Below are 72,089 nucleotides of genomic sequence, written 5' to 3'. Positions count from 1 at the left end.
TGTTTATCCATTCTCTAGTTGATGGATATTTGGTTATTTCCAGTTTGGGGCTGCTATGACTAAAGCTTCCAAAAGCATTCTTTTATGTCTTCTTGTGGATGTATGTTTTTATTTCTCTTGGGTAAATACTCAGGAATGAAAATGCTGGATTATAAGGTAAGGATAACTTGATAAGATTCTGCCAAGCTAGCAATAAATATTGATTGAGTCCTTTAAAATGTATCCAGATAAGTTGTTCTTTCAATTTGAAATATCCTTTCCCTTTCTCAATCAATTATCGTAAAATTCATTTTTCAAGGTTTCGTTGCATAAGGATTTACTTCCCTGATTGTCACAATATGTATTCAGCAAGTTTAGTGTTTAACAGATATTTATTGCACATCTACTAGTTTCCTGGTATTTTATTGTCTTCTGAGGCTACAGAGGTGGAAATCAATCCTTGCCTTCAGGAAGCTTGCAGTCTAGTGGAGAAGACTGATAGACAGCTGTGATGGGGGATAGTGAGGCGTGCACAGGGTGCTAAGGGGCTGCAAAGAGGAAACACATAACTCGGTCTGAGAGGTCATTCTAGGACTGGAAGCCTCAACCGAATGTAATAGTTTGTGGAAGAAGAAGAAGACATTCTAGGCAAAGAAAACTGCAGGTATGAAGAGAGATGAAGGAGAGCATGCTTCGTTTGGGAACGGGTGGATCCCCATGGCTGGAGCACTGGGCATAAGTGTGGGTCAGGGAAGGCACCAAGGAGACAAAGGGGGCTGGGGAACAGCCAAGACCTGGATCACAGAAGGCCTTGAATGTCATATTAAGGCATCTGGACTTTACCTGCAAATCAATGGGGAACCAACCACTGAATGGTCTTAAGCAGGGGTGACATTATAGGATTAACTGCCTCTCCTACTCTTCCACAGCAACTGACTTGACTTTTATTACACCACTTGTTCCAATTTGCCTCTTGCTGCTGTGGTTTGTACGTGTGTCTCCTCTCCATCTGGCCCTCAAGGTAAGCCTTGTGAATGTCTTTGGGATCTCCATGACCCCAAAGCACCTATCAGCTGGTGTGTATATGGTAGGCGCAAGTCCTCTGTGGGGTTGAGCCATGAATTCCTAGAGGCAACCCTCACCCTTGGGGCTGCTAGACTGAGGTTTAAGGAGGATGTTCATTTTCCTTGGGGCATAGATCCCATTGAAATGGATTTGAGAGAAAAGTTCTAAACTCTAAGATGGAAGAAAGGGGGCAGGAATCACACATAACTAAGAGCCCTCAGTTTTTCCTGTCATGATTTTATCTGCCTCCCACCCTGAATTCCACTGAGGTATTTTGGGGCTGTTCTATAGCAAAAAACCTGGTTGCTTTTCTGAAGCTTTCTGGAATTTCCATCTAGTGGACAGATGGCATTGCTTTCTTATGTAGAGCAAAAGAATCTCATGTACTCAAACACTGAAAGCTTGAGAAAACACACAGAGCCTGCGTAGTAATTATAATGGGGAAAGAACATGATATGTCAACAGAGAACTAGTCTCTGTACAAAGCAAGAATCCAGTTGGTTCCTTGGAAGGTAATGTGGCCTCTGCAGGGAGTGTCGGGGTTGAGGGTGTGTGTGCACCGATGTGGTGCTAATAATGGGTCTGGGCCAGGCTAGGGTCTCATCTACCAGCACGACTGAATTGTCTTCTCTCTACATATAGAAAGTTCCTATTATGTGCTTGGCCCTGAGAATCCAGAAGTGAAAAGATACAGTCCCTGACCTCAGGGGCTGTCAGCATGGTGGTAGAGACAGACTCGTAAAAGATCTGCACAAAAATCAAGAACAGAAAGTAGAAATCTCTAACCCAGCCTGGAGAGATCAGGGGAGGCTCCTGGAAGAGGTGACATGTGAGCTGAGTCTTATGAGTGGCCTGGGAGCTGGCCAGGAGGAGTGGTAAGGAGGTGAAGTAAAGGGCAAGACTGCGGACATTCCAGATTGAGGAGACAGTGTGAGCAAGGGCATGGATGTCCCAGGAGTGAAGTGGATACAGAGACATCATATAAGCAATGCTGCATGGCTGGATAGGGTAGGGAGTAGCCAAAAATGAGGCTAGAGATGCAAGCTGGGGATTAGAAATATCTGAATATAGGGAAATACCTGAGCAAAACAACATTACACAAGTTCATGCAAATTACTTGCATAACAAGGTGCACCCTATCAGGAAACCTGCTTACAAGGTTGACAGCATGGGACTATTTGGTAACAGAACCCTACTGCCAAGATCAACATGTCTCACAAGGAAGAAGTAGTCATTTATTCATTTAATCTAAATACATATAGAGAGCAGGTGCTCAGCGCTAGGCACTAGAAGTCCATGATGAATACTATATTCCTGACAAAATGACTAGTACTTTTCATTCTGCCCAAGGTGAGGACTCCATAGATAGTTGTTCAATAAATCAATGATCAATTTGAGCCCCTGCCCAAGGAGTTCACAGTCTATCGGGCAGATCAGAGAGGTAAGCAGATGATTATGATAGCAAATGATTACAATTAAGATAGGACAGGGAACTCCACCTAAAAATGTCTGCAAGAAAAGTAAAATAAGTAAATGGAGAGACCTCCAGGTGAGGGACAATAGGGACTGGTGGGGACTACAGCCAGTAAAGAGTGTGTTCTCATTCTCAGGGGGATAGTTGGTACTCAACTCCAGGTAAATTAGGATCAAAAGAAGCTGGAAATTTGTGCTTTTATCAAGTGAACGTTACTGTGTAAATTGGTCGCTCCCACATGCTCACGGTTCCAGCATGATCAACCTGGTACCTACATGGAGGTGGCCTGGAGAGAGAGACATTGGTTAGCAAGACACAAGGGCTGAATACCTGCCTTTCTGGGTGAACATGGCATGGGACACAGCAACCTGCATGATCAGAGGGGGACACGATAGTCCTCGCAGCCAAGAGGGCAAACAGTGTCAGGAACTGCCAGGGACCCCAACCTCCCGGCAGCCCATCAGGCTCATGTACACATGTTTTAGGTCAATCTCTGGGCTTCTTGGGTCAGGACTGGACTCCAGTGCAGCTCCTGCCCCAGAGGGAACTTGTGTGGCAGTTGCTGATTCTCTGGCCACAGGGATCCGTTTGGGGCTCTTTGTTCTGTAGAAGGAAACAGAAGATTGCAGCGTGTCAGAATCCTGCTCCTCCTTCTGCACCGCTGCCTCTCCCACCACATGAAAAACTACTGAACAAACAGAGAAATCAAAGATGATTATGTGCTGCTGGAAACCCGCGTGCTTCCGCCTGGCTGCGTACCCCTGCCAAACTGTTATGTAAGCCATGGCCCCACTCAGGGCTGGAACCAAACAGAGATGCCATTGACAGCCTGTCCATGACCTGCTCATCACCCACGGCTTTCCCCAGATCCTGTCTCACCTGGAGTGAACCTTCCCCCCGGGGAGGGGAGGGCCACAGCACAAACTGACAAGCTGCTTTTACATTTGTTTTGGGATTTCCCTCTCTCCCTTCCCAGCCAGTTCAGAGGTATGGGTGGGTCAGGACTAGGAGTTTACTTTGGCCTGATTCCCAGTGACTGAGACGTTTTATACTGGAAAACTCCATCTGACAATCCTGGGGAAATGAGTGTTTTTCACCCTCTGAAGTGAATAAGTCATTTTGGATGTTTAGATACCAGAGTTGAACAAGTAACTTCTGGAGCCCGAGGTGGCCTCTCGGCCAGACCACACTGCTCTGATGACCAATACTTATTTCTATTTAGGGATTCTGGGCATGTTCTCCAGCCCTAAACCACCTAAATGGACTTAGAAGAGCTTTTCCTTTGATGTGTCAATGACTTGAGTAAATGAGCTGAATTCTCAGGCTTTTATTTTTTTTCTCCTGCACCACAGGGTTAGGAATACTCAATAGCTCCAATAGCAAGTGCACTAAAGGTTTTCAGTGTTAATTATGACTTTTTGGCATGGTTATGATCATATCTGAAGTGAGCTCCCATCTATTTACTGTTGACAATGTTCAGGAGTTTATATATTCATAAATATTCAACACTGGGATTCCATTCCTTTCCCTTTTGCAGACTTAACTGACCATACTCCACATGAGAGATTTAAATCTCAAGTAGAAGGGCCTGAACTCTGGAGTCAGATAAAACCTGTGTTGGAGACACAGCTTGTTCATTCAGAGTCTATGTGACCTTGTGCTGTAGCTTCAGCCTTGCTAAGTCCCTCATCTACTGGTTCCCCTTAATTTTCCTACATCACTTTAGAAAACATAAGGCTTCCAAGGTCCAATTCTGGCTTTGGAGAATGGCTGACCGTGTCCACCTCCTGGCCCTCATCCCTTTTCCTATTAACCCTGGAGGGAGCTCCTTACAAGCCAAGGGGCCAGGGTGGTCATTCAACTCTTTCTAACTCTTGGTGACCTAGAAGCCAGATCTTATAGTTGATACAGGTGTCTCCTCCCAGGAAGATGGCCAGCAAATTCTTATTCCTTGCACAGGCATTTTGAAAAAGCTCACACCAAAGAAGGAATTGCCTTTTTTAGATCCCAATCTATAGAAGGGCTAGTCAATAGGCCCCTGAATCTTAATAAGAGAAGAGATTTATGGGGGTACCACATAAGCATTATGGCAGAGAGAGAGAGCAAACTAAATATACTGAGAACTATTTTTACTAAGTGAAACTATTTTGCACACTGTGAAAACAATCAACTGCCCTCCCATTGTCTGAATGTAAATAGGGGAACCAACCTCAGAGCCTAACCCTCTTCTTACAGGGAAGCTTTGCTTCCCACTCTGCTTCAAGATGACCTTTGGCTGGAAACAAAATGTGGGTCTGAATTCAGTAAAGCTTGGGTTCTTTTATATGACTCAACTCTCCTAGTCCAGAGGAAATAAAAATCCCTGCTTCCGAAATCCAGTGGCCTCTGTGAGTGAGCTCATCCAGCCCTTAATGGTTTTCTGGATAATAATTAAACACATGTTGACCAACCTCCTTACATTGTTATCTAAAAAAAAGAGAGAGAAGTGGTGTGGTTGGGATGGGGCCCTGGGAAGCAAGCCCTTTTGAGCATCTTTCTCCCTCTGTCCAACTGCTGGCTTCCAGACTGGCTATACAACCTCCAACAGGAAGCCTCCCTCCTCAGACCCTTCAGATCTCCACCTGGAGAAAGGGGATGAGAGTAATAAGAAGTTGAATAATCTTGACTAAGGGAATTGTTTTCTTCATAAAACATGCTCTCCTTAACCTGGCTGGGGCAAGGTAGATGACAGGGAAGAGCAACCCAGTGAATGCATCAAGGCTGTATCAACCATGCCCCCCAAATGGACACAACTAGAATGGGGTGTTTAGCACCAGAGAACACTTTCATGTGCCTGAGAGCTGGCCAGCCTGCCAGTTTGAATTTACGAGATCAGCTCTTTGGAAGCCTCCTCTTCAACCCCAGGCAGTTTGACTAATTCAACAGCTCTTAAGAGATGGATAAAGGGACCTGGATCAGTAACATGCAGTTCAAAGATATAGATAATGAGGTAAAAAAGTGTGTGACACGTACTTTTTGTCAGTCATGCTTTGTCTACAAAATAAAGAGCAACAGGAATCACTGATATATATACATACATATATATATATATCTCCATACACATATAGATTTAGAGATACATAAACACTCCAGTGTACAATTTTAGAACTTCTGCACTAAACTTTAATCATTAATAATTACTGCTCATTCTAATCTGGGCCATGATCTTAGCAAATCAATTGTTTCTGGATGTTTCTAAGAATAAAAGCTCTTCTGGAATACGTATGTGGCTTTGGAGAATGAGGTTTTTAAAAACAAACTTTATTTTTTACAATAGTTTTAGACTTGAAGAAAAATTGCAAAGATAGCACAGAGTTCCCATGCACCCCTCACCTAGTTTCCCCTATGAATAACATCTTACATGAGCATGGTACATTTATTACAATTAAGGAACCGATATTGATACATTATTATTTTTTTAAATAAATTTATTTATTTATTTTTGGCCACGTTGGGTCTTTGTTGATGCATGTAGGCTTTCTCTAGTTGCAGCAAGTGGGGGCTACTCTTCATTGCGGTGCGTGAGCTTTCTCCTTGCGGTGGCTTCTCTTGTTGCAGAGCATGGGTTCTAGGCACGCGGGCTTCAGTAGTTGTGGCACACAGGCTCAGTAGATGTGGCTCATGGGCTCTAGAGCGCAGGCTCAGTAGTTGTGGCGTACGGGCTTAGTTGCTCTGCGGCATGTGGGATCTTCCCGGACCAGGGCTCGAACCCATATCCCCTGCATTGGCAGGCGGATTCTTAACCACTGTGCCACCAGGGAATCCCAATACATTATTATTAACTAAAGTCCATACTTCAAAGAATGAGAGTTTTACAGAAAATTGGCATTAAAATTCTTCAGAGGCATCTTAACTCTAGTTTTCACATCACAGAGAGAAGTTCTTTTCTGACCTTCTATCACCCCCATCACCTCTTAGAAAATTCACTGATTGTTTGCTCCTTTGCTGCTATATGGTCAGGCCACTCAAGATGGCTGTTCTCTTGCTCTCTGTAAGAGAGCACATCCCCTGCCCTACCAGTGCCTGCTTCACCTATACCCTATACACATGACTGACTTTCCTATGTACTTGTCCCAGACCCCAGCTAGTGATTGTTCTTATCAAAGGGGTGGTGAGGGGTGTGCCCCTCTACTGGTTTCCCTGGTAACTAATGAGGGTACCTAACGTCAATTCCCCTGTAACTGGTAATCTCCCCTCCCCGCTCCCCTTCCAGGAGCGAAGACTGTCACCATGTTCTGCCCATCGTCGCTCTAAGACCTTGCTTCAGACATGTAAGCTCCCTCATCCATTAAACCATTGACGTCTCTGCTGCTGACTCTGGGCTCTTTCTTCGGTCTTGAAGCTGGGCTTGTAGGCCTGCAGGATGCAGCCCAACAGCTGCCTTCTATCTGCAAAGGAAAAGATGTTTTCTGGTCTAAGAACTTGACTATCCACCAGGAAGCAACTCTCATACATCTTGTTTTAAGTTGTTCTCCTCAAAAGTATTTTAAAATAGTGGTGGAGTGAAATGGTGAAGAGTAGAGATTTTGGAATCAAACAGATTGAATCCCAGTTCTGCCATTTATAAGCTATTACTTTATCAAGGCTCATTTTTCTCATCTGTAAAGTGGAAATAATAATAGTATCACAGATATAGAGAACAAACTAGTGTTCACCAGTGGGGAGAGGGGAGGGGGAGGGGAAAGGTAGGGGGAGAGGATGAAGCGGTACAAACTACTATGTATAAAATAAATAAGCAACAAGGGTATATTATACAGCACAGGGAACAATATTTTATAATAACTATAAATGGAGTGTAATCTTTAAAAATTGTGAATCACTATGTTGTACACCTGAAACTTATATAATCTTGTAAGTCAACTACACCTCAAAAAAAAGAATGAGATATAAAATATGTATAAATTAAAAAAGAAATAATAGTAGTTTCTTTCTCACTGATTTGCTGTGAGGATTGAATAACAATATTTCAAAACACTTAGCACAGTGCCAGGCATATAATAATAGCTCAATAATGGTAGCTATCATTAAGCTTAAAAGGTGAGGCCCTTTTGAAAGGCAACTGTGGTCAATAGACTAGTCAATGAGTAATCTAGATCAATTTGGTCAAAAATAGCTTTTTCAACAAAGATCAGTTTCAAAGGTCAGTAGAGAGAAGATAAATAGTTATGGAAGCATAAACTAAATTGCCTGAAGATTTCTTTTCAAATTGGAAAGAAAAAGGTCATTAAAGGGACAGCTGATGTGAAAACATATGAAGCATTACCCAGTGTCTTTCTCTGCTTTACCATTCCATTTGAAGAATTAAATTATCAGTAAATGCTTAGAGCAGTAAATATCCCTATTGAAGGTATTCCTTGGGGAGAAATGATGTCTCAGGGCTAATTGGGAATATTATGGAGATCTGGGCCCTGTCTACATCTCCGGCTCCTATTTACCATGTCTCTTCTCACCACATTCTAATTCTCCAGCCATGTGGAACTACTGCAGTGTATCAAACATGCATGCCCTCTTGCCTTCCATGGCCTTGCACGCTTGGCTCCTTCTGCCTGGGTACACCCCATACTTTCACCTGGCTGACATATTCTTCAAGACTCAGCTCAGGTAACACCTCCTCTGGAAAATCTTCCCCAGCCACTGCTCTTCTGGTTAGGGCATACTCCCAGAGGCTCCCAGCCTTCATTCTTGTAACATTTAACCCACTTCCTCACCTCTCTCTCCCACTCTGTTGTAAGTACCATAAGTAACTCAAGTCTTGCATGGTACCTGGGACATGATAGGGGCTCCAAACATGTTGGCGACTGCCTATTCTCTGATCATCTGCAAGCCCACAGGCTTTTGATTCTTCTCTCAAATTCTAAAGTGGAAGCAGTTAGGGGAGGCCCATGGATTTGGTGAAAGCTGCATTTTTACACCTGAAGCATAAATGAGAAAACTTGAAAGGTTACTCTTTAAAGAATATCATTAAAGTCAGTGTAGGATTCAACCACAGCAGATAATCTGTGCAGTGGTTTCCAGGCCCCAGTGCATGACACGATACTGGTCTGTGTGAAGTTTTCCCAAGTTAATGAGGATTCTTCTCAAAAAATTGCCACCTGCTTCGTGAGGCTACTCAGTGCTGTGAATGGCCTGAAATGGGGGGTGCCTTACATTTCACTTCCTCCAGTTCTCCCGGGACAGATGTCTGGTCTACCCCTTCCCATCTTCCTATAAATTGTGGCCATTCTGATTGTACAATTGAGGAAACAAAAGCAAAGTAATTTCCTGAAGGTCTCATAGTTACCAAGTTTTAAAATTAGGATACAGATCCATCTATCTGATTCCAGAGCATTTAACCACCATCTTCTTCAGCTGGCACCTGATCACATCATAGGCTTAGTGCCCAGAAGGACAGAGCCTCCTTATATGGGGCTGAGCTTACAAACCCAGGTCTATTTTACTATACTTGTATCCCAGACTGGACTGCACTAGTGCCTTCATATCATTTTGGAAGTGTTTTACACCTCCTAACTCTCTTCTCCCCTTCTTTATCCTGTGGAGTCCGCTGGTACTGCGTAAGGAGAAAACCTTCCAGTGTAGATAAAGAGGGACCTTCCTATCTTATACGATTATATTATACTTACTTACCCCACAGCGGGATCCACTCTGCACCTGGGGATTACAGTGGAATTCCTAGTGGTAGGGATAGTGTCATGTGTCCAAGCATTCTACAATAGATTCCAAAAATCTCTTTAAATAGTTAACTTGGACAAGAGCTTTGTACCAAGATAAGTAGGTTTTTAGTGGGATTTGGGAATTTTCTTTAATATGTAAGATTATTTGTTATAATTTTGGTATCTTCTTGGCATGAAATTTAGTCTTATATGAAACACTAGAAGACACACATAACTTTTAGGTTAAATTTTTGGCACTTTGTGGTTTATAAGTCAAAGCAGCAATATACCTACAGTACAAAATTCCTATGCAAAGAGCCCCTGGGCCCAGCTGCTAAATATTTTCTGGATGTGACTCCAGACACAGGCCTGGAGCAATGGTCATCCTGTCCTCGAACTGAAGAGTGCCTGAGAACAGGTGAGTTGGCTGGCTCTGTGGAAGAAGATGCAGCCCATTTTGCACTTAGAGAAGATGTTGTTTTTTCTGTTTCAGAGTAATCATCTTCACTGACAACATTCCTTCCCTGCAAAGTGAGCTGACACAGAGGTAAAATATGAGTGATTCAGAAATGAAAACCCATCGAGCGATGATGAAACAGACAGAAGCAGAAGGCAGACCCATACATACCCTCTGGCTTCTGCCTTTTAGGCCCACAGCAAGTCAGCCTTGCTGTTCCCTCGCTGGGAGATTATTCTGTGGTTTTGGCACAAGACAACGACCTGGGAGAGAAAGCAAAGTCTATGGATATGGTTGCCTTTTCTCCTCTAAGCCAACTAGTGCCTTGTTTTTCTGTGAGCCTGCCACTGTGGGAAAATTGCAAGAGTGTAAAGTTTCCCTCTTTGTCCCCAGCGCACTTCATTTACCAGCGAGCCAAGCTGGGAACAGAGCCGCCTCTCACAGGCCTCATGAATGACTCCATTTTCTCAGGGCAGCTCTGCCCGCCCATTGTCTGACTGTCATGCCCTCTTGTATAGGTGTTCCCTGCAGGCCGGCTGTTATGTAACGCCTGTGCAGGGCACATCTCGTGAGAGCGAGAGGATCAGAGAGAGAGAGGAAAAACCCAGAGGGTAACCAAGATCAAAATGTCTTCCTGGAGAAGAAAAAAAAAAAAAAAAAAAGACTAGCCATCTGTCAGCTCTTTTCCTGGGCTTGTTTGCCTGAGTGATAAACTTTGATTGCTGGCCCATGGCTGACTCAAGTGAGTGCTTCTGTCTATATTATACACAAGACGGAACATGCTGTACCCTCAGGCCCACGCCAGCACAGCTGCCACCTAGGTCCTCCTGTAAGACTCTGACAAGAAACCCTACCCCCTCTCTCTCATGGCCTAGGAGGAAAGCACTTACCCCCTCCTCACTCACCACTTTCTATGCCTCCTTCTCTTGCTACTCCATTGGCCAAGTGAGCCTCTCCGTCCTGCTTAGAGAACCATCCACCCCCTAAGACTTTCCTCTGGCAATTTCTAGGTGGCCTTGACTCTCCATCAGAGTTCAGTGTCGAGAGGTAGCTGTCATTTAATGTCCACAAATGGGGACCACTGTCCCCCACATTTACATCACCTGAATGCCATGTCCTGGGCTTAAATGTTATCCATCATCTCTTTTGGTCACATTACCAATATGGTGGTGACATGTAGCAAGGTGGAGGTGGTGTATGTCCTTCTTTCTCTATCTGCCCCCAGCATTTCCCCCAGGCTTTTGCTGCAGAACACCAGCTCTGGGGCCATGAGAAGAGACTTTATGGCAAATAAAATAGGATTGCATGGCCAGATATTTTGCATACTCTGTACCCTTTTTTGCATAGAGTATACCCTGCATACTCTACCTTCCTCTTGGAAAGTTGAAATGCATGCATCATAAAACCTGAAATGTTTGCAGTAAAGAAACCTACATCACTTTGGTATAACATGTCGAAACTTACTGGACTGTTAGGCTACAGGCTCCATGAGGACAAGAACTTTACCTGTATTTTTCATGGTTGAATTTGTAGTTCACAACCCCGTTGTAGGTCTTCAAAAAATGTCTTAAATTAAATTGAAGTGAATTTACTTGACCCTTTTTTCCAAGTCCTATCCATTAACATCTTACAGAATTAATGTGCCCTGGAACATACTGTAGTAAATGCTGGTCTGTGCCATTCACTAATACTATTAACTGCAATGAAAAGAGAAGAACAAGAGCACAGGTAGACAGACCCAAGATGAAGACTTTCTGGTCCTCACTTAGAATAGGCTGCAGGATGTTGCTCTGTCCACAGCACTTTAAGTGCATCCAGCTCACCCACGAGCCATTCCACAGGGAGGATGGTATATGCCTCTTTCTCTGTGGCTCTTCTGGACCTTCTGACTTGTCCCACCACCTACTTTCTTTCACTCACCCTGGTTCTTTGAAACCTCGGCTTTAGGAACTGCCTCACAGTAGGTTTTTCTGACTCTCCTCCTTGTTATAAAAATTCATGAAAACAAAATAAAACCTCTTCTCCATCTTCCTGGCTGGGGCTTCGGAGTCTGAAAAATCTAGATTTGAATCCATCTTCTGCCATTTACTTGATGTGAGGTTTTTAGAAATTTCTTGTACCTATCAGAACCTATTCTCTATAAGTAAGGATAATAGCACCTGTTATACAGAGTTGTCCTGAGAAGTAAATGAGCACGTAAGGCTTCAGCACAGTCCCGGCATTTAGCCAGTGTGGGGCACATGAATGCTATTATTCAATTGCTCTCCCCTCTTACCTGCTGCCTCAGTTTGGGCACATGCACACCTCCAGGTGAGCCTCTACTTTCCCTCTACTGGGTTAGACCCAGCTGGCAGGAACTCTGGTCCAGATATACTCTGCCTGTGAGGATGTCTCTCCTCTCTTCCCATCTGTCCACTCATTGTTGTTGCCTTCAATAGCCCCGTAGATTCACCCCTTCATCCCTTCTTATGTCTTCATTAGCAGACATAGTAATTCATTAGTAGAGTGTTTCATAGGTTACAAAATTCTTTCTAATACATCTCACTTAGTCCTTACAACAACTCTCTGCAGGCTGAGTTATCTTTTTACAGATGAGAAAATAAAAAGGGACTCAATGACTGGTTTGAGGTTACATAGCAATCAAACCTCAGAGGCTGAATCTGAACACAGGTCTGGCTTCAGATGCAGTGCTCTCCCTCACCACCTCACCACAGTTGCCACATGGGTGACTGTGAAGCACAGTGGGGTGGGTGGGGCCTATCCTCCTGCCCCCACAGGAACTTGTCATTACCATTCCATTTCTACCTCTACTTCCACCCTAGGATGTGGTCTTGCACAGCAAAGAAAGGACTGGAGAGAGAGGACATGGAGGGACAGGAAGATAGGAGGGGGAAAGAGAAAGGTAGACCAACTGATCCTCCAACCACATGTCTCAGATTCTGGGACTCAAGGGTTCCCAGTCTGCCCTTTCCAGGACAGTGGCACATGGGACGCCTATGTCCACATCCAGTAACAGTGAACAAAGATATTCAATGAAACATGCAGAAGAAAATTCTGATTAGCCTACTTGAGATTCCAGTATAAGGAATGTTATATTGTCAATGAGTAAAATACCTCAACCCTTCTAGGAGAACTTGTTTAGTCCTTGTTCTGTTGAGTACATATACTACACCTCCCACCCCCCACCCCTACACAGAGGCATCTGTATGGTACTAAGGTAAAGAAATGAACAAATGGTGGTCTTCCTTTTTAGATTGGTCTTTATACCACATCCTAAAACTAAATATATGAAACCTAGTGACAAATCCTTGATCATCTTAGGATCTAGGATGCCTTTGTCATTGTAAGTCGCAGAGCCTATAGATGTGAGTTCCTGTGAAGGAACAAAGCATGTCAGGAGCAAGAGGCATTCAAAAGTCATGGTAATCCTCAGCCAGCACCATGGACAGTCACCCACCTTTCTCCTGATCCCTGAGGTCAGATGCCCTAAAAATATAAGTGGCAAATGAAAAGAAAGAGACAAGTCTTCTTTCTCTGTAGGAAGAATCATGCACTAGGAAAAGTAAGGCTCTTGTGTTCTTCTCTAGGGCAGTGAACACTGTTGGGGAATTGGGATTGTAATACATGACACAGAGAAAGAAATGGTAGTCTCTCGTCCTCTGATGTGGAGGTACCGGGAATAGCCTGTCTGTCACATGCTTCTCTTCCTTCTGGTCCACTTTAATTCCTCTTTCTTTCTCCCAGCCTCCAAAGGGCCCTGAAAAAGTATCTCCAGTGTTATTTTCACACAGAAGCCTCAACACAAAGAGTTTAAAGCCCTCTGACTTATCATCCCATTCTGCCATCTAAGAGCACATCTAGAATCTCAAATTTCCACCTTTACAGAAAAGGCATCAAATGAGAGTCTCTGTCTGAACTCTGATGATGAGGAGTGTTCTGCCCATATATTCCTGCATGACAAACAACTCTAAAACCTTGTGACTTAGAACAACAACATTTATTTTGCTCATAAGTCTGCAATTTGGGAAAGATATGGAGGGAAACTTTTGATCCACCCTCACAGCATGGGAGCTGGAATCCTCTGAAGGCTCACTTACTCACATCTCTGTTACTTAGGTGGGAAGACACAAAACTGGAGGCTGAAAGAGCTGGGCTTCTTTGGGCATCTCTCTCTGTCTCCATGTGATATCTCCACATGGCCTTTCAGGGTAAGTGGACTTCTCACAGGTCGAATCAAAGTTCCCAAACTGTAGACTGCCTTCTATAACCTAACCTCAGAAGTTATTCAGTGTCACTTCTATTATGTTATACTCATCCAGGGTGTCACAGGACCCACCCAGGTTTGAAGGGAGAGGAGATAGACTTCACTCCTTGATGGGGGACTGACAGGTCCTGGAATAGCATGTAGGATGAGAAATATAGCTGTGGCCATTTTTGGAAAGTTTAATCTGCCACACGGAGTAAGTCAATGGAGGGAACATCAGTCTGAAGGTTACTAGTTTCTGAACTGTCAGACACTGGGCTAATAAACTTTTGTACTGCCTTTCAAGCGTTATAAGTTGTAAGGGAATAAAGCAATAAAACCAAATACAGGCCAAGTCAGTTGTAAAAAGCATCCATTCCCTTCATATCCTTCTTGCTTTTTCAAACCACTGGTGATAGGCATTGAAGCAGGCACCACCATTACTGTCAGCCAGAAAGCCAAGGCAAGCTGGGATTTTTACATCAAAGGCAAGAAGGTTGACAGTGATCCCAGGATTGATGGCAGGGTGAGGAGAACAAGACTAAATATTGCTCTTACAACTAGAATAACCAGCAAGGGTAGTTCTCATTTCTGCTGAAGGAAGGGTTTTACTCTGAGGAATCAGGGGCTTCCAGGACACAAATATAAGGAATTCGTTAGCACGTGGAATGAATGAAGACATAAAACAGTGTAGGACCCAATGCTACTAGAAGGAAGGTAACATATTAATAAAGGTAACATATTAACAAATAAAGCTCCATGCTGTGGGGCACAGTAAAAAAAACACAAGTCTCTTTCCATGAAGAAGGAGAATGAAAAAAAACATCAAAATATGTGAGGGCTCTAAAAAGAGAAAATGAGATCTCACTCTCAATACACCCATCCAGTTATGTAAAAAAATCAACTTTTCAGATAATAAAATAAAGATTAATAAGGTAGCAAATATAATATACCTTTAAGGTAGCAATAATATAATATTAATGCTTATTAATAGTGATTAAAATAAGAGAAAAATAAAACTCAAGAAACAACATAAACCACCTATTGAAATGACTAAGATACTTGGACAATATACATTCTAATTCTGATTAATCTTAATTATTATTCAATTAAATTCTTCAAACTGAAGAACGAACACCTAGAGGTTATTAAAGGTCTATTAAGTGCCACCACTAAGCTAGAATACCTTCAAGCTTATTACAGATTAGTGAAAGTGATAAATATAAAACCTTTTCAATATAATGAATTGTGTTTTATGATTGAGGTCTACCTTGGGAGCACACTGAAACATCACTTGGACTAGCCTGGGGAAGCTGATTCTTAAAAAAGGAGCACAAATTAAGCGGGTGAAGAAGTGAGGGAAGGAAGAGAAATTCATGCAGAAGGAATAACAGAAATGTTTGGAAGCATAGTATATTTGGTAATTTTAGAACATGAACTTCAAAAAAGGGAACATGAGCCTTGAGAGGTAGGCAGGGGCCAGGTTATGAAGAGTTTTACAAACTGGAAAGGAGCTGACATTGTCTTCAGGTGATAGGAAAGCACTGAGAGCTTTAAAGAATGCAGTGCTGTGTTTGATCACTCTGTGGAGGATGGTCCAGAGAGAATGGAGGTGAGACCAATTAGGAAGCCAGTGCTGCACTCCAAGTGGGCATTGAAAAGAGCCCACATTAAAGCAGTAAGAGTGGAGACGGGGCTTCCCTGGTGGCGCGGTGGTTGAGAATCTGCCTGCCAATGCAGGGGACACGGGTTCGAGCCCTGGTCTGGGAAGATTCCACATGCCGCGGAGCAGCTGGCCCGTGAGCCACAATTACTGAGCCTGCGCGTCTGGAGCCTGTGCTCCGCAACAAGAGAGGCCGCGATAGTGAGAGGCCCGCGCACCGTGATGAAGAGTGGCCCCCGCTTGCCACAACTAGAGAAAGCCCTCGCACAGAAACGAAGACCCAACACAGCCATAAATAAATAAATAAAATAAAAAGTTAAAAGTTAAAAAAAAAGAGTGGAGACGTCCAGGAGAAGGACAAATATGAGAAATATTTAAGTTAAAAACTCATCAAAGTTGGTGATTTGGGGTAGGATGAAATAAGGGATGACCAGTAGGATACTAGTATAGGCAAGTGGGAAAAGCAGTGGCACCAATTGGGGCAGTAAACAAAGTGAAGGAGAAGCAATTAAAAAGGGGAGAGGAATCTATACTAGTGCTTCTCCTCATAATCGAATGAATCTTTTATCTTTTACTAAAGATTGACATGGGGAGGAAAGAGCATGACAGTTGCTTCAATTCTTTGAAGGCTTGTGGGAATAAACAAGGCTGATATTTCTGTGATAAAAATAGATCTAACGATGAATTTTCCTGCTAGCCCAGTTTGTGAGACTCGGTGTTCTCGATGTTTGATTCCTTGGTAGGAGTATGGTCCCACGTGTATCCAACAACTGGGAGTTCACATGTCACAAATAAGGAACTCTCCTGTCGTAACTAAGGAGCCCGCGTGTTGCAACGAAGACCCGGTTTAACCGAATAAATAAATATTTAAGAAAAAAGGTTGAACTTACAAGTCTTTTCCACTCATACCATTTAAAAACTTTATCTTGAAAAGGAAACTTGGACAGAGAGGATATTCTGTGATATACTGGATGGGGGTTCCTTAGGTTGAGGAGTCTAGTGGTCCATGTAGAAAGTACCTTCATTAGCAATTGTATATTTCACCCCTTTACCTATTCCTTGTTTTACTCAACAAATACTATCTGAAATTCCTCTGCTAGGGGCTGAGAATACAAAGATGAACAAGATTTAGAGAACATACTTAAGAAATTCATAGTTAAATATTAAGAGATTATTTTGACTTCTGTAGCTGGCAATGTAAAACTCTGGTTCAATTTGAAATGCTCTGGTGTTTTTCTTTTTTTTTCTTTCTTTTTCAGTTAGAGTAAAGGATAGCTTAGTGTAAAACAAAAGAAACAAGTTCTGTAGCCAGCCTTATCTAAGCTATTCAAGATGTATGACCTTAGTGAGTTCGTTAGCCTACCCAAGTTTGAAAATGGCAAACTAGATATTTCAGGCCAATTTTCCTATTGATGATAATCAGAAAAGCTTAAAAAAAAAAAAAAAAAAAAAGTGAGTGCTAACAAGAGCGTGAAGAATTACCAGGCCAGTATAGAGGCCCAGAGCAGTAAACTGGTAGATAGGACTGCTTTAGCTTGAGAGTATTTGGTAAATCCTGAGGGGTTGGAGAGAAGCTAAGAGGCTAAACTAAGGGAATGGATTGCAGTCCAGGGGTGAAAAGGGTCAATGGTGAATCCCTCTTACTTTGAGTTGAGATGCTGAAGAAGTAAGGAAGAATTAGAATTAGACAAATCCTCCCAGGTGTTTCGGATTAGAACCATCCCAACTGCCTGGCAGAAGCAAATGTAAATCCTCTTTCAAGGAAGAACACATTTCTACAAACAGTTTTGCACATACAATTAGCTGAACATCTTTGTTTTGTGTGCTCTTTGGTAGGTGAGTTGTAGTTCACGATAAAAAGGGCTTTATACACACACGTACATACATATTTCATACGATATATATGTTAAGCACCTAGCCTCATGCCTGGCACATAATAGAGAGCATGAGATTGCTTCCCGTCCCCCATTCCTTCTTATTTTCTAGCAGAGAAAAGAGAAAAAGAGGAAAATGTGAATGTTCATAAACATCTCACTTCCCAAGTACAGGCACCGTCATTCTCTCGTTCTCTTGCAACAATTTTCTTGCCATGGCAACTGCAATCAAAAGTTGAGCCTGTGAAGAAAAGGAGGGATGTGGGCACTGCAGCCTAAACTCGATTACCTCCTTGCATGAGGACATCCTCGCTGATAACTAAATTGCTGGAGTCCTAAGTTGAAAGTGCCCATTAATGGATAATAGGTTTGTTTGTTCTATATTTTCTTTTCCCTTCCAAAAAACCAAAGTAAAACCTTTGTTTAAAGGCTTACCTTTGCTGCAGGTTGCAGTTAATCCTATCATCACTGAATAAATGGTTATCAAGCCAGACATTCTTTGTGCATCAGAGAAGCAAGAGGCCTGTAGTAGAAGCCTTGTCTGCAAGGAGATTGCGATGCGTTGGGGGGACAGGGCTGGGGGGTGGGCGCAGCGGGCTGTGGGCTGCTGGGAACGGCTAGCTGCTCCTCTGTTCACCTGCTCCTGCTCTGGCAGCCCTCCCTCGGCCTGCACCCGCTGGACTGTGTGTCTGCCTCCACCCGATCTCATGCCTCAGCTTGTTAGGCACAGCCATCTGACATGTTTGCAACTGGGGAAAAGGCTAATGACACTTGGGAACAACACTGAAGGTCTATCAGATGAGAAATCAAACACACCTGAAAATCAAAGTGGTACCAAAGACCATTTATAAATAAAATATCCCTTACCTTCCTTCAAGCCACATCCCACCCTCCCATATCTGCCCTCTACCCCCAACCAATTCACCTGAAAAATACCAGTCTTGGAAAGAGATGAAAGAGTGAGATTTCCAGGCCTGAAGGCGAGCAACAAGTTCAAAGGGCCAAATACTGAAATCACAAAGGACCTGGGAGGCTTATTTTCAGCTGATGTTGAAATTCTTTCTTGTGACCTCAAAGAAAATTCTGCCTTTAGCATAGATTTGTTCTGCAAGGGGGATCAGACTGAAATTCCTTATGGAACTGGGAAGAAGGTGGTGGACAGGGGGAGAGGGTCAGGAGAGGACATCTGGACTTCACTTTCTTGGACCTGTGGAATTAGGCAAGAGGCATTCTGCTGGTAGAAGTGAGAATCTCTGAAGACTAGGCTATTGATTAATTAACTCAGCAAATAGTTATTGAGGACCTAGAGTATCCCTGTGCTGTGCTGGGTACAGGAGAGCACAACCAGAGAGACTGTACCCCTCACCCCATGGAGTTATAAGGACAGGAGAGTGATGTGGCTCAAAACCAGGTCCCAAGTGGGCTAGACACCTATAAACACATGGGCATCGCAGGATGACCAGCCTTTAAAAAGAGAGGAAAAACAGCTGGAGAATTTGCAGGCCAGAATAACCACCAATTCCTCCATTTCAGGTCTGCAGAAGTCTGGCAGGAGGGCAAGGTGTGAAGAAGAGGGTGGCATAGGAGGCTGTCATAGATGACTTGCAAGCACAAAGACCCCACCTGAACATGGTCAAGATGGGCCAGGGAAAAGGGGAACCCAGGGATATGGTTGGGGAGATTGGTCATCTACATAAATGTATAAATTGTGTCAAGAACCAAAGAAATTAACTAAAGGCCAGAACAGTGCCATCTTGCAAAACAGCAGAAACTATTAGAGTAACACCACAGATACTTGTATGAGTATCTTCTTCCAGGAAGCCCAGAACTAGAGGGAAGAGAGAACACAATCGACAGGTGGTAGACTGACCATGCAGTGGTCAGCTAAGAAGGGCACACACTGCCAGTCTGCTCATGAGTGGGAAGCTGAAGGTATGATGTCCCATCTGTCTGGAGCAGGTAAGAGATTCACTCAGGGACGAGACTTGCCTGCTGGTCTGGTCATGCTATGATTTCCAGAATGAACTGGTACAGAGGCAGCAGAAAGATCTGAAAGGGGAGAACTTTCTAGTCTTGATTTTGCTTTGGATTCCTCTTCATGACCCTTGGCAAGCTTCCTTCCTTAACAATTTCCTCATGGCAAAGCATCAAAAACGCTCATTATAGCAATTCCAATCCATTACCTTTATCATGTTCACTGACAAAATTAAATAATGTAACACCAACATATCCTCTGTAATGCTCCCCTATGACATCATCTCTGATGTTTGTACAATGTTTCCAGCCAAATTAGAGCTGGAAGAATTGGACCTTAACATCCAGAGAGAGGAGGATGTGGTCATCTCCTTCCACAGGATGAAGTCATGGCCCTGCATAGTTGCTGTAGATGGTCCCGGGGCACACTGGGTAGGACCCAGCCAACTTGGAGAGCTGAGCCAAGCAAAACATCCCTCAGCTCTTATAGCCAGCAGGACCGCAATGCACAGATGTGCCCTAGTCATAGATTGCCTTGCAGTGGGATTTTACTCTTCAAATACATGTCTTTCTTCCACCACAGGATTGTAGGACAGCGGAGGACTGGGACTTGCAATTGTTCTCTATTTCTCCCTCAGTATCCAGAACTAATGCTTGTTGTTCATTAAATTATTGTCGATAGAACAGATTCAAAGGACATCTGCCAAATGTTGATTGAATGGATCCTGTGTGACAGGCACTGAGCTACAATCAACATTTTTTTTTAATGATGTTTTATGTATTTATTTATTTTTAAATTAATTAATTAATTTGGCTGTGTTGGGTCTTAGTTGCGGCACGCAGGATCTTCTTTGTGGCATGCAGGATCTTTCGATGTGGCATGTGGGCTCAGTAGTTGTGGCACACGGGCTCAGTTGCCCCTGGCATGTGGGATCTTAGTTCCCTGACCAGAGATTGAACCTGTGTCCCCTGCATTGAAAGGCAGATTCTTAACCACTGGACCACCAGGGAAGTCCCAGATGTTGTTTTTGTAAAGATCCAACAACTCTCTGGGTAGGTGCTTACAGTTACAAATTGTTTTAAACTGCTTTTCAAAATAGTCTACCAGATCTGTATTTCTCCCTAGAATAGCAGCCTCCCAGAATTGAGAGAGGAGGGCACCGTTCTCCGCCTTCACACAGACCAGTTCCAGCCCAGGGTCCACAGTGGGGTCATGCCAGTCCTTGTCCGAGTGAGCCAGGACCTGCTGCTGAGTGTGACAGGGCAGAAGCAAGTTACTGATGCAAGTTTTAGGGGCCACTAGGACCCCCCAATTCACTACAAAGACAAAGAAGGGAACTCAGCTTAAGAGTTTTACTAGTTTATTGTGAGTTGAATTGTTTTCTGAGATTCTGGTGATGGGATTGAAGGGAGGTGGTGTGGTGTTTAGGGATGGGGTGGTAGGAGAACAGGTAGGGAGAGTCAAGCAAGGGGAACATTTCAGAGGGACACTGAAACCATCAAATGTCATCTCAGGTGGTTGTAAACGTGAGAGCCGCACTTACAAACATTGTCCCTTTGATAAGATGAATGGAACAGAAAACCTGAGTGCTGTTATCTTATCACTTCTATTCTTAGGAAACAAACCTAGAAATGCTCCCTGTCGGCCAGCCTGGTTCTTATCCCACACTCAGAGTGCAGACCTGTAGACACCTGGCAGACCCAAGCAGGCTCAATACAGAGGGAACAGTCTTCTGCATGTCCTTTCCAGGAAGCCAAGCCTTTGAGGACAAGGTACCATGTCCTCTGAACCTTTATTAATGGCCTGAAAGCTGAGGCCAGGCTCTTGCTATGCTGACCCACAGATTTCCTGGAAATCTCATCTCGTGACTAAAGAATGCTGGCAGAGAGGTTCTGTGGATATATCCCCTCTGACCTCCCACTCCTCCCTCCACCCATATCCCAGGGCCAAAGTGGCCCTGCAGCTGAGGGTCACAGGGACATTCAGTCTTGCCATGACCTTTCTCTTCCCACACTGATGATCTCCCGCTAGATCTCTGTGAGAATTCAGACCTGCCCTGAGCCTGAATGAATTGGGGCATTGGCACAAGGTTGTGTCTCCACACCCCAAATGCAGGGAGACAAAGGTCTGCGGTGCAGTGGCCAGAGCTCCCTGAATCAGACTGGCTTTGGAGTGAGTCTGCTGGAGCAGGCTGTAACGAGCTGCTCCATCAGCCCCAACCCCTGTGGGACTGGGGAAGCTGTCTTCCCATAAAGCCAAGGAGAGATTAGAAACTTCTCCCTTGACCTCTCTGCTGCCCCAGAGGGTGACCGTCTCACTTATTCTCATACCACAATCTACCTGCTGCAAAGGGGGCCATACTTCTTCCAAGCCCTTTCCTGGGGCCACTTAGCCTGAAGCAAGACTATCAATTCAGTGATAGGACAACTCTGTTGAATTCCAGAGCTCAAGAGTCACAGAGTTCCAGAGTTGGAAGAGACTGGAGAGCTCTCTACTTCACCCCTCATAGATGTGAGTTACCACTGCAACACCAAGGCCAAATGGCCATCTATTTTTTTAAACCTCCTAATTTAAAAAATCCTATTTCTCCTTTCTCTGTGCTCTACAATCTCCGTTGCTATAGTCATTCCTCCTAAGATATGACATAAGACACAGGTATGTGGCCAGCCACTGTCCTGAGCATATGAAGAGGAACAAGATAGAGTGACCGGGTAGGCACATAAGTACATGCCCTGAGTGCTCTGTGGTGCCACGTGGCAAGTGCTACAGGAAGTGAGCGCCTGAAGCAGCAGGAAGGATTCCCAGGATGCCTGCTGCCTGAGCTGGTTGCTTTAGACAAGGAATGAGGTTTCCCAGATGGACAAATGGAAAAGGAGAGCATTCTAGTCAGAGGAACCAGCACTGATTCATTTATTTCCCCTTTCATTCATTTACCTCATATTTACTGAATACCTGCTTTGTGGCAAGATCTGCTCTAAGTAAGAAAATAAGAGTGAAGAAAGAAACATTGCCCTGAGGTAGCTTACAGTCTAGTTTGGGATATCGGTAGGAAAAAAGGCAACAATGACATAGTGAGTTAAGGCAAGAACACAGGGGAAAAAAATAGGTGTTTTAGGAGCCTGCAGGAGGGCATGAAATGAGAGAAAGCAGGAAGTGAGAACCAGCTTGGTAAGCTTAGGGGGACAGGCGGCGAGAGCATCAAGCCCACTGAAAGAATAGAGGGAATGCAGCTGCAGAGATAGGGTTAGAGTGTGGAAAGTCTTAGGTTTTATTCTGTAGGTAATGGGAGAAAGAGCTCTGAAGATGTTAAATAAATGAGTGATGTGATCCTATGTGTGTTCAAGGGAAACCACCCTGGGAGCGGTGTGGAGAACCGGCAGGGAAGCTGTAGTGGTTTTCGTGAGTCCTGCTTTTCTCGTCTCTATGCACCCTGCTATGTCAATTTCCCTCTTTAAGCATGATGCCAGAATGGAACAAAATACTGTAGGTGTGGATTGACCAGCAGAGATGCCATAAGATAACTAATTATTGTAGATACCACACTTCTAGGATGACAGTAGGTTTTGGTAACATATCGCTATGTTGCTTCATGTGGAGCTTATTATCAACATTAAATTCTGGGGTTGCTTTCTCATTTACTATGGCCTAACACTGGTTCCTTATCTGATATTGAGGTATTCAGTCCTTGCTACCAAAATGCAGGAATTCCCATTCATTCTTGTTATATGTTACTTTGTTAACTCTGCCCATTCATCTAACCCAACAGAATTATTTGGGATCCTATGTGTTCTGTCAATATATTTCTATCTTTCCTAGCTTTGCAACGTCTGCACACTGGACTGTCATTTCAATGATGTTTTCATTTGAGTCTGTGATAGAATTTTTGAACAGGCCAAGGAGAGAGAGGGTAGAACATGCCATTTATAGATTCAAGTAATAAAGCTGTTTCACAAGCCCATGTTTTGCCATCATGTTCAAAAATACCAGAAGAGTCTTTTTTTCAAACACCATGTTGAAATCTGGGCAAACTATTGCGCTGTCCAGAGACACTTTCTAAATAAAAGAATGTGCGTCATCTGGCAAAACCTGTTCTTGGTGGACCGATCTTGAATTCTATTTATCACCACTTTCCTTCCAAGGGTCCACTGACAATCCTTTTAGCCAGCTGTTCCAATGGTCGTTTTTCAGTCCTCATCTTACTTGACTGCTTGGCAGTTGTTGACACGGTCAATCCCTCCCTCCTGAAAACCTTGTCTTCACTGGCCTTCAAGATACTACCCTCTCCTGGTTGTGGTCCAACCTCCCTGGCTGCTCCTTTTGGGTCTCCCTGTGCTGCTGCCCCCTCCTCTTCACAACATTCAACATTGAGATGTGCTCCAGCTCAGTCCTTAGCACTTCCTCTCTTTTCTAGGTTTTAGTCTCTTGTTTTTTGGGTTTTTTAAAAAAATTAATTTATTTATTTTATTTATTTATTTTTGGCTGCGTTGGGTCTTCGTTGCTACGCGTGGGTTTTTCTCTGGTTGCGGTGAGCGGGGTCTACTCTTTGTTGTGGTGTATAGGCTTCTCATTGCGGTGGCTTCTCCTGCTGCAGAGCACAGGCTGTAGGCGTGCGGGCTTCAGTAGTTGTGGCACGTGGGCTCAGTAGTTGTGGTTCACGGGCTCTAGAGCACAGGCTCAGTTGTTGTGGCGCACAGGCTTAGTTGCTCTGCAGCATGTGGGATCTTCCTGGACCAGGGTTTAAACCCATCTCCCCTGCATTGGCAGGCGGATTCTTAACCACTGTGCCACCAGGGAGAGGTACATCCATTCTCATGGATGTACCTCTCCAACCTTGGCCTCCTCCCTCATCTCCAGACTCAGGAATCCAACTAGCTGCCACATGTCTCTTCTGGGATGCCAAGTAAGCATCTCAACTGTAACCTATTCAAGAAGAAGCTCCTCGTCTCCTCCCGCCCCCTAAGCCAGGTCCTCCTGTAGTCGTCCCATTTCACTTAATGCCCCTCCATCATTCCAGCTGATCAGGCCCAGATCCTTGACATTAACCTCTCTTTTTCTCTCATCCTCATTCAGTCTATTAACAAAATCCAGTTGTTTCTGTCTAGAATTTGACTACTTCTTAGACCACATCTCAGCACCTCCTTTGGCTACCAGTCTGATTCAAGCCATCATCACTGCACAGTTTATTACAAGAACCTCGTAACAGGCCTCCCTGCTTCCACTGAAGCCTCCATTCAGTCTGTTACACCATAGGGTGAACTTTTAAAATGTAAATCAGAGCATATCACTCCCCAGGTCAATGACTGTCCTCTCTCTAAGGACTATCCATGGTCCTCACAAGGGCCTGCAAAGCCCTGCCCGGTCTGGCCTCCTGTTGTCTCTCTGACCCCATCCTCTACCATTCTCCCCACAAGTCCCTCCACTGCAGCCACATAGGACACCCTCCTGGGCTCTTTGCACATGGCGTTCCATCTCCAGAGCGTGACACATCTTCAGGTTTTACTAAAAGGTCTTCTTGTGTCCAAGACCTTGCCTGACTCTCCTCTTTAATATTGAAACCCTCTCCCTCTAACACCCTGTATCTTCTTGCCCCACTTTGTTTCTCTCCACACCACATATCAGCAACCAACATGTTGTATATTTACTTATTTTTAAAAATTATATGTCTCTCCTACTAGACCTACTACACTGAAGAGGGCATGGATTTCTGTTTATTTTGTTCACTGCTATATTTCCAGGGCCCAACACATAGTAGGTATGTAATAATAATTATTGAATAAGAGTACAGTCAGAAATTTTGCCTGGCACTGATAGCATTGAGAAAATTCGTTTCTTTTATTTTCAAAATTGGAATGTATTTGTTTATCTCTGTCTTCTAAACTTTTCTCTGATTGCCATGGTGTTTCCTAGCCGATGTTTCGTATCAGATCAGCCATATACTGTAGTAATAGCAGGAGCAGCTAACAGTTTTTGAGCACTGAATAGGTGCCAGGCTGAGTGCTAAAAATAAATAGAATCTTATCCTTTCATCCTTCAACAATCCTATGAAGTAGGTATTATTGTTTTACCCATTTAACAGGTGGAAAAACTAAGACAGATTGATTAGGTAACTTCCCCAAGGTCAAACAGCTAGCAAGTGACAGAGCCAAGATTCAAACCCAGGCAGTCTAGTTCCAGGGTGTGTGCTCTTAACTATTCTTCTGAAGCTACAGCAATCCCTTCTTGAAATTTTTTCAGAATTTTGGAATGTAATATACTCAAGCCAGGAGATGTCAGTTAACTTGAGGAGTAAGTTTCACTCTTGCACACTCTTCATTCTTCGAGGATGTCAGTGTCTTCTGCTCTTTTTGGTTTTGAAATCATTCACTTTGACAAAGAAGTTGAAAGCAAAATAGATGGGTAAGAATGTTTTTCTGACCCTCAGTAACACCCGGATCACCCACCACTAGGGACAGAGCTAAGTCTCCTGTGTTTGTCTGCTCAAACAATGCTTTAAAAAGCTTTAAAAATCTGTGTTAACATTTTTCAGATAGCTTGCATTCCTGACATGACTCTTACAGCGCCATACCAGTCTTTTATAGTTTATGTTGTTATTGGTCAACAGCCACTTTTATACATGTTCTTTCTTAACACTGAGCTCATCTGAGAGTTTCCTGGGTAGGCAATTTTGCCTTTTTATTTACTGCCCCATGTTTATTAAGATGGCCCTTTTAGATCCCTCCCTCTCTCCTTCCATCTCAGGAGTAGCTGAGATCTCAATGGTAGACTCTCATTCTAGAATTCCCATTCTGATCCCACCAGAGTCATGTTCTCGGTCCACAGTGTGGAGTTGGTGCTGGGAGGGGCTCTCCAGCATGGACTACATTTCTCAGCCCCGCTTCAGACAGGGAACCCAGTGGTTGAGTTCCGGCCAATGTCATGAAGGCAGACATGATAAATACCGCTTGCAGGGCTGATCCAAAAAGGCCTCCTCCCTGGCTCTCCACGGCCCTCTTCCCCATCTGCAGCTGGATATCTCCAATCCAGCTCACTTCAGAAGCCACATGTTAAATGGGCAGTGTCTCTGCCAGCCTGGGTGCCTGAGTGAGCCCTTTCCCCATCAGATTTTGTGGGAGTACAAAATAAACTTGTATCATGTTAAGTCACTGAGATTTGAGAATTTGTATATTACAATAGCTAGGATCATCTTAACTAAAACAAATCATATCTGTGTTTCTCCATGAGTCTATTGAAATCTTCTCCCTACAGTCTGGAAAAATGCATTGAGCCTGTAGCATGGGTTTCTCTCCTCAGCCTTCACAAGCTTCACGGGGAAATGGGTACATTCCCCCCATAACCCCATTGCTGCCGTTTCACAAGCAATTCTTCTCCATCTCAGTGAGGTCCACGTCACAGTTTCCCTCGTCATGTTCCCCATCCTACCTTCTGGGAAAGAAAACTGTCAAAAGAAATGAAAGGTGGAGGCAGCTCTCTAAGCAGTTGGTTTGAGTAAGGGCCCACCTGGATCCCATTAAAAGAAAGAGGAGAATAAGAAGAACGTGAGGACTCAGAGAGGCGCCAGCGTTTGGTTCTTCCTATCAGGAAGCCTGGAATAAGCTCCAGGCCGTGTAAGGAACTTTGCACTGGGCCCTCAGGGCCAGGCCAAGGCCAAGAAGCAGGCACTTGTCCATCCTCCGTGCAAGGCAGCAAGAAGCTGCTGGCGGCCCCGACCCCCAAGGGGCTTAATGTGCTCTTCGTGCAGGCTTTATGCTGCAGCAACAGCCGGCGCATCCCCAGGACAGGCGGGTGAGTGAGCCCAGAGCTGGCGGTAGGGAGAACGTGAAACCAGGCTTCACTCCTTAGCCAGAGAAACACATGAATTCCTAGAAGGTCCAGTCCAGGTGCTCTGGTACCTCTTGGGCATAAGAAGGCTCCCAGGGGGAGCTTCAGAGAGCTCAGCTCAGCAAGAGGTGCAGGCTGGGACCCTGAGTTTAGAGCACCTATTGGTTGTTTAGCTTCAGTTGTTTGTATTTTGTTTTCTACATAAAAGGGGAATAAGGCAACCAATTTGCCCTGTTTGGAAGTAATATGAAGTATCGAAAGTAACTGTTATTAACAACAATAATAGACACGGAACATTTACTAAGTGCTAACCACTGTTCTACATACTTTACACAAATCAACTCAGTTCATCTTAAAACAAACGCTATGAGGTGGTGCTACTATAATCCCACTTTGTAGATGAGGGAACTGAGGTCCAGAGAGGGGACATATCTTTTCTGATGTCACACGGGTAGTCGTGGCAGTGCATGGGATTTAAACCCAGGCAGTCTGGCTCCTGAGTTCATGTTCTTGACCACCATGGGAGACCTCCAGGGAACACGGCAGTCAGTTTCCACGGGAGGAGGAGGAGGGCACGTGGAGGAAAGGGTCCGTGCCAAGGCTCTGACTATACCTTGCCCCGCCTCTTCCTGCCTTGTCTCCCTGCTGAGGGACTTAGAGAGGGCAAATGGCACCATTCCAGGTTCAAACAAGAAGGCGGCAGCTTTTGTGTGGTAGCAAAACACTGAGTTAGGAATCGGAAGACCACTTAGCTTTGTGATCTTAGGCAAGTGGCGGAAGCAATCAGTTTCAATTTCTGGATTTATAAAAGGAAAATATGCCCCTTGTAGGGTTGTTATGAGGTCTAACATGAAAAGGCCTATTACCATTCCCATCATTTAGTGGCACTTAACTGAGTTAGCTGAGTGTGAATCCAGGATTGAATTCCAGGGAGATGGGATACTGTGGGACAGGCAGGGGGCTTTGAGCAGGGAACACTCTACTGCACTAATGTCACTTGGAGGGCTGATGTCCACAGAAGTCATCGCATTTGGGCTACTACACGTTCCAGTCTTCGAGAACAAAAACCTTATTATCCCTGAGCAGACTGGAGCACAAGGGCATAGCAGATGGCCAGGGGGATACATCGCCCCGGGGAAGAGCAGGCTCTTGCCTACTCGACTGCCCGGAAAGCTGCTCTTCCCCCCACTAACTCTGAGCGCTGCCCCGTCAAACCAACATGGAAACTGACAAGGTTTGGTTTGGGTTTGCTTATGTTCAAATGATAGAAAGCCTTTTTTAGCATTCAACATGCCTTCTGCTTCCTTTCTTTTCTCTCTTGGACCGTCTATCAGGAATGAAGCTTTTTTTTTTTTAATAAATTATTTATTTATTTATTTATTTATTTATTTATTTATTTATTGCTGCATTGGGTCTTCGTTGCTGGGCGCAGGCTTTCTCTAGCTGCAGCGAGCGGGGGTTACTCTTCATTGCGGTGCACGGGCTTCTCATTGCGGTGGCTTCTCTTGTTGCAGAGCACGGGCTCTAGGCGCGCGGGCTTCAGTAGTTGTGGCTCGCAGGCTCTAGAGCACAGGCTCAGTAGTTGTGGCTCGCGGGCTTAGTTGCTCCAAGGCATGTGGGATCTTCCCAGACCAGGGCTCGAACCCATGTCCCCTGCATTGACAGGCAGATTCTTAACCACTGCGCCACCAGGGAAGCCCCAAGCTTTTTTTTTTTTTTTCTTTTTTTCTGGTTGCACCGTGCCGCATGCAGGATCTTAGTTCTCCAACCAGGGATCAAACCCGTGCCCCCTGCAATGGTAGCACAAAGTCTTAACCACTGGACCACCAGGGAAGTCCCTGGTTTGGTTTGGTTTTGGTTTTGGTAATTATTGTTACTTCTGCTGCTTGCTACTGGGATAATGGACTGGACAATGGGCTTCTTGCCTAGACAGACAAGATAGGGATCCAGCTGGGCTTTCAGCCTCCACTTGGGGTTTTCATGCATTCCATGTTCCCACATCATTTGGGATCTGACCCTATGGGTGATTTTGTCCCTACTCAGGCCACCATCTGTCTCGTGGGCTGTTACAGTTCTCAGGGTCCCCACTCTCTTTTTTTTTTTTTTTTAATTTATTTTATTTATTTACTTTTGGCTGTGTTGGGTCTTCGTTTCTGTGCGAGGGCTTTCTCTAGTTGCGGCGAGCGGGGGCCACTCTTCATCGTGGTGCGCGGGCCTCTCACTATCGCGGCCTCTCTTGTTGCGGAGCACAGGCTCCAGACGCGCAGGCTCAGTAGTTGTGGCTCATGGGCCTAGTTGCTCTGCGGCATGTGGGATCTTCCCAGACCAGGGCTCGAACCCGTGTCCCCTGCATTAGCAGGCAGATTCTCAACCACTGTGCCACCAGGGAAGCCCCCCCACTCTCTTGATACGATTCATGCTCAGCAGGCCCATGTTCTACTCCCCGAGCCTAGAAGGCCCATTCATTAGGTGTGTCTGCACCACAGGTGCTGTGTGTGTAGCCGAGAGCACAGGGCTTAGAGCAGGTGTGAGTGTGTGTGACAGTTGTCTGAGGTTTCAGGCATGTCACCCAGAGCTCATTTAAACAAATACTCAGGACTAGTTAGAGCAGGAAACCATGAGCGTCTGCTATGGCTGGCCTGGGAGATTTCCTTTTACTTACACGAGTCCATTCCTGAGTCAGAGGTGATCCCTGCTTCTTCAGCGGGTTTCAGGATACCAAGTGTAAGATGCAGTATCAGAATCCAGCATCTGCAGAGCCAGCAGGCTTCTCTGAGAGGATCTGGGCTCCTGGCAGGAGGGGAGGAGATGTATTTTTCTGGCACGTGCGCCAGGTCCTTCAATGACCAAAAGGCCTTGGTTAGCGTGATGGGCTTGATACTCCGTCCTCTGTGGCTTTGTGAAGGAAAGTGAGGGAGAGGAGGGGAGGATACAACATTCTGGGCAGTTTGGGTCAAATATGAGAAGCCAGCTCATTTTTCTTCTGAGAATTTCTCAAGCCTCTATCAAATAGAACGTGTTCTCTTTCCTCTACCCATCAGAGCATCTTACAAATACTGTCTCTTTATGCTAGGGGTTTGCCAGGCCTGCAGGGGCCCAGGGAGCCACAGTAGGCTCTGGGGCAGATGTTGGGGGAGGGAGGAGGAAGAGGACGCATCACTGGGGCTCCTGTCCCAGGATGTGCAGGGAAGGGGTGGGTCAATACGCTGCTCAAACAGCCGCCTTACAGCCATGATGGGCGTCTATGGCGCCCGGGCACAGATGCAGGGGAGAACACGCTTCATCTAATGGGCATTTGCTAGGCACCTGGGATGACCAGGCTCTGTGCTAGAGTTCAAAACTAAATGAGACCCTGACGTGCTGCCCAGGAGGAATGGTCAAGGGAAGGAGGCAGCACAGATGTGCAGACAGAACCAGGCTGGTTTACGCACCTGAGGATGGCCCTGTTCTTACAAGGTTAGCGACTCAGAGGATGCAACCTCCTGCCACAGCATCCCTCCCCTCGCTTTCAGAGGAGCACCCAAATCAGCACCCCAAGTTCAGCAGCTGCTCTGTCCTCAGAGCCACTGGGGCTATATGGAACCTAAGTGTTCATTCATTACCTCGAAAGATGTCCACTGAGTGCCCACGAGGGGCAAGCATTGCACTCGCTGTCAGAGACAGGGAACCCAGGGCTTCCCAGTGGGGAGGACAGACCCATAGACAAATCACATGTCTTAAAATGAAGAACCAAATCAGAGCTATGGATGCAGAGAAGGGAGAGTGTGTTTGGGATGAGCCAGGAGGGAAGAGCTGCAGCTTGTTTACCGATAAGCGCTGGTCAGCAAAATGGGCTCAACACTCATCTTCCATAAAATTCACCCAGCTTCGTTTTGATCTCATTACCTCTGCCCTTCCTGGTTCTGACCCCATGAAAGGGCATAGGAAGATGCTGACATCAGAAATGGCAAGTCAGGATGCCCCAGGCTGGCTTCCCTGTCCCAGCATCTCCGTGCAGCCTCTTCCTGCTGCCCCAGGGACAGCCCTGACTTCTGTGGACAGCAAGTAATGCTCCAGCTTTACTCTGCCCTGGGCGGGGACCTCCCCCTAGGGCAACAAAGGTGATTGTTTTCCTCTTGTGGTTGCCCTCCTTTTTACCTGAGTGACTCATGGGAGGCAGCAGGCCAGCCTGAAGCAGAGGAGGAGGGGTGTGGCCCAGGGCCAGCCTGGGGCTCAAAGCTGGGGCGGCCACAGATGGCCAGATCTACAGGATGCCACAAGGGAGAAGCCTGCTCCCGCATGGACCTAACTTGTCTGTTTTTCTGAGCTCAGCAATGTGGCCCGATAAAGGATACAGTGAGGCCCTCAAGGAGGAAGAAAGGAAGGCAGGGAGATGTACACTTTTTGGCCAGAGCTCCATCAGATAGTAGAGAAAGAGCACGTTCTCCTAGGGGAACACAAGGCACGCTCTGTCCTTGGGTGCTGTCCCAGACAACAGGGGTGAGGCTGGGCGAGCCATGGAGGGGGAGGGGGGGGTGCTGACCATGTCATGGGCCTGCAGCTCCCCACCTGGACCACAGCATCCACACCCACTCTCAGGGGCCCGTGGGGTGGCCATCAGGGGGACTCCCTGGTGGAAACTTTCTTTGTCTTAGACAAACTCAGAAGGGAGGATGGTGAGCATGGGTGATACATTCTGGGAGGAGCCAAAAAGCTGGAGAACAAGGTTTTACCCATCCTGTGGGCCCCCTCCCTCCATCCTGCCTGCTGTCCCCTCCAAACACCCTGACCCTCATTAAGCAAAGACCCCAAACTTTTCACTGAAGAGGGGAAGCACGCAAAGTCTCACAACGCATACATCCGGGTCAGGGAAGAAGGTGGGGAAGGTTCCTGAGAGCACAGAAGTCCCCAAAGACGTGTTCCCCAAAGACGTGCATTCCACCTCTCAGGCTGTTCCCTCTTTGATTTTAGGATGTGGCTTTGCTGGGCTGGTGTCAAGCATGGCCACACCATAAGCCCAAGGACTGGGTTTGGGGGTGCCGTGTCCACCCTGACAGCATATCTGCCTCCAGCCCTCTCTCTGGTTTTGTGTTTGATGTTCCTTTCTAAGTGTGAGCTGGGTCCAGGGAGGAAGCCAGGGTGCGGCTCTCCATGCACTCCTCACTCCTGGGTAGTTCCACACACTCCAGAAAGTTGTACTGGGGATTGACCGGGAGCATCAACAAGATGGCCTGTTGATCGTTGATTGGTCCATGGCCACCATGGGCCACTTTCCTCCCATCCTGAACATTTCAGCATTGATTTAAGAAGAAAGGTCTGATAACATGCTGGTGACCTTTTCACCTAATCACCTAACCCCTCCTTCAGGGCCCAGATCCATTCCCACCTCCACGATGAAACCTTCCTTGTCGACTCCAGATTGCCACCATCTTCTCCAGCATCCTTACGCATTTGCAAGAGTTAACAACCACACCTCTTTTCTGGATTTCTTTATCACTTCCTGTGCACCTCCTCTTGTCAGGTCCTTCCCAGACCGTGCACTAGGGGCCGGGGGCAGACGTCACACGGTACCACCACCTCCTGTTTCCGATGCAGTCGGGAAGATGCACATACAGAAGTGACGCTCTCACATGGCGCCATGAGGGAGCGTCAGAGAATGTGCTGCAGCAGGTGGAGGAGGAAGATGCCGCACCGACCGCAGGGGAAGACAGTGCAGGGGCCTCACAAGTGGCATCTGAAAGTGACTTTCTGAAACACATAGGATTTGGATGGCAGGGGCCAGTCCAGGAAGAGGCAGAGGGAGTGAGTAGACATGGCATGGAGACCGGAAGTGGAGGATGGCTATGTGGGGAGCCATCAGGGCGGACCCCCACCAGGCCAGCTCCTTCAGGTTGGGTGCTCAGCACCTGGGCTCCCCACCTCCAGGCTTTCCCCACGTTGGCAGCTTTGTGCCCAGGGCCACCTGGGGGCAGTGACTGGGGGAGGCTGCAGGAAGAGAGAGCAGCGATAATGTAGCCCCCTGCTGTGAAGACCCACAGTCAGTCACCCAGCCCAGATCTTCCATGCATGGGCGGCCCTGCCAACCTGGGCCCCCGATCAACACCAGGACGCCCTCCATGGGCCTCAGTTTCACGGGGTGCTGCTGGAAATAGAGCCTGCCTGAGAGGTGATGGAGCTGCTCACTAAACCGTTTGCTTCTGCAGACTCATCAGCAAGCCCTGCGGTGGGGTTAAAGCTCAGCCGGCGGTGGGCGTGGGCTGTGTTCTGGCTGCAGCCCGAGCCAGGGCTGGTGTAAGAACAAGGAGAGAGGAGGATGCCGTGGGAGCACGAGGCTGTGCCTGGCACCCAGCAGCCGTCTCCTGGAGACACCTGCTCAGCCTTCGCCAATGAAGTCCGTGCCTCTGGCAGAGCGGCGGGCTGTAGGCTGAGCTGTGCTAGGCTTTCTTAATCAATGAAGTTAACTTTGTGTCTGAAAGGCTGGCCTATGAAATCAAATCAGGCAAATAAGAATTTGGCCTGCTTACATCAAAATCACCTGGGGCTTCCCAGGGACCATCTAGGAGATTCTGATTCAGTGGTTCTGGGTGAGACCTGTGCATCATTTTTTTTTTTTTTTTTAAACAAGTATGCAAGACCTCTAGATCTAAGAAGTCTTGGAATTAGAAAAAATTGGATCCACAAAGAGTTACAGATCCAACTGCGTGTAGAGCACCTGGCATCCTGGCCTTGTCTGCGCCTCAAATCACTCTCTGAGACTGGCCTTGAGAAGGCCTCCCGGGGACCATCTCCCACAGCAAGAAGCCATCCTAGCTTATCCTGGGGAAAGGAGTCCCTCATCGAAGGAGCAAGGCTGCCACCTGCTGGTCGATGCTAGAAACGTCTCCCGTTCTCGGAGAGCTGATGCAAATAGAGGTGGGAAGCCAGGGGGCGTGGCCCTGCCCTCCATTTCCTGTTCTGCCTTTGACTGTCCTATTCTGAGAACTGTAGGTGTCCCCCAGTCTTGTACCTCTTATGGTGCCTCTCATCTAAGCCCATCTTCCCTGGGCAACCACCAGTCAACAGGCAGATCCTGAGGATCCACCATCTTGCCCTGAATTCGGTTCAGTTTAGTACACACTTGATATGAGCCAGGTGTGGGCTGGCCACACGGAGGAAAGTAATGCAGAGGGATTGAGAAGTAAGGGCGACTCATGAATACGGATAATTTCTATCCGAGGCGACGTCTGAGCTGAGGGTAAGTGGGAGGCTGGCAGGTGAAGAATGGGAAAGGAGATTCCAGGCAACAGGACTAGCAAGATAGGATATTTGAATATAGAAACTGAATTGTTTTATTCTTTTTTTTTTTTTTTTTTTTTTTTTTTTAATTTTTTTTTTATAGCTACTTTATTTATTTATTTTATTTATTTATTTATTTATTTTTGGCTGTGTTGGGTCTTCGGTTCGTGCGAGGGCTTTCTCCAGTTACGGCAAGTGGGGGCCACTGTTCATCGCGGTGCGGGGACCGCTCTTCATCGCGTTGCGCGGGCCTTTCACCATCGCGGCCCCTCCCGTTGCGGGGCACAGGCTCCAGACGCGCAGGCTCAGCAGTTGTGGCTCACGGGCCCAGCCGCTCCGCGGCATGTGGGATCTTCCCAGACCAGGGCTCGAACCCGTGTCCCCTGCATTAGCAGGCAGACTCTCAACCACTGCGCCACCAGGGAAGCCCTGAATTGTTTTATTCTTAATCCACTTCTTGGCTGCCCCTAAAGGATGGAATGCAAACATTTCCCCTCAATTTCTGGGCAGATTTAAAGATTACGAGAAAGGGAAGCAAGTTTTTCAGTTGTTAAAATCAGATTCTGGGTTTTAAGGGCCTCCAGGACTATTGTGAAAGTACAAGAGGGAGGCCTGGGTTTGAGGGAAGAAGCCATGTATCCACGGGAAGCAAAAGACAGAGGGGGTTTCTCCCCTCTGCAGAGTTCTCCTGGCCCGGTGGGGTGAGGGCTCCAAACCAAGGCCTGGGTTTGAGGGAAGAAGCCATGTATCCAGGGGAAGCAAAAGACAGAGGGGGTTTCTCCCCTCTGCAGAGTTCTCCTGGCCCGGTGGGGTGAGGGCTCCAAACCACCACTCCCAACCTGGCCTTGCAGTGCCCCAGGGACGTATCAAGGCCCCAGAGGGAAGTGGCTGCAGTGCCAGGATGTGGTGCCCTTCCAGCCTGCAAAGAACTTCCAGGTCCCGAGAATGGCAGAGAAGCATCCCTGAGCCTGCAGACCTACGAGCCCCCTGCTGTAAGAGCCCCAGTTGTCTCCATGGTAACCCATGGAGACAAATGCCCAAGAACCAGACCCCTTGGTCCTGTGAAGGACTTGAGGACCTTGACATAGATCCAGAAGTAGAGAGATACGCATTCAAACCACAATGAGCAAACAAAGGAACTCAGTGTTCCTGCGCACCAGGGCCTGTAGCAGATCCTACTGATAATAGGTACAAGGCAGGTCAAGATGTGGCACTGGAATCAAATGGAGAAGGTGTAACTATTGTAAAGCTGGTTAATAAAATAGTCTGGGTGGTGGGTGGGAGGCCAATAGTCCAGGACATTCTGTAGCTCTGGTGATTGCAGGATTCCAGCCAAATGTTTTTCTCCAGACAGCTCTAGGCATTGTTTTGTGCCCCCAGAAGGCTGGGGTCATCTGGCTCCTGAGTGCCAGCTCTGCACTTGTTCTGGGGCCAAACACAATGGGGACCCAGTTTGATCATGTTCTGTCTCTGCTCATAATTGTTCAGCAAAAGAATTATATACCTTCTAAAGACAAAATAATCATCCTTCAGTGGAGCCCAACCTCCTTAGCATGTCCCACAGGCCCCACATCCTCATCTCTACAGCATCAGCCCCTCTCACCTCCTCTAACTCAGCCATCAGAAGGGCTCCCAGCTCCCTATGTTCTCTCAATAGCCTCCCACCCTCTCTCAACTAACTCCTGTTCATCCTTTAGGCCTCTGTTTAGTCATTTTCTGAATCCCCCCACCACTACCGTGGCTGAGTTAAGGCTTTCTCTTGTGTGTTCTCTCTGGGTTTGCCCCATCATGGCTCTTAGCAAACTCCAAATCACCTGCTCACTTCCTCATCTGCTTCACAAGACTGGACTACTTGACAGCAGAAAATGTGTGTGTAGATCACTTCTGTGGCACCAGCACAACACCCTGTTTTAAGGAGGATGTTCAGCAAGATTTCTGAGAGGAAATAATACTCAACATCTAAAGATCTCAAGATCTAATACTCAAGATCTAAAGGATTGGGGTGGGGGCAGTGGTGTGATTTCAAGCATATGCAAAGGCCCTGGGGTTGCAAAGAACTTGGCATGTCTAAGAAACATGCTAAAGACACTGTGGCTGGAGTGCAGGAAGGGAGTGAGCAGGTAACATGAGACTTGGTCTGAGAGGTTCTAAGCGTGGTGGGATGTCACCAATAGAAACATTATCCTGTATCTTCACTGTCTTCTCTTTCCCTTTTTGCTCTCATTGAGCACAGGCTCTCTTCTGGAGCAATTCCCTGCAGCCTGCTCAAGGGGTGACTTATCTTTCTCTTCTACATCCCTCCTACCATTTGGTGGGGCAGGTGTCTTCTTCATTCCTTCTTGCTGTGTCAGGCCATTCTTTTTTTTTTTTTTTTTAATTTATTTTTGGCTGTGTTGGGTCTTCGTTTCTGTGCGAGGGCTTTCTCTAGTTGCGGCAAGCGGGGGCCACTCTTCATCGCGATGTGCGGGCCTCTCACTATCGCAGCCTCTCTTGTTGCAGAGCACAGGCTCCAGACGCACAGGCTCAGTAGTTGTGGCTCACAGGCCCAGTTGCTCCGTGGCATGTAGGATCTTCCCAGACCAGGGCTCGAACCCGTGTCCCCTGCATTGGCAGGCAGATTCTCAACCACTGCGCCACCAGGGAAGCCCAGGCCATTCTTTTAAGAAATTTTGGGCTTTGAAGATCAAATCATCAGCCTGCAGCACCCACCGCCCCTCCTTGTTACAGTCTCCCACAAACCCCAGATCACTTTCCTTTATTCTTTATGTGGATCTTAGCATGTGGCTCACTGTCACTCTCGCCAACACCATCATGTCATCATTCTTGGGACGACACCCCATGTATCTGGCTTCTGAGTTCCCTGACCTCCTCTCCTCCAATGGTCTCATCCTCTACCCTATCACAGAAACTCCAAATGGCCTAAGTCACATGCCTGACACTGATAAAAACTGCACCCCCTCCATATTCTCAGTTTCGGTGCGTGTTCCTCTCTGACCGGTGCCTCCCGACTTCGTAGCTCACTGCTCCTGAAATGCCATCACCAACAATCCTTCATCATAGTGGGACTGCTGGATCTTCTGCCTTTTAACTTGTTCTGCGCCCCTCATGTTCTCTCTCCCTAATTTACTAGGCTTAAATTCCATGGTTTATCACTTTAATCATATCTTCTTTTTTTCCATACTTCTTCATCTTCAGCACCCTTCCTTTGCTTCACTGTACTGGTTTGGCAAAACTCTAACCCTGGTTAACTCCACTTCTGAGCCTACTCCATTCTGGTGCCCACACAGCTGACCATGGCTGGAGGAAAGTACACAACCTTCCCGACCGGTCTAACATTAGTTTATGACTGCTAACCTCAAGTGGGCCTTAAATGCTGCCTGGCAATCATGGACCCATTCACTCTCCTACCCTCCTAGTTGAATATCTCCTACCTCTCTCTCTTCAGGCCTCCCACACCTCCTCCCCCACCCTCCATCTCAGCCAATGACCTGCTGCCTATTGCAGGGAGAAAAAGCAGCCCTAGAAAGAACGCTTCCTCAAGTGCTCCCTCTCCACATCTCCCCACACACCTGCATCTGCGTCCATGTCCTTTAGCTTTTCTCCTGTTCCTGTGGATGAACTGTGTGGAGGCCAACATCTGCTTGTGTCCTGGATCCCATCGTCTCTCACTTTCACAAGGACATCTCCCCAGCAATTCCTCCTGCTCCTGCCTTCTGCTTCCCTTTCTCTACTGGGTCATTTCCTTCAGCATACAGACATTCTCTTCCCGTGTCCCAGCTCCCTCTTACAGGAAAACTCCTTGAAGGAGCTATCTATACACACTGACAATTCCTCTCCTCTCCTAAATCTACTCCAATCAGCTTTTGATGCCCATGTGGCTAAGTCAAATGGTCATTTCTTAGTGGTCATTTTAACATGAGCTCTCAGCACCATTTGATATAGTGGATCACTTCCTTCTCCTGGCATCATTTCTTCCCTTGATCTCCAGAATATCACATCCTTCTGATTTCCCTTCAAATCTTTTTATTCTCTTCTTTTCATCTCTTTTGCCGAAGATATCTTCGTTTCCCTCTCATCTCCCACACTTATTAACATTGAATCTGTCTAAGTCTCCTCTTCTCTTCCTTATGTACACTCCCTTGGTGACTCATTAAAATGACGTGGCTTTAAATCTTCCTTATGTACACTCCCTTGGTGACTCATTAAAATGACGTGGCTTTAAATGCAACTCATGCATTGATAACTCTTAAATTTTACATTCTACCAAGTCCTCCATCTTGAAATCCAGATGCTTATACCCGATCCACCGCCAATATTCAATTTTCTCTTCAATGTTTCCACTTGGAAACATTGTCCAAGCCTAAACTCCTTGATCTTCTCCCTGAAACTCTGTTTCCCACAGTCTTCCTTAACTCAGTTAAGGGCAACTCCATCCTTCCAGTTGCTTGGACCAAAAATCCTAGGGTTGTCCCTGACTCTTCTGTGTCTTTCACTTCCACATCCAGTCTGTAACCAAATCATGTTAGCTCTAACTTCAAAATATACCCAGAAGTTGACCATTTCTCACCATTTGTGGCCATTCTGGTCCAAACCACCATCATCTCTCATCCAGATGGCTGAAAAGCCTCCTAACTGATCTTCCTGAGTCTGCCATTGCTGCTGCCATCAGCTTCCTGCATCTGGGGACCAAGTGAGGAGGAGGTAGAAAGACCTGGCCTCAGGACCTGGAGTTTTTGTTTGTGTGCTTGTTTTTAATTACAAATTCAATTACTTTAATAGATACAAGGTTACCATCATTACCTATTTGTTCTTGAGTAAGCTTTAGTAGTGTGTTTCTTTCAAGGGATTTTTCTGTTCTAACTTGTCAAATCTATTGGGATAACATTGTCCATAATATACCCTTTTTATCCTTGTAATATCTGTAGCATCTGTAGAGATGTCATATCTCCCATTCCTGATATTACTAATTGGTGTTTTCTCTCTTTTTTTTTTTTACCTGATCAGTCTGACTAGAGGATTATCAATTTTATTGATCTCCTCAAAGAACCAGCTTTAGGTTTCACTGGGTTTTTTCCCGGTATTATATTTCTTTTCCATTTTATTTATTTCTGTTCCGATCTTTATCGTTTCCTGTATTCTACCAACTTTGGTTTTACTTTGATCTTCTTTTTTTAGTTTCTTAAAGGGGAAATTGAGGTCATTACTTGAGACCTTTCTTCTTTTATAACATAGACCTTCAGCGTTACAAGTTTCTTGTGGCTGGAATTCGTGTCTGCTTTGTTCGCTGATAAAACCCTAAAGTCTAAAACAGTAATTGGAACACGGTGGGTACTAAATATTTGTCAAATTAATGAATTGATACCTCCTATCTACCCAAAGCCCTCTGAAGAGTTCCCATTTTACTCCAAACAAAACCAATTCCTTACATAATCTATAAGGCCTTACACAGCCGGCCCCTCGCTGCTTCTCTGACCTCCTTTCCTGCTGTCCCTTCCCTTAGCGACACTGGTTCCTTTGTTGCCCCTCAAACAAGCTGGGCAGAATCTGAACTCATGGCCTTGGCATTTACTGTTCTTCTGCCTGGAATACACTCACCTACCCCATTTGTCCTGGCAAAGAATGACTTCAAATCTCTGTGCAGAGAGCGTCTGCCATCTCTCATTCTCTTCCCCCTCTCTGGTTCCTCCCCGATGAAGAAACCTGGCTGAAAAGCCGAACCGGGACACTGAGAGTTCTCATTTCCAGAGCAGCCCTGCCTGGAGTCGTCACCTCAGCAGCCCCATCACCCCGTCAAAATCACGTGTCTGTTTCTGTGAGGCTGAGGACTGGATTCAGCTAAGGCACTTTCACCCGGTGAGGCCCAGCCACTAGCAGATTGTGGATACTTTTTATTCTGAATGCAAGATTTTAATCTAAATTTTATTTTTATTCATTTTATGTACGAGGACATAACTTATCTCATTGTTGTTTTCAAATGTACGGCATAAAACTGCAAAGCATTCCTGTATGTGTTCATAACCACTTTCAATTTCGTTTGTGTTTTTACATCCGTCCTCCACCCACACCCTCCAACTAGACTTGTCCAAGGATTTCACAGTCTTTCCAAAGCACAGACATGCGCACTGCTGGGCTAGGGGGCGGGGCCAGTCCTCAGCTCACCCTGGCCCCGAGAATCCGCACGTACCGAGTAATATCGCACCCCAGGAGCCCTAAACGAAATTTCTTTCAAGAATCTTGGCTTCACACCCTCCGCCAAACCTTTCTGAAGGCAGGTCCTCTCCAGTTATGTTCAGTGCAGCAGCTGACAAAGGGAAAGGGAGGTGTGTTTTCCTGGAAACCTCAAACGCCTCTCCTGTGAATTACCTCTGTGTTCAGGCAGTTGAGCTAGACACCTGCGAGGAAACGCGTGTGTGTTCAGTGGGGGCCTTGGAAAGAAAAGGCCCCTTTTACCCCTGGCCAGCGCTGTAGGTGGCGTGGCCCAGGAGGGCCCCGTGGCAGCAGCTCGGTTGCTGCAGGCAGAAGTCAGAATCCCGGTGGCAATGTTCAAGTGAGCCAGAGGGGGAGCCAGAGAGCTGAGAGGCCCGTCCCTGTACAGAGAAGGCAGAGCAAGGCCGACGAATGTGATGTGAAATCCCTGATGGTAGTGTGGCCCTGTCCCTCCCCGTCTGTGCTTGGTAAACTCAAGTTCATCTTTCAGGGCCCATGTCAAAAAGCATCTCTTTTGGAAAGACTTCTCCGAAGCCCAGGCAGAGCCAATTTCTCCTCCTTCATGCCCCCTTCAGCATGCCTCAGAGTCATGCAGGGGCTTGTCAAAGTGCAGATTCTAGGGTCTGCCGTGACCTCAAGAATCTCTGGGAGTGTGGTCCTACCATCATCATATTTAAACAGATCCCTATTTTTTTTTTTTATGCAGAGCAAGAATGATACCAAGTACAGCATCATCTCCCTTAAACCCCATAAGAACTCTGCAAGGTAGACACTATTATTAACCATAATGTACAGATCAAGAAACTGAGGCACAGGAAGCTTAAGTAACTTGCGCACAGTCATGCAGCAAGTGGTAGAAACAGGATTAACTAACCCAAGTAGACTGACTCCAGAGCCTGCATTCTCGGTCCGTACACTGTGCAGGCTTCCCCCGGGCCAGGTGGTGCTATCAGTCAAGCGAAGGTCTTCTGATCTCGGGTGGCCTCAGCCGGCACTGGCTTGAAGCAGGATTTCGGCTCCCAGCCAGAGATTGAGGTTGGGCAGCAGCCGTGAGAGCACTGAATCCTAGATACCAGACCACCAGGGACCAGTGGCCAGTAACAAGGCCCTGGCCTGTCAGCTATGTAGAAATGAATTTCCACATAGAGACGGAACACAGTGAAGTAAGTAAAGTGTTTATTAGGAGGAAAAAGAGTACAGTACGTGTGGCTAGACACACGGGCGGGCTCAGAGAGAGAGCTGCGCCCTCGTGGTAGTCTGAATCACTTTTATGGGGCATTTCTTCTGGGTTTCCTTTGACCAGTCATCTTGCTTTGCCTGGTTCTGAGTCCGTATTTGGTCTTTCTCAGGATCCTCCCCTGTGTGCGTGCGCATCTCTTAGCCAAGATGGATTCTAGCAAAGAGGACTGTGGGTAGTTGACATCACTTACTATGAGGTGGCACCCCCTCCATTTTTGACCTCCGAGGAGCCTTTCTGTGCACGTGTAGTCAGGGAGGTCTCCTTGACTTCGAGAATGAGGAATATGTGGTCTTTTATCTCTTATCTGGGCAGGGCCCAGCCTCCTCCATCATCCTGCTTTTATGAAGTTTCTGCTATTATGGAGTTTCTGTCCACAGGGGAGAAACTGTTCAGCCTGGGGCCCGTCTATCTCCTGCCTTGCTTCTACTTGGTGCCATCCTGCAGAAAGTTCTAGGAAGTACTGACATTTGGAGTCACTGCCACGTTCTGTCATCCTGTCTAGAGCACGAACCTCCCAGCCATGGCATTGACTGCCATGTGTGTCGAGTGCAACACACAATGAAAAGCCCTGACATCACTGCTCTGAGAACATCATTGGCCTTGAAAAAGTCTGCTTGGCTGGCCTCTGAGTGGGAATGCTTTGGGGCAAGGAGACCAGAGTAGGAGCCAGAAAGATGGTGCCCTTCAGGTGGCAGAGTAATTAAGGACAAGCATTCTGGAAGGACAGGGATGGGGTAAAGACATCAGCAAGCTCCCACCAGCTCTAGGATAAAACTAATAATTTATTGAAAAACCACTACATGGCTGACACTGGGCTAAAACTTTACAAATATTGTTTCAGGGTATTTTCACAACAACCCTGTAATGAAGGTTGTAATGAATTCTTATGCCCATTCTACAGACAGAGAGCCTAAGGCTCAGAGGAGTTAAGGAAATTGGTCAAGGTCATCAAACAAATACACCTGGGATTCAAAGCCAGGTCTGTCTAACCCGAGATCATGTACCAAGTTCCTGTTCCACCCACAATTCTGCTCGCCGCACGCATTCTCTTACTCAACAAATTTTGATGCCTGAGAGAAAAACAACAAATATTTAAAGTCTCTCTCACATATGGGCCACTTAAGAGCCTCCATTAATCTCCCTCAAGGATGACACAGGCCTGGGGCAAGAAAGCAGACTGGATGACTGGTTTCTCAGCAATGGTTCCCACTGTTTGAAAGCAGCTCAACTAGATCACTGTGATGACAGCTGGTGGCTGTTTGCCCCAGAGCATGGGGCAAACCTGCAGGTGAGGGGATCCTGGAGCCTCAGCAAAGGAACCGGGAAGTTTCTTAGGTCCTCTCAGAATCATAATCGGACCCAACGTCCAGGCTTAGCCACGGTTCATGAACTCAGCGAGGTGCCCATGCGTCCTCCAGGACGGAGGGCCAGTCTGGCCTGTTCTCCACCCATGTCACTCAGCCCTGCCTGTCCAGTCGGTGCGGTTCATAGGCACCGCTGGGCTCTGGCACCATGCCTGGCAGAGGCCAGGTGCCCTTCTCTCTCCCCAGTGCCCTGCAAGCCTCTCTCAATCTCTCTTTTCTCCCCTTCCCAGACAGGCAAGGGGACCCAGTTTTCACATTGCCAGTCAGAACAGCTCAAGGAAAATGCCAGACTTTGAAGGTAGACTTGCAAATAATAACAAACAAAAACAATGCCTCCCTTGTTTCCATACCGAAGGGATTGGGCCGAATGATATAGATTCCAAGAGCTCTTAAAAGAAGGAAAAAATGTGGCCTTCCCTTCAACTCTCATGCCCGGTGGTCCCCAGAGTGACTGCTGGGGAGATTAAATAGTGAATGTGCTTGTGCTGTCGAAGTGAAAAAGGTCCCTGTCCCCTTGGGTCTGAGCAGGTTGACCAGGGGCCTGAGCAAGACCCAGGATTCAGTTCTGAGGGCTGCTCAACCCCCTGTTTGTGGCTCCTTAGGACGCAGAAGTTCCATACACAGAAAAGGTGCATGACACTTCAAAATGGGATGTCAGAGAGGGCTCAGGGGATCTCTCAGGGTAGGTGACTCGGGATAAGGGGCTCCTGTTACGTCTTGTTGCCGTGAGTACTCCCCTGTGTGCGTGCACATCTCTTAGCCAAGATGGATTCTAACAAAGAGGACTATGGGTAGTTGACATCACTTACTATGAGGTGGTGCCCCCTCCATTTTTGACCTCCAAGGAGCCTTTCTGTGCACGTGTAGTCAGGGAGGTCTGACTACACAGGATGCCAGAGAAGGCTCAGGGGATCTCTCAGGGTAGGTGACTCGGGATAAGGGGCTCCTGTTACGTCTTGCTGTCATGAGTACCCAGGCTGCTCCTTATCCCATTTCTCACTCGGTGAGGTCGCCTGGCCCACACCAGCGAGGTGGTCATGGCAGGGTGTCTTGAAAACCAAGGGGGAGACAAGGTGGGCAAGTTAACACGGAAGTTCCATGGTGTGTGGGCTTTTGTTATACAGTTGATCCTTAGGGTTTCTAGAGATAAAGCACGACGAGAGACAAGCTGTGTTGGCTGGACAATAATAAGTTGGCATTTATGGGACCCATCGTCTCCTTGGGCAGCTGTGCTGAGGGAAAAGAAGGTCTTCTGGGGGAGGGACTGCAGGGACCACACACACACACACACACACACACACACGTCACACAGCCTCGGGTGGAAGGACTGAGGGTTTCCAGGAGGAAGGGAGGGCAGAGCCAGGCCAAACACACAGGCTCTGAGGTGACAGTGTTTGGGCAGTTTGTGCTCGGTGGTTAAAGTGCAGACCCTGATACCTTGGAACCACAGGTCCACTCGGTAGTGACCATGTGCTGTGAGCCTCGAAAAGGCACTAAGCCGTCTGTGTCTCTGCGTCCTCAGTCTGTGGACAGGAGTAACATTGACAGCAGCCACTCCGCTGGAACGCAGTGAGGATTAAGGGAGACACCGCATGTGGTGTCAGCATAGTGTTGGCACAAGGAAGAGCTCAGCGCATGTGCACCAGTGCCGCGAGGCTGGGAGAGGGGAGGGACGATTACACTTCCACCCCAGCTGCAGCTTTCACCTCCTCTGGCCCCTTAGAGGAATTTAGTCACTTTCTTGCCAAAGGTATCTGAAGGTCATCCTGTATGACACGGCCACTTGGGAAATTTTGAACAGCAGTGTTGGGGTGTGGGTTGGTGGCAAACACCATCTGATACGTTGCTATGGGAGATATTTTAAGTACCAACTCTCCCTATCCTATCGCTCCCCCTGCACAACACCAATGGTTCTCATCCTTTTTTGGATCACAGCCCCTTTGAGAAATGCGTAATAGCTAAGGATCCTCTTGCCTAGACAGTGCATACCCACATATCTGTAGCATTCTGCACTTTATTTCAGGGCAGGGACATCAGGTTTTGAACCCTGTTCTAGACTTGCAGACTCAAAGACCTAGAGGCATCTGTCTGCTGCCTGACTCCTTCCTCTGAAGCCACACCTCCAAAACGCCAAGGGGCAGAGAGACCTACTTCTCTCAATCACATTCTGAAGTTTACTGTTCAGAAAAATGTGTCAGGTGTCACTATTGCTGTCAGAGTTGCAGCCCTAACAAGGCTGTGGCGATATGAAAGGAGCCCCATGAGCCATATCTTCCCTAGAAACAAGAACATCCATAATAACAAGGAGGGCAGCTAACTTTTCTGGGCACTTACTATGTTCCAGACACTATGCTAAGCTCTTTACGTGCATGATCTTATTTAAACTTCCCAAGACCCCCATGATGGGGATACTGCCATGATTCCCATTTCATAGATAAGAAGCTAAGGCACAGAGGGGTTAAATAACTTGTCCAAGGTCACACAAGTCGTGAGTTAAGATTTAAACCCAGTCCCAGAACCCTACTGTCAACCAGTATATTTTTGGCCACCAAGGGACATCACAGGTACCATACTCCCCTCCCCTATTTTAATGTCCTGAGCATTCACTCTAATAAAAGCACCTTATACTCGAGTGGATGCCAATTCTAAACATACCGAGACTTGATCCTGGGTCAATTTTCTCTTCAAAATGAAACTGCATGGGAAGCAATGCTGAAAGAAAACAGAAGTAGAGTCACAGATGCAGAAAACAAACTTATGGTTACCAGGGGTTGAGGGGGGTAGGGATAAAATTGGGAGATTGGGATTGACATATACACACTACTATAAATAAAATAGCTAACTAATAAGGACCTACTGTATAGCACAGGGAACTCTACTCAATACTCTGTAATGGCCTATATGGGAAAAGAATCTAAAAAAAAGAGTGGATATATGTATATGTATATGATTCACTTTGCTGTGCAGCAGAAACCAACACAACATTGTAAATCAACTATGCTCCAATAAAAATTCTTTAAAAATTTTCTCTTCAAAATGAACCTGCATGGGAAGCAATGCTGAAAGATGGAGAGAGAGGCTTGGTTTGTATATGAGTCAGGAGAGAAAATTATCTCCCTGTACTCCACCCCCAGCTAAACAGTCATGGGCATCTTTGAGCCGATGATGACTGCAAAACATTCTGGGAACATCCCTGCTCAAACCACAGTGCTGCAAAAGGTGGGTACTAGCATGGGGAGGTAGGGGTACAGACCTAATACCCTGTCCTGCTTCCCAGGAAGGGAAAGCATGCTTCCCCAGGAAGCTCACAATGTGACCAGAGGCTTATGGACATATTGGGGCAGGATGGAAGGACTGAGTGCCTGCTCTGCTGGAAGAAGGGATGAAAGTGAGCAGGAGGGAGAGGGCCACCTGCAGGAGGACTGAGTAACCTTCCTGAGGGCGGGAGGAAGGGAGAGAGGGAGGAAGGGAGCGAGGGAGGCTGGCCTTGGCAGGAGGGGAGGCGGGCGCAGAGGGAGCTGCAGGATAGTTCAGGCAGTGAGACAGGGCAGCCCCAGTAGACTTCCCAGGCTGCCCTCTGGGAAGCAGGAAGGAAGGTTTAGTGTATTATACTGGCCCCACCTCCTGAAGCTCTCTCCACAGCTGCTGGACTGGACACAAAAGCGTGAGGGACAGAGACACCATCTCTGCTGATTTGTACCCAGCTCTAGTTCCAGTAGCTGAGAAGCTACATATGACAGAGAAGCCGGCGGGGTGGGGGGGGGGGGGGCGCCCACGTGGCTGTCTGCATTTCCCAGGTAAGTGACTATCTGTGTTGGAGCCAGAAGTGAAGAGCAAGGCCTGAAGGTGGTGGGCAGGGGAGAAGGCGGGAGGTGGCTTCCCTGGGGTGGACGGGGTGCCGTCTATGGAAGGAAAGAGGGGCAGGGGCTGGGAGCTGGAACAAGCCCTGTGGCCAGGCTTCTGCAAAGCTTCCACGTCCACGGGTGAGGCGGGTGAGCTGGGGCTGCCCCTGGCTGGCAAGCATGGAGGAAGGTCCAGGAAAGGGCTGTGCTCTGCCCGCACCAGGGTGTCAGCGTTCCTCTTCCAGACCGGGAATATCTGTGTCGACTTGGCCAGAAAACCCCAGCCTGAGCCCTTGCCTTCCTCTCGGTCTTCTTGGTGGTCAAGAGAGCACCTTTGGCAGCTACGGGAGGAAGACAGCGGGACATATTCACTGGGGATGTGGCTGCAGGCAGAGGGATTTCCCATCTGGAAAGGCAATCCCCGTCAGCTGTGAGCTAGCAGAGGGCTGTGTGCCACCCTGAGGAGGCTGCCCCGTGGCCCAGAGGAAAGGGATGAGACACATGTGGTGTAGAAGGCGGGGTGGGGAGTGGGTGAGATAAGTGGTCTGTGAACAGCTCTCTGTGAGCATGCACGGCGTGTTGTCCCAGAGAAAGAAAGAAGCCTTGGAACCTGCTTCAATCAAATCCAGCGTGCCCTTGCCATCCTGCTGGCAGACCACAGTCCCTGAGCAGGCACCTTGGCCTCAGTAAGCCATAGGAAGCTGGTTAGCACTGTGTCCCCTCTCCACACACACACACACACAGCCACTCTCTAAGAACCACTATGCTGAAAAGATGTCAAACTTGGTTTCCTGCCAAGAGGTACGCCAGCTAAATTCTGATGTGTTATGGGGATAGAACAGATGGGTCAGAGGGAGGGAGTGATCCCTGGGCTTTGGGTACAAAGGGACACGAGATGCTGAACTCCAGTCGTTACTGCACTGTGTCCTCCATTTATCTACGGCTTCTGTATCCAAGGAGAGAGTGAGGATTCCTCCCCATCGCTGCTCCTCCCCTCCCTCCACCCCACACACAGAGTAACTGGGCTTATTGTGATCAGGCGGGAGCTGGGGGAAGGGCAGTTTGGTGAGACAGGGGCTAATGTAACAGGACATGACCTTACTGTGTGAACCCTGACCACCAAACTGCGAAGATCATCCACCTAGACACCTCCCAGGAGTCACGCTGCGGTGCAGAGGAGCTAGCAGCATGAGTAACAATGCCCCAGTCACTGAGCGCCAGCCACGTGTGCAGGAGCGTCCCACACACTATACAGTAGGGGCAGTATCTCCGTCCTGCACATGGAGAGAACCAGACTCAGAGATGTCTGTCGACACCCAGGCATACGGTTTTGACTGTTTGGTCAACATCCGTCGAATGAATGAATCCGTCTTGCTGAGGGATGATGGAGCGCCTCCCGCCCCGAAGAGGAGCACGCTGGAGCCACACCAAGCGCCGAGACCGCTCCTGTATCCCTCTGAGAGGCGGTGGACGGTGGGCGGAGGAGCGCAGCGGCTTTCGGAAAGTAAACACTCAGTGATTCATACGCCTAACCACCTCAGGCAATGGCCTGGCCTCTCCCTCTGTGCAGGGCAATTTGGGTCAACAGGGGCAGAGAGGAGCCCAGCCGTGAGGCCCCGTAGCCAAGGTGTCTTGGCCCAGAAAACACAAGGGGCTTTGATGCCTCCGAAAGCAGCGGCTCTCCCCCGCCCCCGATGATGCAGCTGCTCCTGGGCAGGGCCCAGCCCCGGGGCAGGGCCGCAGTGTGGAGGCCACATCGGGGAGCTGGGGCAGCTCCTTGAAGTCAGAAACCCCACGGCTGCTGTCTATGAGCTGTGTGACCTTGGGCAGGTGAGTAATCTCTTGAAACCTCAGTTTTCTGGTCTGTAAAATGGAAAGGATACTATAATAGTAATAGCATCTATCTTAAAGGTTGCTGGGAGGATTAAAGGAAGTCATGCTTGTGAAATGCTCAGCGCATTGCCTGGCTCATAACATTTGTCCAGAAAATGGAACTGCTAGTGATACTGCTCTCTGGGATTCTCAGAAGGTTCCCTCCAGGACAAAGCAAACTCAGCCCTCGGGTCAGAAATTGCTCCTCCCCCCACCTACACCCCATCCTGTTCCACTCCCCACCCCCCGGCCTCCACAGAGACCCTCAGTAGCCTGTCTCTCACTCCAGCAACTCCTGTAAAACTCACACAAACAATCCTTATTGACCAACCCCAGCAGGCTTTCTTTGTACCTTTGAGCTAAAATAAAATCAATCAGAAAATGCAACTCAAAGCCTCCCTTGTCTCATGCCTTGCTGTCAAAACCCCAAGTCCATACTTTTCAAGTTGGGGTATGTACACCCGTGGGAGCATATGGGGGTGTGCCAGGAATACATGAGGCCATGGGATGAATACAGCACACCTGGGGAAAAGTTAAACATTTAAACTGAAGGTAACTTAAAACACTATTTTCATGTTAAAACAGACATGACATAGAATCTACATTCTCATGAACACTTAAGATGAAGCAATACTTCAGAGATAGTTCAAGCTGTTGGTGGGCATCCCTTTCTCCCTGGGTGCATGTGTTTACCCCGTCCAACAGCAGGGGGTTCTTCACGGCAAAGGCCTGAGAAGCTCCCCTTAAGCAGTGAGAGGCAGCTGGGTTTCTTCTTGGGAACACGCTGGTGTCTTCCTGACTCACCCCCATTCTCCCAGGAGCTGGTCCTTGTCTTTGGAAGAGGTGGCCCACACAGTCCAGTGTCTGGGAGGCAGTCCCAGCTGCCACCATCAAGAGATGGCAGGCTTGCACTCCTGCCAGAAATGGCAAGAGCTGGCCTGGTTTTCAGCTTCCCGACCAGGACGGCAGTTTAAGAGGTCCGAGGAGGACCAGACCTTGCTTCCTGCCCTCTCTCTTCCCCAGGCTCACAGAGAACCCACCTGGCTAGCAGTTGGTGTTTGAGCCCCTGGGCAGGGCAGGGCACAGCTGACACTCAACAAATGCCCCACGCTTGCCATCCTGACAGCATTGTCTCCTGCGGCTTCGGGCAAGTGGGACCTCCAAAGGATTAAGGGTGACTGTGGAGTTCTCAGCAGGGCCCAGCTCCTCCTTCGCCTGTGAGGGGCAGCAATGTGGCTGGCACGGCTACCAGCTGGACACAGATCTGTAGTGAGAACTCAGTCCCCGTGGCCGTGAAGGTGATTAAGTCCATTCTTTGTGATTTTCTTTTTTGCAGGTATCCTGAGCCAAGTAAAGGTCTGTGTCGGAGAAGCAGGGATAGAAGGGCCTGCACATATGGCACAGGTGGACCCCCAGGATGGACAGGGTGAGGCATCTCCTCTCTGCAGCTATGACCCCCGGATGCTGAGCATGAACTTGGAGAGGGAGGATGAGGACCATGGACAGGCAGGAGACAAAGGGGGCACTGGTGACACTGGTCAGCAGGCCCATTCAAGGCTCAGCTCCCAAGGGACTCAGGACAAAACTGACTTGCCACGGCAGCATCCGTTCCACAAAAAGGAAGAGAAATCCTCTGACTCCTTTAGTGCAGGAGTCGTGGGGAAGAAACCCATGGCAATGCCTAGGAAGAAGGCCAGCTGGGAAAGAGATGAGTCAAGGATCACCCTGACTCAGGACTCCCCCAGAGCAAGCACAACTCCCAGTGCCCTCCCCAGGAGCCTCTCACACAAGAGGTTCGGTCAGATGCAACCTCCTAGGGACCCATTACCTGCTGGCAATGATGGAGACAGGAGGGCAAATCTGGACGCTGCTCTAGGTGTCCCATCCAACTTCCCTGGTTCTGGAAGGTATTTCTGTGCACAGAAAGGGGTAGACGAGTCCCCAGGCAGCTCCTCTCCAGCGTGTGTCCCCAAGGCGGCGGGCAGTTGGGACCCCTCCACGCAGGACACACATATACCAGACCAGGGGTCGGCCACCCCGGCCAACCTGGCAGCGCAGGCGCTGGCCAAAGCGCGGAAGGGCTTTAAGGACCAGAACCCGGCGGGCGCCAGGGAGGGCGGGCAGAGGGAGGCGTGTCCCCACAAGCGCCGGCGGGGCGGGCGGGCCTTCCAGAAGCCGCCGGGCGCCAAGCCTTACTCGTGCGAGCTGTGCGGGAAGGTGTACTCCCACCGGGGCACTCTCCAGCAGCACCAACGCGTGCACTCGGGCGAACGGCCCTACCGGTGCCCCTTCTGCGACAAAGCCTACACCTGGTCCTCGGACCACCGCAAGCACATCCGCACGCACACGGGCGAGAAACCCTACCCGTGCCCGGACTGCGGCAAGGCCTTCGTGCGCTCCTCCGACCTGCGCAAACACCAGCGCAACATGCACAGCAACGACAAGCCCTTCCCGTGTGCCGAGTGCGGCCTGACCTTCAACAAGCCACTGTCGCTGCTGCGCCACCAGCGCACGCACCTGGGCGAGAAGCCCTTCCGCTGCCCCACCTGCGACCGGGAGTTCGCCGTGGCCAGTCGGATGATGGAGCACCAACGCGTGCACTCGGGCGAGCGGCCCTTCCCCTGCCCCACCTGCGGCAAGTGCTTCACCAAATCCTCCAACCTGACCGAGCACCAGACGCTGCACACGGGCCAGAGGCCCTTCAAGTGCGCCGACTGCGGCGTGGCCTTCGCGCAGCCCTCGCGCCTCGCGCGCCACCAGCGCATCCACACTGGCGAGAGGCCCTTTCCTTGCGCCCAGTGTGGCCAGGCCTTTGCGCGCTCCTCCACCCTGAAGCGGCACCAACAGATCCACTCCGGGAAGAAGGGCTTCCTCTGCGCCGAGTGCGGCAGGGCTTTCCGCATTGCCTCGGAGCTGGCCCAGCACATTCGGGTGCACAACGGGGAGAGGCCCTACCAGTGTGAGGACTGCGGCCAGGCCTTCACCCGGTCCAACCACCTCCAACGACACCGAGCCAAGCACCGCAGCTGCAAGAAGGAGCCCATCCCCTCCTCCTCGGACGAGTGAGGGCTCCATCAGCTGACTCTCAGGGAAGGTGAAGACACGGCCGGCCGACCTCGGATGCAGTGAGGAAAAGCACTAGCCCGTTCTGCCCTCAAAGCCATATGCAAACACCGAGAAGGCGTCCGGGCTGGTCCTATCTAGAGAAAGGTACTTTTCTGTTTTTATGTGAATAAAGGAATCCCCAGATGTGCTCTCTATGGAGGAATCTTCCAAAGCAGCAAATTATACCTGGGGGTAACTCAAACCCATCCAGGTGGCTCAGCATTTCACTTTCCTAAGGAAATGACTTTACCCTGGGGACTGTCTTTATGAGTCACGCCTTTGAATTAGAGAAGGCCTTTATCTTAAAGAGAGGGGCGTTTATGTCCTATGTTTGGGACCCAGTTATCCTAGAAATCCAGAACAGCCTTAGCATCTGAAAAAGAAGCCCGCTTCTCTTCACAGTGGAGCTTAGTAGCTGGAACTAATCTGAGTCTCACCCGCAAAAATTCACAGGTGCCTCCTCTCTGGCTACCTCTTCTCCTGTTTCCACCCTGGGAGCTTCAATCACATGCGATATTTACAGAGGAATCTGCCCATTTACAGAGACATATACAAAATTTCTCCCTATGGGCTTGACCATGGTTCAGGAAGCCTTTTAGGTTCATTTAAACTTGCCAGGATCAAGAGCTCCAATGTGAAGTAAATAAAATAAAGTACCCCTTGCCCAAGTGCAATCAGCTTGTTTCACCATCATTAAAAACAGGTTTGAAAACCTACATGACTCACAGTTATTCTCTAACAAGGTTAACTGAAATTTGCATTACTAACAGCCATTCTTAGAGATGTACTGCTACATACATTGATTTTGTATAGTTTAAAAGTCAGTAGTTCTTAGCTCTGGACCTCAACCGGGAGGAATCCATGACTTCACAGAGTTCCATTGATGCACAGAGGTAAACAGCACTTCTAATCTTACCAAAGTTTAAGAAGATACTCCACAAAAAGGTATTGTACTCTCCTTTTGAGGATATCTTTACTATATTCCTAAAATCGCCACCAAAGCCTGCCAAATCTGAATTTCACTTGAACTTCAGCTGATTTGGACCCAGGGAGTGACTGCTAAATAGTGTTCTTATGCTTGACACATGGAGGCCAGAGAGAACTGCTATACATGTCATGTCATGCCTTGTTTGACAAAGGTAACCTTAGAGCTCTGACTGCATGCCTGGAGGTTTTGCGTGTTGACTCACTTAGATACATCTGCATGTCCAAACGACAGAGTTAGCCAGTTCTGGGTCTGGCTGGAGAGCCAGTGGTTGGGTTCCTAGTCCATCTCCATATTCACCAGCGACATGACCTTGAATTCAGCTTCTGCATCTGAATTGGCAAAATAGGAATGATAATAACGGGGTAATAAAAGTGAGCATCAGTCTCCCAGGAGAAGAACTTTGAATTCAAAAGCATTAGATTGGTAGAAAAGTCATAAGAATCAGCCATAACCTTATGACTATGAAGAGAGCAAAGGATAGTATATTTTGTTCTGGGTAGTCAATGAAATATTTGAAAACTGAAGTTACTCTTCCTTTTCTTTGTGTTCCGTTTTTCTTAAGATGATTGTTAGTAGAGTTTTCCTAATTAAAGTTTTTGGTTTGGCCTATAATTTCTTAAGGTGGTTGTTCCCCAAACCAGTTCATAGAATGGCTGTATAGAAATCACCTGGGATGTTTGTTAACCATACAAACTTGCTGAATCCTAGCCTTGAATACAGGTCTGTAGTGCATATTGCAATCTAATTTTTTTTTAATTTTATTATTATTTATTTTATTTATTTATTTTTGGCTGTGTTGGGTCTTTGTTGCTGCGTGCGGGCTTTCTCTAGTTGTGGTGAGTGGGTACTACTCTTCGTTGCGGCGCGCGGGCTTCTCATTGCAGTGGCTTCTCTTGTTGTAGAGCACAGGCTCCAGGAGCCTGGGCTTTAGGAGTTGTGGCTCGCAGGCTCTGGAGCGCAGGCTCAGTAGTTGTGGCGCACGGGCTTAGTTGCTCTGTGGCCTGTGGGATCTTCCCGGACCAGGGCTCGAACCCGTGTCCCCTGCATTGGCAGGAGGATTCTTAACCACTGTGCCACCAGGGAGGCCCCCTTGCAATCTAATTTTTAAAGCTTCCCATGTGTTCTGGTGCACAGCTAAGTTGGGACCACTAGTATAATTAATATACTGGTGATGCTTAAATTTTATTATTTAATAAACAAATAATAGAGGAATAAGAAGTGGGCAATATGGATGAGATCACAATAGAACTAGACTTAATATAGGCACAAACTACTGGGACATCTCCTGAGTTGGATATGGTAGACTCAAACTAGCAAGCAGGTTTTAAAGTGTCCCATAAGTTCATTTCTGCAGATGAGATGCAGCATCTAGGTATGGCTTCCAGGTGGTTATACTTTTGGGGAGAAAGTGAGTTAATAGGCCAACTAGATTAGCTTGTGCTGGGTACATTTGGAGCTGTATACTGTGTTTCTGGAATATAAGGGTGTATAATGTACTGAATATTATATAATATGCTGAAGAGAACTTCATTAATCCTTCAGTGCTTATTACATAAAGAAGTCACATTTTTTTAAAGGAAAATTGTCCCAAACAGTCTTTTCTCACTACATCAGCTGCAAGGGTCATGCTGAGTAGGTATTGCGGGGGAAAGCAATCGTGTTGCCATAGTCACAGGGCCATTCCATGGTGCACGTAGAAGGCAGCAACACATGGAGTGGCCAGCAGAGAAATCAACCAGCTGCAGGCTGGCTTGGCACACATTCTGCCCAATAGTCTGTCCTTCCAAATTAGAGGCAGTTGAATCCTCTATTTGAAGAAGAATCAATGCTAGAATACTGGTTATTCTGGCTCAGATTGTTGCCCCCAAGCGATGCTGAGCTACTTTTCTGGTTTTCTATACACCCACTGTACCTCAAATCTTATTTCCCTAGTATGTAATTTAAAATCAGAGCAGGGCCCTCTTTGTGATAGAAGAAATTTAACGTTTCTCTCTGGACTAGTGCTGTTTTCACGGTTTAGTTTGCCAGAGTTAATTTGGATATACCCAGTAAAAATGTCCATTTGTAAGTTTTCACTTAATAAAAATTCTCCTACTGTATTCACCAGAGTCTACAGTCACCATGATCCACATCCTTTGGCTAATAATGATAAGAGTTGGCACTTACAGTGCCAGGAACTGTTTTAAGTGTTTCTCATGTATTAACTGTTTCATTTTTAAAGTAAGCCTTTCTATTCTATTTTTAAGATGAAGAAATCAAGAGACATTCTATTTTTTTTCTATGTATTTATTTTTTTTTAACATCTTTATTGGAGTATAATTGCTTTACAATGGTGTGTTAGTTTCTGCTTTATAAGAAAGTGAATCAGCTGTATGTATACATATATCCCCATATCCCCTCCCTCTTGTGTCTGCCTCCCATCCTCCCTATCCCACCCCTCTAGATGGTCACAAAGCACCGAGCTGATTCCCCTGTGCTATGCAGCTGCTTCCCACTAGCTATCTATTTTACATTTGGTAGTGTGTATATGTCAATGCTACTCTCTCACTTCGTCCCAGCTTACTCTTCTCCCCCACCGTGACCTCAGGTCCATTCTCTATGTCTGCATCTTTATTCCTGTCCTGCCCCTAGGTTCATTAGAACCATTTGTTTTTAGATTCCATATATATGTGTTAGCATACGGTATTTGTTTTTCTCTTTCTGACTTACCTCACTTTGTATGACACACTCTAGGTCCATCCACCTTACTACAAATAACTCAGTTTCCTTTCTTTTTATGGCTGAGTAATATTCCATTGTATATATGTGCCACATCTTCTTTATCCATTCATCTGTCGATGGACATTTAGGTTGCTTCCATGTCCTGGCTATTGTAAATAGTGCTGCAATGAACATTGTGGTACAAGAGACATTCTATTTTTAAGATGCAGAAATCAAGAGACAAAAAAGTTATATTGCCCAAGATATTGTAGCTAGAAAGTAGCATAATAATGATTTGATATCCTGACTCCAGAGACTGTGTTCTTAACCACAGAGCTAACTGCTTCTGTTTGGTACAGAGGAATACCCTGAAATTCTTGACAACATGCATTTTCAAAGTGGATGATCATAAATTCAAGGGAAGATAAAGGTTGAAACACAGCACAGCAGAAACCATGGTGTGAATCTAGGAAGGAGACCTGTGAATTACTTAAGAATGGGTCTGGGACCTACTAGAGAATGGACTTGAGGATATGGGGAGGGGGAGGGGTAAGATGTGACAGGGTGAGAGAGTGGCATGGACATATATACACTACCAAATGTAAAACCAATAGCTAGTGGGAAGCAGCCACATAGCACAGGGAGATCAGCTCAGTGCTTTGTGACCACCTAGAGGGGTGGGATAAGGAGGGTGGGAGGGAGGGAGATGCAAGAGGGAAGGGATATGGGAACATATGTATATGTATAACTGAGTCACTTTGTTATGAAGCAGAAACTAACACACCATTGTAAAGCAATTATACTCCAATAAAGATGTTTAAAAATAAATAAATAAATAAATACTACCAAATGTAAAATACATAGCTAGTGGGAAGCAGCCGCATAGCACAGGGAGATCAGCTCGGTGCTTTGTGACCACCTAGAGGGGTGGGATAGGGAGGGTGGGAGGGAGATGCAAGAGGGAGTAGATATGGGGATATATGTATATGTATAGCTGATACACTTTCTTATAAAGCAGAAACTAACACACCATTGTAAAGCAATTATACTCCAATAAAGATGTTAAAAAAAAAAAAAAAGAATGGGTCTGGGAGACCCTGGGTTGGCAGCTGTTAATCATTAATTCCTTTGAAAAGCTGTCAGTAACCTGGTCAGAGGGAAGGAATTGAATCTAAAGGAATGATGGTTCCCTGAAGACCTACCATTACTTCATCTCACTGAGGAAAGAAACATTCTGTGCCTATGCTGGACACAGAAAAATACAGCAGCAATGAATCTTGGCACTCAGCATTTACACAACGTTTTATAAACCAAATGCACGCACACTGAACAGCTATAGTACCCCCAATATGAACACAATAGATCACCCAGGAGTTCCAAGTAGGCCTTAAAAAATCTTACTTGGAAGGAAATTTTGTGTAAAGCATCAATTTAATCGCTAAAATACTCAAACAGATGTCATTGCTAGGCTCAGAACTAGACTATGAACTACAGACTCAATTACCCATGAAAATATTGCCAGAGATAGAATGACTCAGTGTTTTATCAAAAGAGAAAAAGGCATCTTTTTCAAGTTGAGAGGGAAGCTCATTTTTTATATCAATTGCCCTCTTTCCATTCTGTATAAAACCATGCCAGTATAATTAAAATTTTTCCACTATGGTTGGATAATATTTTAAAATCTTCCTTTTCCATGTTTTCTCCTCAGTCAAATTGGCTCAGAGTTTCACTGACTCATCTCAGGAATGTCAGGCTCTTAGTAGATTGGCTCAATGAGTGAATGGAGTGTCTATAAGACATAACCTATGATTAAGATTTAAAGAAAAACAGGAGGGAAGCAAGGATTCTGTCTGATAGTTCAGATGAAATCAAGGACAAGTGGGGATAATACATTAAATGAGAAGATGCCTGAGATTTCAAAGGTGGAGTCAATGAGGCTTGATGACAGGATAATAACAGCTACTATTTAGTGAACAATTTTTAGGGGTCAGACACTACATTCATTATCCCAATTAATCCTTACAATGGTCTGTTATGGGAGACCCTTGAGAAATATTCCCATGTGGGGTCTGCAACAATTTTCCTTTCCAGGAAAGCAGGTGAGATTAATAGATCTTAGCTTTGTCTATTATTGTTAAGCAAGGGTCACTAAATCACTAGAGTCTGTGTACCCCTTCCAAGAAGTAGGTTGCATACCTGCAACAAGGAGAACGTGCAGCAAATCCCCTGCCTTTTGGTTTAGAAATCATGCTTGCTTATATTTTTATTTTCCATCCTTGTGGTGATTTAAAAAATATATCCACATAAGTTTCCATCAACAGGTAAATGGGTAAAGAATATGTGGTATGTGTATGCAGTGGAATATTATTTCAGCAATGACAATGAAGAAAATCCTACTATTTGTAACAACATGGGTGGACATGTTGAGAACATTATGCTAAGTGAGATAAGTCAGACAGAGAGAGCCAAACACTGTATGATATCCTTATCTGTGGAAACTAAAAAATTTGAGCTCATAGAAACAGAGTAGAATGGTGATGACAAGGGACTCGGGGGTGGGAGAATTGGGGAGATGTTGGTCAAAGGGTACAAACTTTCAGCTATAAGATGAATAAGATCTGAGGATTTATGTAAAACATGGCAACTATAGTTGATAACACTGTATTGTATAATTGGAATATGCTAAGAGAGTAGAACTTAAATGTTTTCACCAAAAGAAAAAAAATAAGATAAATATGCGAGGTGACGGATATGTTAATTACCTAGATGAGGGGAATCCTTTCATAATGTATGCATATATTAAATCACCACATTGTAGACTTTAATTATCTTACAATTTTATATGTCAATTATACCTCCACAAGCTGAAATTTAAAAAGAGAATTTTAAAAAATTTTAATAAAAATATGCCCACAATTCTTTAACACTTCTCCCTTCAAGAAGTAGAGCCTAATATTTCCTCTTTTGTGTGGGCTAGACGTAGTGACTCGGTTCTAATGAATAGAATAAAGCGGAAATGTTGGTGCACAACTTCTAAGGCTAGATCATAAAAGGCACTCTGGCTTCTATAGCTCTCCTCTGTCTGTCTCCCTCTCTCTCTCTCCCTCTCATCACTCACTCTGGGGGAAACCAGCTACCAGGCTGTGAGTAGCCTTACAGAAGAACCCATGTGGCGAGGAACTGAAATCTGCTGCTAACTGCCACATCAGTGAGCTCGTAGGGGATCCTCTAGCCCCAGTCGAGAGTTCAGATGACTGCAGACCTGCCCACTGCTTGACTGAAACCTCATGAGAGACCCGCAGCCACAAGCATCCAGCAAAGCGGCTCCCAAATTCCTGGCTCTTGGAAACTGTGTAAAATAATCAATACTTGTTGTTTTAAGATGATACGTTTTGGCTGGCAATTTGTGACGCAGGAATAGGTCACAAACCATAGAGAACAACTTGCCCCTAATGAATTAGAGAGCAGTCACTCGATGTCACCATGAGCCCTGATTTCTGCCCTAAGGAAATTGACAGAGGGGTTGGAAAGCATCTCCACTTCCTGTCATCCCTCCCCCCCTCAGGTCACTGTTAAGGTTGGCAGAAGCTCAGCTGGTGTACATCTCTGTCATAGGCCCCATTGTCAAGTGAGCTGTCCTAACTCTAGGGCCCAGCAAGACAGACCCTCTGGGAAGGGGGCAGAAGCATTGTGCATAATATCTGGACACTAGCACGTTCTCAGCATAGAGAATGCTGAGAATTCAAACCCTTTTGCTTGCCCTTTTTTTTTTGGAATACTGCAATTCCTACTCCATGGAGATAAGTGAATCAATGCATGGTCTTCCCAGAAAGGGGGGAAATCTCTAGTTCTCTAGAGTGTAGAACACAATCCTGTGAAGGAAGTATTATTATCTCCATTTTGCAGATAAGGAAACAAAGGAGTGCAAAGATTAAGCCACACGTCCAAGGTCACAGAGCTCGTAAGCACAGAACCAGAATACCAAGTCAGATCTGTGGAGCTGTGCTGGCTCAGCCTTGGAGTGGGGGAGGGCGTGGGAACCAAGGCTTGGCCCCAGGTTTCTCCCTGGGCAGAGTCAGTGCTCTTTCCACTCTAACCACTGGCTCTTATTCCTAATTTCTTTTTGTTCCCACTCCCCTGCCCGAGGCCTTCTGTAAATACCACAGCTAGCATTTTCCCATTTCTCTTTTCCACTCTCACTTTCCAACCCCTATCTCCAAGGAATGAGGGGGTTAATGGGGACTTTAAGAAGATGGTGATGTGGACACATTTGTGAGGCAACTGAAGCTCCTGTTGGGTCATCCTCAGCTCATGCTTCCGGGAGGAAAGTGACATGAAATATATAGATACCTGAAGCTTTTCCATTTGGAGACTGTGGAGGTATGTCTTAAAAGAGGGATTTTAGGGGGAGGTACAAACTGTTGTGCGTAAGATAGGCTCAAGGATGTATTGTACAACACTGGGAATATAGCCAATATTTTGTAATACCTGTAAATGGAAAGTAACCTTTAAAAGTTGTATAAAAAATCAAAAATTTTTTAAAAATTAAAAAGAAAAAAAAAAAAAGGGATTGCAGGCATCAATGGAAGGAGATATTTGGGAGAGGCACCCTCCTGGTGCTCCTCGAATCATAAGACATCCATCTGGAAATTGATATGTAATTATTTATGTCAGCCTGGAACATCTATAACTCGAAACAGACAACGCAGAAGCGTAGTTAGTGTGCGTCTTGTTTTCCCCAATATAATGATGTTCACAATCATGATGCCTGGATGTCTGTGTGGGTGTGTGTTTAAACTGCTTGTATTAGTTTCCTGTGGCTGCTGTAACAAAGTACCACAACCTCAGTGGCTTAAAACAACAGAATTTACTTTCTCAGTATTCTGGAAGCCAGAAGTCTGAAATTAGAGCTAAAATCAAAGTGTCTTTAGGGCTGAGTTCCCTCTTAAGGCTTTAGGGGAGAATCCATTCCTTCTCTTTTCCGGCTTCTGGCAGCTGCTGGCTTCCTTGGCTTGTGGCTGCAACCTTCCAATCTCTGTCTCCATAGTCACAATGTCTCCTCCTTTTCTGTCAAATCTTTGTCTGCTTCTCTTTATAAGGACACTATGATGGCATTTAGGGCCCACCTGGATAATCCAGGAAATCTCCGCATCTCAAAATCCTTAATCACATCTGCAAAGACCCTTTTTCCTGAGAAGGTAACATCTATCCATGTGATATCTTTAGATGGCCATTATTCAGCTTACTACCCTAATGCGCAACAATAGTATCAGGGGTCTTCTTACAACTATGATTATTAAGTGATAAACACTTTTTTCACTTAAGGTAGCTGAAAGGTCAGTGAAAGTATAATTTTCCTGTCACTTAAAGAAATTTTGGAACTACAGCGGGCCTTAGAGATCACTTATTTTGCAGAAAGCTGCAAATTACACAGCTTTTAATGGCAGTCCAGAGTTCTTTTCATTCTACCAGATCCTCTTTTTCATTTTTGTGTGAAGTTTGATTTCTAATCTTTAAAGTCACTAACAGTCATAACTTTAATTAGCTCTATTAATTTCAAAAGTTATGGTAGATTTAAATAAAATACTTAGGTATCAGAAATGAAAATTTTTACATTTTCTTTTTATACTAATAACATTGCTTTAATTTTAGAATTGCCTCAATTCTCGATCTATAGCTGTTTCTGTCTTCTAAGAGCAATTCATAATTCCCATTTCCATCTCAATGAAATGATCTACTTAAGCTTTCAAGTCTTTCCAGCACCATTACCTCCTTATTATAACTTGTTTTCTACCATCGCCACTTATTATCTGGGAAAATATTTAAAAAAAAAAGTTTTCAATCCTAGCATGCAATTTTCCAAATTCTTCTCCTTCCATCATATTTCAAAAGATCTTAAAACACCCTTACACCATGCAAAAGAGATTACTGCCAATATTATGACAAATGTAAAAGAAAGCATTTATTAGAGGCATATTAAAGATTATGCTTTTGTAATGATACAGCAGTCCTGAAGAGAAGTGGTAAAGAACTAAAGATGAAAATAGAGTGAAGAGTCTGGAAGTCACTCCCAAAATCCTTTAAAGCAGTTCTGAACCTTTCCTTGAATCACAGGCTTTTGGAGAATTCAATGAAAGCTATGGATCCTATACAAAAAACCCACATTACTGATGTTTTGTGTTATGATTTCAGAGAGTCACATACCTTATAAAGCCCATCAACTGGACTGGAATTAAGAATCTCTGTTAGATTCCTCTTCCAAATATGTGTCCAGCACCAAAACCCAGGAACTTGTCAGTTACAACAGGAAAGGGCTACAACAGACTTACAAAGTAATCCTCATCAAAGACTATCTTTTAGGGGATTTTAAAAAAGGAAAATCACACAGAAGATGACTAAGGCAATTCATACTCCAAAGGGGTAAACATATTTCTTCAAATGCTGAAATGAATTTATTACGAGTATAAGTTAGTAAATTAATTTATAATTAGTCATGTTATTAAATTAACATGTTAAATTAGTCATGTTCTCTCTTATAAAGGTAACAATTATTCTTGTAATTATAAAATGGTATATGTAGTTTGAAAAAAGTACAAGTTCATCTCACTAAAGTATTGTCATAGCTTTTAAGAAAAACAAATACTTTTTTGAAAAAATTGCAACAGTGACAAGGCGAACCAAATTACTAGTGTACTCTAGGAAAGAGTCTACCTTTGCATCCTGAACTGCATGCAAACCGGCAGAGGGGTTACAACTATGGAAAACTCCAATAAGGACTAGTCCTTAAAGGACCAAGCAGAGCACCAAATTATGAAAAGAGCCAGAGGCTTCTTGATAAGGAGTCTGCCAACCAAAAACTTCATTTAGTTCTGTCATTAAAAACTGTTATCTGTACTTATAAATACCTACTTCTTTACTCCTGCTAGAAATGACTATGGCATTTCTAAGGGGAAAAAACCCCCCACATTCTTAGATTTATTTTAAGCCATCCATGAGGAAGCAGGGTCTGGGGAAAAAACCTGGACTAAGTTAATGACTATATTAGAAAGCTGGCAATATGAAATCTTAATGGAGACAAAACCAAAAGGTGATAATAAACTTAACAGTCCCAGCCACTAGGATTCCTCTGCTCTTAGAGTCCATCGTGCCTCCTCAGAGCACCTGACTCAGTGAAAGCATGATTGCAGGAAGCACAGGAGTATGGTTTCTCTCCTGTATGAATTCGCTGATGGCCTTGCAGGGGTTTCAGCCAGGGGAGGTCCCTCCACATTCAACACAGTAGAAGGGGTGCCCTCCGTAGTGTGTTTGTCGGTGTCTTTTTAACCTGGCCAGCGGTACAAAGGCCATGCCACATTCTTGGCATTTGTATGGCTTGTCCTGCCAATAGATCACCTTATGTTTCCATAGAAGATTTGGTTTGCAGAACCCCTTACAACAAACAGGACAGACAGGTGTATGGTTTGGAGCCTTTCTTTTCTTTGTTTCCACCATCTGAACTGTGATGGTTCAGGAGCGCAGAGGACCAGGGATTCTCAGGGTACCATTTCTACAACCATTTTTGAGTGCTGCATCCAGTGCCTGTTACACAGGTGCCTCCACACATCTGCTGTGTAGGTGAAACCTTTATGACATTCAGGGCACTTCTGTGTCCCATCCCTAGAGTGAAACAATTTGTGCACGTGTAGGTTGACAGCCTGGAAGAATTCCCTACTACAAATGGGGCAGCAGTGGAAACATTCCGCTAAATGGTTCTGCTTATACTGCTGAAGTCCTGTAAGCTCCTGAAAAGCTGTCCCACAGTTCTTAGGTTGATCGGAGCGATCTTCTCCAGAGAATGGCTCTAGGTCTTCATCATCAAGTAAGGCAATAAGGATATGTCCGTCATCCCCAATAGGCTCTCCCTGAAGCTCTTCTGAGTGCTCAGAGGAATATGTTTCCAGGTCTTCCTCCTCACACTGTGTGTCAAGATGGGTACTAGAAGTGACAGAGTCCTGTGGTGGTTTCACTCCGTGAGTGGTAGTAAGTTTCATAGGTTTCCTCATCTTCTCACTCAAGTTATACTAGGAGCTCTTGCTTACCTGAGAGAGCCCCACCCAAGATATAGCCAGCTCTGGAGGGTAGCAAGTACTCTTCTTGAACTTCCGGATGGAGGCTGGATTTCTTTCTTTTTTTAATTGAAGTATAGTTGGTTTACAATGTTGTGTTGGTTTCAGGTGTACAGCAAAGTGATTCAGATATACTATCTATCTATCTATGTAATTTTTCAAATTCTTTTCCATTATAGGTTATTATAAGATTTTGAATATATTTCCCTGTGCTATATAGTAGGAACTTGTTGTTTATCTATTTTATTACATAGTAGTGTGTTTCTGTTAATCCCAAGCTCCTAATTTATCCCTCCCCCCTTTCCTCTTTGGTAACCATAAGTTTGTTTTCTATGTCTGTGAGTCTGCTTCTGTTTTGCAAATAAGTTCATTTTTTTTAGATTCCACATATAAGTGATATCATATGATATTTGTCTTTCTCTGTCTCACTTCACTTCATATGATAATCTCTACGTCCATCTATGTTGCTGCAAATGGCATTAGTTCACTCTTTTTTGTGGCTGAGTAGTATTCTATTGTGTATATATACCACATCTTCTTTATCCATTCATCTGTCAGTGGGCATTTAGGTTGCTTGCATGTCTTGACTATTGTAAATAGTGCTGCAGTGAACATCGGGGTGCGTGTATCTTTTTGAATTGGAGTTTTCTCCAGATGTATGCCAAGAGTAGGATTGCCAAATCATATAGTAACTCTATTTTTAGTTTTTTTAATATATTTTATTTATTTGTTTATTTATTTTATTTTGGCCACGCTGTGTGGCACGTGGGATTTTAGTTCCCTGATCAGGGATCGAACCCATGCCCCCCTGTAGTGGAATCACAAAGTCTTAACCACGGGACTGCCAGGTAAGTCCCTATTTTTAGTTTATTAAGAAACCTCCATAGTGGCTGCACTAAGTTACATTCCCATCAACAGTGTAGGAGAGTTCCTGGAGGCTGAATTTCTGATGTATCTTCCCCAGGCTCAGGCTGGTTTCATCTGAAGATGATTTCTCTGTGACCTGGACATGTTCTGACTGCCATGCTACCTCTATACCCATCCTTGGGCCAATGGGCTAAGCATTTGTGTTTGGATTTTTATTGAGGTTCTGGTCCTTCATTCTTACGTACTTCCTAAGTAGATATTCTAAATAGATATAGCTTCATTTTAGTTTTTTAAACATTCCAAGGGGAAAAAAGAGATCAGTTTTGTTCATAGAATTAGTTAAAATTTACTCTGGGAACTACCAAGTTATTTATTTTTCTAAACAGTTAAACAGTTTTAAATTCTAAAAAGAATTAGAACTATAGTTGCCTGTTTTTTTAGTCAAGATGGTATCGTGAGTTTATACTTTAACTAACACTCCCAAAATACATGGCAGTGCATGATAGATAAAATATAATAAAAGAAAACAATTAAAATATAGCTATATTCCAAAGCAAGATACAAATACTCATGGACCATATCTGAATAGAAACAAAATGCAGTGATTAGGGCTAAAGGTGTATAGTTGTTGGATTCTGGGTCAGAGAATTGGCAAAAGTGGCTGGGAGTATAATTCTCAAAGCATAAATGAAATAAAAATGCAGCTGGGCTGGAAGAATATGTGACCACAGCCTGTGAGATGGCTGATGTAAAGCTGTATACCTGGAATAGTAGGTAGAAGCAGATAAAGCCACTAACCCAGAATATGATCAAGATAGGGGAAAATTAATAATCTAGAAAACAGAAAAAAAATCTCACCATGAGAAGCTGCTTCTTTGAAAAAACTAAATGAAAAGAGAAAGCACTAGCAAGATGGACAAAGGGAAAAGGAAGGAGAGCACGAAAACATTAGAAATGAAAAAAATCAAAATTACATTTCAGTAGGAAATTTAAAAACTAGACTAGAATAAATATTTTGAAAAATTAAACTGATGCCCATATATTTAAAAAATGAAATGGAAAAATTTCTAGAAGACTATAAATCATCAAAATGGCCTCAAGAAGATAAAAAATAAAATAATAACCACTAAAATTTAATCTGTTATTTGAAGTCTTACTCTCTTTCCTTCAACCTAAAAAAAAAGACTTTAGGCTAATGTGACTTTACACTAAATCTTCAAAGAATACATAATCCTTTTCTAATGCAAGTCATCCTAGAAAATGAAAGAGAAAAGGCAAATTTATATCAAGACTGGATTAGAATAATATAAAGAAAGAAAAGTATGGCCAAATCTCACTTATAAATACAAATTCAAAAATCCTAAATAAATATTAGGAAATCAAATCCAGCAGGAAAAAAGAAAATCCAAAAGCCAAGAAACCAACAATGAAACAAAACTAACACAGTTTGACTAGAAGGGTTTTTATCCCCCAAAATGAAAAAGTGTTTCCACATCAAGAAATTTTATTAAAGTTATTGACCACATTAATTAAAGAAAAAGAAACATAGGATCATCTCAACAGGTGTGATAGAAAACATATTCAATAAAATTCACTAGAAATTCATGAAAAAACTACAAAATAGACACTTTTTTAGAGTTCCTTGAAAACAGAGCTTCAGACAGGTAGCATAGTATTGAGTTCTTTATTTGGGAGGTGATTGCAGGCGGCAGCAGTGAGGTCACAGAGAGAATGAAACAAGCAAGGAGGTTAAGCCAATATAAATGTGTTATCAATATCACTGTTATAAGCCACAACATCTCAATACCACCGAGACCCTTAGAAGCATAGAAAAAATCGTCCATCAGAGGAAGGAACGACTAGAGGCCAGGACATCCATCCTTGAGCTCCCATTCACCATTGATTCAGGGGTGACCTCTAGCCCAGCACTTCTATGTAGTATCCCCAGACAAGGACTGAGTGGACTCCTATGGTTTTTGAAAAGCCCTACTATTGCAGAGAAGCCCATTGGGGAAAACTAAAAATGAAAAAATGAAAACAGAACCCCAGAGATATATGGCATATGCTTGAGGTGAGATATTGTTAGCATGAGTCAACAAAGTGCACTATAGGTGCAGCTGAACTATAGTGAACTTTGCTGGGTACCAAAAATGGCTGCTACGGTTACCTAATAAGCAGCTACAACCAACATCATAATGGTGAAACTCTGTAAGGTCAGGAACAAGACAAGGATGCCTCTCATTATAACTATTACTACTCAACACTATTTGAGGACCCATATGATGCTATAAGTTAAGAAAAAAGTATAAAAGTTTGAAAGAAAGACAAAACTGTCTTTGTCTGTAGATGATATATCTGTCTAAAAAAAGTAAAAAAAAAAAGAAAAAAGGACAGACAAGCCATTGGAACTAAACACAAGATGAGCCTGTAAAAACCAATAGATTTCTATACACCAGCAATAATCAATTTTAAAATGTAACAAAAACAAATAACATTCACATTAGCAGTGATCTCTAGGAATAAAATCCAGTAAAATATGAGCAGGACTCATGGAGACAATTATAAAATATTATTTAAGAGTATAACATAGGACCTGACTTAATACAAGATAGATCAGATTCATGCTTATGGGTGGAAGGACTCAATATCATAAAGATTAAGTTATCTGTAACACTCCGTAAAGTCATTGCACTTCCAATAAAAACCTCAATATGAATGTTTTAAGGACCTTGAAAAACTGATTTGAAAACTTATATGGAAGAGTTAAAGGCCCACAAACAGCCAAAATAATTTGGGGAGGATAAAAAGAAACAAGAGGAGAAGTAGCCTGAGTAGTTAGTAAGACATATGACACAGCAAGTCATTTTAGAGTAATTAAGTCAGTTTTATATTGATATAAGGATAGACAAATAGGTTAATAAAACAGAACAGAGAGCCCAGAAAAAGATCCAAGCATGTGTAGGCTCTTAGTATGCGATAGAGCGGATATTACAAATCAGTGGCAAAAGGACAACTTATTCAATAATGGTGTTGGGATAACCAGATACACATATACAAAAAAATAAAGTTCTTCCTTACAATATAAGTGATTAAATACCTAAATGTGAAAAACAGAGGTTAAAGCTGTAAGAAGTAAATGTAAGATATCTTTACAGCACTAGAGAGATTTTTTTTAACAAGACAACAAAAGGGATCATAAAGGAAAATTGGTAGAATTAGACTACATTAAAACTTTAAAGATCTGTAAAACAAAGGGTAGCATAAGTAAATATAAAAGACAAGTGACACTTTGGAAGAACATTTATGACTCGTGTGACTATAAATAACTCAGATGAATCAATAAAAAGAACTCAAAAGAAAAATAGGCAAAGATTATTAAACAACTTTAAAAGAAGTAACTTGAATAGCCAAGGAAAAGATGCTCAACCTTATAAGTAATCAAGGAAATTCAAAATAAAATGCAATTTCATTTCTTGTCCATTAGATTGGCAAAACTTAAGAAAATCTGACAACCTCCTGATGTGATTCACTGAGAACACAATATCACTTATATAGTATTCCTGCCAAAAATACATAACCCCATTTAATCATGTGTAAATCATCAAGCAAATCCAAATTTAGGAACAGGAAACAAAATAACTGGCCTGTACTCTTCAAATATATCAATATCATGAAAAAGAATATCTAAGGAACTGTTCAGGATTAAAGGAGACTAAAGAGAAATGACAAAGGCAACATGTGTGCTGGGTCAGAAAAAAAATTGCTGAAAAGGACTTAAGTGGGAGAATTGGTGAAATATTATAGTTCTTTAGCAATGTTAAGTTTCCTGAATTTGATCATTGTACCATGGTTACATAAGAGAATGTCTTTGTTCTTGGGAGCTACATGTGGGAGTACTTGGGGCTAACAGGTCATACTTTCTGCAACTTATTTTTAAATGGCTCAGGAAAAAATTATGGAAATAAAACATAAATGCATATGAAGGGAAGGAGGGGAGGGAGGAAAGAAGAGAGAGAGGTAGAGAAAGAAAGTAAAAGTAGCAAAGTATTAATAATTGGTGAATCTACATGAAGCTTATACAGGAGGTCATTGTAACATTCTAGCAACTTTTCTGCTGGTTTGAAAATTTTTTCAAAATAAAATGTTTAAAGCATCTGTTCATATCAAGTATTATTAAGGTTGTAGGAAAATGGAAATTTTCATACTCTGCTAGAAAGGATGCAAATTAGTACAGTTCTTTGGAGAGTAACAATAATAATGTATTATATTATATTGTAGATACATAATAATAATATAATATAATAATAATGATAGTAATATAAGTAAAGGTGAACGTGTTCATATCCTGTACCCCAGCAGTTCAAATGGGATGTGGGAAGCAAATAATAGAACTTTTTATTTATTTATTTTATCTTTTAAGAAAAAAATTTACATTTTACAGTGGATATTGTATATTAGTATGATAGAGCATTTATATAATTTATAGATAAATATAGAAATGTTTGGGATAGGCAGTTAAATATTTTCTTGATAGAGCAGCCTGATGAAGAAAGTAGGAGACCACTGCTCTTAAGAAATTCAAATATGCACGAGGATATGTATAGATATGTATGTTAACCGCAAATTGATTTGTAGTGGCAAAAATCTGCAAACATCCTGAACGTCCATCAGTAAGAGAAAAGATCAACTGTCTTTTATTCATATGATGGGGTACTAAATAGCAGTTAAATTGAATGAAACAGAGCTATAAGTATCTACACGGGTAGGTTTAGAAAATGTTGAGTGAAAAATGGAGGTTGGAAAACAATAAAGACACAGTACTATTATTTATGGATATTTAAATCTGTCCTAAAAACAAAAGCACTGCCTAGACAACAAGATCCTCGTGCTTGCCTCTGGGAGGGATGGAGGAGACAAGTACCAGAAAAGAGATTATATGGAGCTTAACTTAATTTGTAAAGTTTTATTTCTTTGCCCCTTCCCCTCCAAACAGAGATTAAGAGATCTGAAGAAAATATTACTAAATGTTAATTTTGGTTAGTTCTGGGTAGCAGATATGTGGGTGTTTGCTCTATTATTCTTTGAACTTTTTTGTACCTTTTGCTTTGTCCAAAAAGGAAAATCCAAAGTTTTTCATTTCCCTGATGAATTACAAGCCCCATACAGAAAGCACCTGACCAGCCAAACCTGTTCCTACAACTCTGCATATATCTCAGCTTCTGGACACACCAAAGCAACTTTAAATCAGAGCTTCTGAAAAAATACTTATCAACAGAAAACTAATGCCTCTTATTTTCATAAATGTATTCCTAATTTTATGGAAATGTCAGTCTAGTAAGGAGCATGTAGAGCCACCAGTGATGCCATGTTGAACCCAAATATTCTGTAGTGCTAAGTCATTGGCTGTTATCTCGATTTATGCAAGGATAAAACTGGAAATTCTCTCAAAGGTTAAAAAGTAATTTAAGAATACAAAAGTTGCATATTGCTGAGTTACATATGTTAAAGTTCATTACCACTTCTATATAAAATTACCAGCCTCTTGCTAATGGCTCCCTTAGTTCAATATTTCAAGTTATGCTTGTATAATAAAAGAACTTTAATTATTCAGGGACAAATTAATTTAGATTTTTCTAACATTTGGCTTCTTAATGGCATTTTTGTTTGCACCTGTACTGTCTCCACCTCCATGAGAGAGAAGGAGAGTGAAACTAAAAATTGGTCTCTTTTACTATGCGTTGGGAGAATTAATTACATTTTAGTGAGAAAAAAGAACAGACACTATTGATTTAAAGGAGACTTGAGGATTACCCCCAAAATTTAATTGTAGGAACTTCCTGTGGCCCTCATTTGCATTAATTATTAGGAGATGGCTCACATATTATTGCTGCCAAGAAATCTATAGGATAAATGTCTATCCAATAATCCACCTATTTTAAGCAGTAATTTGGGCAGTTCCTCTGAGCTAGTGAGTGGAGAGAATAAGACATTAAGAATTTCTGTCTGAAGGAGTTTCTTAGGTTTTCCTCTTACCATATGTTTAATGTGTGCAGGATCTGTAGTGTGGTCTCTTTTTTCATTCCTTATATTGGACATTTGTTTTGTCTTTTTTTTGAAAAGTCTCACCAGAGGCCTGTTAATTTTATTAGTCCTTAAATTTTTTGTTTTGTTTTGTTGATTCTCTACTATATATGTGTTTTCTATCTGATTAATTTCTCTCTTACCTTTACTATTTCATAGCTTCTACTTTTCTTCCCCCCACCCCAGCCCATTGGCAAATGGCTTTTTTTTTTTTTTTATTGGCGTATAGTTGATTTACAATGTTATGTTAGTTTCAGGTGTACAGCAAAGTGAATCTGTGATACATATACATATATCCACTCTTTTCCAGATTCTTCTCCCATACAGGCCATTACAGAGTATCAAGTAGTGTTCCCTGTGCTATACCATAGGTCCCCATTAGTTGTCTATTTTATATATAGTAATGTGTATATGTCAATCCCAATCTTCCAGTTTATCCCTCCCCCCTTACCCCCTGGTAACCACAAGTTTATTTTCTACATCTGTAACTCTGTTTTGTAGATATGTTCATTTGTGCCCTTTTTTTTTAGATTCCACATATAAGTGATATCATATATTTGTCTTTCTCTGTCTGACTTCACTCATCTTCTACTTTTCTTGTACTTATTTTTTAGGCCTTTTATAACCTCTTTAGAAGGGTAGAATTCTTGCTCATTAATTTTCAGTCTTTCTTTGTTTCTACTATATGGCTTTAAGGCTATAAATTTCCTTCTAAGGATTTCTTTAGCTAAATTGTACAAAATTGGATTGTACATTTTCATATTGTTCAATTCAAAATATTTCCTAATTTGTTGTCATTTCTTCTTTGACCATGGGTTATTAGAATATGTGCTAAATTTCCAAATGTATGAGAATTTTCTGGTTACCTTTCATTATTCATTTCTAGCTTACCTGCATTAGGGTCAATAATATATTTTATCTAGTCTATATGATTTCTTTCACTTGAATGTTGATGAGACTTTCTTCATGGGCCAGTTTATGGCCAGTTTCTGTAGATGTTTTATGTGTGCTTGAAAAGAAAGTATATTCTGAAGTCTTGGGTAGAATGTTCTATATTTGTCCATTAAGTCAATTTTCTTGATTATTCTTTCCTGGTATTACATCCTTAAGTTTTTGACTGCTTGTTCTATAAATTGCTAAAAGAGGTATGTATAAAAAGCTCCCATTGCGATTATGGACTTGTCTATTTCTCTCTGGTTTTGACCATTTTTACTTTATATATTTTGA

At 44.8% G+C, this 72,089-nt stretch overlaps 1 protein-coding gene across 1 annotated transcript; it reads left to right on the top strand.

Moving 5' to 3' along the window:
- Window positions 1-50,281: 50,281 nt before the first annotated feature.
- On the top strand, window positions 50,282-52,737 carry ZNF648 (zinc finger protein 648). Its single transcript, XM_059903925.1, has one exon. The coding sequence runs from the start codon at window positions 50,412-50,414 to the stop codon at window positions 52,080-52,082; it is 1,671 nt and encodes a 556-aa protein (XP_059759908.1). The 5' UTR covers window positions 50,282-50,411; the 3' UTR covers window positions 52,083-52,737.
- Window positions 52,738-72,089: the final 19,352 nt, after the last annotated feature.

Source organism: Balaenoptera ricei, chromosome 1, assembly GCF_028023285.1.
Source record: "Balaenoptera ricei isolate mBalRic1 chromosome 1, mBalRic1.hap2, whole genome shotgun sequence".
NCBI classification, from domain to species: Eukaryota; Metazoa; Chordata; class Mammalia; order Artiodactyla; family Balaenopteridae; genus Balaenoptera; species Balaenoptera ricei.
Note: the sequence above shows the minus strand (reverse complement) of the source record. Positions and strands in the feature narration are given on the sequence as shown.

What these genes read in the sequence shown, in the direction of transcription:
- ZNF648 (XM_059903925.1), top strand. Translation starts at nt 50,412, where the DNA reads ATGGCACAGGTGGACCCCCAGGATGGACAGGGTGAGGCATCTCCTCTC.